This window comes from Athene noctua, chromosome 16, assembly GCF_965140245.1.
Source record: "Athene noctua chromosome 16, bAthNoc1.hap1.1, whole genome shotgun sequence".
Lineage (NCBI taxonomy): Eukaryota > Metazoa > Chordata > Aves > Strigiformes > Strigidae > Athene > Athene noctua.
The window spans coordinates 257378-317823 of NC_134052.1; the positions used below are offsets into that span (position 1 = coordinate 257378).

General features: G+C 50.7%; 1 protein-coding gene across 1 annotated transcript; it reads left to right on the plus strand.

Annotated features, from left to right (window-relative positions):
- Nucleotides 1-291: 291 nt before the first annotated feature.
- LOC141966823 (rho GTPase-activating protein 39-like) lies at nt 292-57100 on the plus strand. The gene is made up of 10 exons (XM_074919977.1): nt 292-445; nt 27354-27749; nt 36770-38078; nt 41966-42512; nt 43843-43932; nt 50632-50705; nt 52157-52356; nt 53187-53278; nt 53812-53981; nt 54406-57100. The coding sequence occupies exons 1-10, from the start codon at nt 435-437 to the stop codon at nt 54598-54600; spliced, it is 3084 nt and encodes a 1027-aa protein (XP_074776078.1). The 5' UTR covers nt 292-434; the 3' UTR covers nt 54601-57100.
- Nucleotides 57101-60446: the final 3346 nt, after the last annotated feature.

Here is a 60446-nt window from a genome sequence, read left to right on the forward strand (position 1 = left end):
GGGCTCGGTGACACAGCTGACCGCCGCCATTGACCTGCAGTTCAAATACTGCTTCAGCTTCTGCAAAACCCAGGTCCCGGCTCCGCTGCTCCCCTCCTCGTTTCCACTCCTCGGGCCAGGCCGGGCCGGCGCCAGGGGCTCGGCGGGCTCGGGAGGGCCCCAGAGCGGCCGCGGCCGCCGCCAGGGGCTGCCCTCGGCCCGCGGGCCCCGCCGCTGCCGCCGGCCCCGGGCGCCGCTGCCCGCCCCGCCCCGCCCCGCCCCGCCCCGCCCCGCCCCGTCCCGGCGCGGCGCGGCGCCCCCCAGCAGAGGGACCCGGGGAGCGGCCGGGGGTCCCGGCGGCCGGGCCGGGCCGCGCCGCCCCCCGGGCGGGGCTGGGATCGGGTTTCACATCCTGCCCCGCTCGCGGGCAGAGCGGGCGGTGCGGCCGAGGGGCCATGGCGGAGAGGTGAGTGCGGCCGCCGCGCACCTGTTGAGGCGGGCGGGAGCCGGGGAGCCGCCGCCGCCCGCTCGGGGCCTGCCGGGCCGGCGCGGGGAGCGGGTCGAGGCCGGGGCCGGGCGGCGGCCGGGGCAGGGCCGGGCGAGCCGCGGGGCCCGCGCGCAGGTGAGGGGTGTCCGGCGCCGGCGGCAGGGCCGGGCCGAGCCGGGTGGCCAACTTGTGCGAGGAGCCGCTCTCCCGGCCCGCTCCCAGGGCCGCCTCCCGCCGCTGGGGGCCTGTCCGCGGGGGGAAGCTCCCGCGCCCGCTCGGTTCCGCCTCGCCGGCTCCGCGCAGGGCCCGTCCCCCGCGGGGACTCGCCGGCCGTTGCCGGGGCCGGGCTGTTCGCAGCCTCCCCGCGGCGTGGGTGGCCCCGAGTGTCGCCGAGCGGAGCCGGCCCGGCCCTGGGCCGGAGCCCCCCGGCCTGCCTGGGCTGGGGCGTCTGGCGGAGCGGCGGCATCACCCACTCCGGGGCGGGTCGCGTGTGTAGGTTGCTTTCTGTGACTTAAAAAAATCCAACACAGTTACAAAATGACGATGTTTTTCTGGTCAGGTGTAGGAGTGGCTGTTGCACTGGGTTTGCTGGAGAGCGGTGACCAGGAGGGGATTCGGTCTTCATTTGGAAGCCAGTGGTAGCCGGGGTCACCTGTTGGCACTGAAAATGGAGGCCCGGGTAGCCAGGCCGGTTTCCCGGGCTGTATCCTGCTTCCGACAGACGCGGGCGTGTTTTATGGCTCCTCTGAGTGACCTCCTTCAGGGAGAATTCCCTCTGGTCGCGCTGTGCTCCGGCTTGTCGGCCAGAAGTGGTTAAGTTCGGCTCTGCTGGGAGGACGGTACAGAGCTTGCCTGAAAGCACTGTCCTCCCCACGGCTGATGCCAGTTGCTGTTGTGCTGTTTTACCAGCCTTTTTTTTCGTCCTAGATGAAAAGCTCGGAACAATTTAACATTCCTGCGAGCGTGGCTCTCCCCAGGGGCACCAGATTTCAGCTGGCTTCTCACGTTCTCTTTGTCTTGGGGAGAGAAGGGAGGGCTCTGTTGGCATTTTGCCCAGTACCTGGGTGATGGTGCAAGGTGTTTGGAATAATCTTTTATTTCTCTTGTGTTTGAAGTTGTTTGTTTTTTCTTTTTATTCTGTCTCTTCTGCATCTTCTCCGGCGGAACATGGTTTGAATTAATCTGTAAGAAGGAGCATCTTGGGGATAGCAAACCCCCTTGAGCGTGGATGCAGAATACCAGAATTCATGCAGAGCGAAATGATTATTAGCACAGCAGCATGCTCTCCGTCTGCGAGCAGCAGCAACTCGTAGCAGCTGCTTCTGCCTTCCTACTTGTGACAGCCAAGGGCACTCGGTGCTCAGTTATATAGGTTGCATGTTGCTCACTTCGGGAGATAAACTGGAAAACCTGACAGTGCCGCATAGATTTGGGACTATCCTTCCGCTAGCCAGTGCAGCAGAGTACAGGGCTTCTTGTACTGAATTTCAGTATATTTTTTTCTAGTGTATCCCCAGTGACTATTTCTTTGGTGCTTTTTCAGTTTGGTGTTTGCTGGGTTGATGAGACAGCTCTTTCCTATCAGTTGGATAGAGGCTATTTGGAGTGATGCTGAAATCACAGCGGATTATAGGAATGCAGATTTTGAAGCCAGGTTTTTGGTCGGATAGTTCACATGCCTTCTGTATTCACAACAGGTTTGCTTAGCTGAAACAGATGTCTTGGCCTTAGCTGGGAGCACATAAGCTACAGGGAGATCTGAGTATACTGGCCCGGTGCATTTTCTAACCAAGATCATTTTATGGTAGTCCTTGTGATGCGAAAGGATGGTTTCAGTCTGACTGTTACTGGATCTGAAGCTGAAAACCTCCTGAGAAACTTGCATGTTTAATGTGCAAGCAGACATGCAGAATCTGATTCACTGAGCAACGCTGCCTTGCTTTAGGGGCACAAAAGACAAATGTCTCCTGTTCAACAGATTTACTTGATCTCTAGAAAAGTGTAATGTGCTGTGGTGCAAAGATGAAAGGAGGAGAGACTGAGACTCCTGTAAGTGAGCTGCCTACTGGATAAGAAAATCTTGAAGATTCTGATGTATTTGGGTCTGAGCTTTGAGGTTGGCTTGTTTTTAATCAATCCTGCCGTTCTTTTGGGGTTGTCTTCGTAGGACTGGGGTAACTGCCTGCTGACAATCAGGTAAAGTTTTGTAAATCAGGGAACATGTTTGGCTTTTTGAAATTGAGCCATGGAGGGAGAACTGTTAGCATCGTTGCGGGACTGTGGGGAGAACTGTAAGATCCAAATCACCTTTAATGGCATTGTTTCTGTAATTAAAGGTAACAGCATAAACTGCCATTGAGTTCTGGCCCATGACAGTGGGTTGTGGTTTGTTTTTTTTTTTTTTTTCCCCTTGACAGTACAGTTTAATAAATATTCATATTTGTGAACCCTTTCTTTAAGGTAGCAAAAGGATTTGTCATATCTATATTTATTGATAGGAAATGCATTAGAAAGGCTACTATTTGGTTGCCATTTTACCTATGGAGAAGAAAGTTTTTCAGTTTGGACTTGCTGTTTCAGCAGCATGTTTCTGGTTGTTTGAATTAAACAGCCTCGGGTTGTAAGCAGAGGGAGATCTTCCAGCCTGAGCCAGAAGTACTGGGGATTGCTGAAGTCTTGTTAGCTGAGTGGGTAGAAGGACTGGGGATGGTACTGAGTGTACTTGTTCACTGTGAAACCTGCTGATCTGGCTGGCCGTTTATGCTCTAATTGTGGTAAATACTTTTAACTTTGTTACTGAGTTTCAGTGTCTTGAATATGAGTTATTTCAGATTAATTCAGTCTTTGACTTTGCCTGAATACTAGTTTCTGTGTTTTTTCAGAAGCTTTAATTTAGGCATAAGTGAAAACTTCCACACTTCATCAGCCTGCCCTGGAGCTGCTAATGGACTCCTGGTATCTCTACTCAGCCACGGCTTTGCAGCAAAGGGGTCTTCTGGTTTTGGCAGGGCATCTGAACCTCCTGCTGTTATTCATCACAGAGCCCTCCACATCCTCTGAACTGAGTCTGTGTGCCCTGTTCTGGTTTACCTTCTTAAGTGCCTTAAGGCTACAAGTATATGTCCTCTCTGTATTTTGCTACGACTGCTGGACAAGCTTCTGTTCCCAGTGGGTTGTCCCACTCTCGTCTGCTGGATGAGCCTATTTCTGGATGAGCACTGTGGTAACTCACTTCACAGTAAATGAGCTGGGGTAGCAAAGGTCTGTGTTTGCTCTCTGACATCAGTGGAGATAAGTGCAGGTGGGCGAGGTTATCAGCAACCCAACCTCTCTTATGCAGTCCTGGTGTCATCCCTGATCCTTTCAATGTGCTGCTGGAGCTGTTGGTGAGCTTGCAGTTTCCTTGGGATGAAATGGTTTAGGGATGAAATAGTAACTGGGTTTAAGTGGAACAAGGAGTGTGTTTTTGCTCCAGTAGGTCTGCTGGCAGAGGCAGAAGAGGGGTGACAAGCTGTGGAAGACGGGGTAGTCATTTTGTCCAGCATCACTGCTGTATCTTTTTTAAGCTGCTCCCATCAGCAGGCCTAGCATGGCCTGGAGCTAGCTCCTGAGGTGGAGTTGTGCCTTCAGTTACAGTGTTTGACTGTGCAGGCAAAGCCTGGTCCTTGGGAAACACCTTCAGACACGCCAGAGGCTTCAAATGGAAACTAATCAGAAGTTCAAAGGAAAGAAGCAGCATTTCCTCCTTCCCTGTGATCTCCTTTCCAGTGTTTCCATTCCTGTCCTGCTACCCCAATGGCTTTCTCAGTGCGTGATGCAATTAGGAGGAGATGCTTGCAAGCTTTCAGCAAATAAATACGTCAGAACTTGAAATACTCCATTTAGGCTCCATCAGTCCTTCTGAGGTTGAGCGCAATTATTTGTGCCTTGTTGTGACATGTATATGCTTGTGTTTCTTTAAAAAGTCCTCTGGGCAGATTCAGATAGTTAGTGAAGTGCCTCTTATTTGTTACAAATTCCAGAGCAGACACATGGATTTGCTTTAGCTGGGCTCATAGGAGGTTTCTGAGCTCTGCTGTTGTTACACATTGGATGCTATAATAATTCTGCCTTTGTCAAGGTGTGCAGAAAGGCAGTTCTCTTGTAGGAAAGATGGCTTTAATGATCAAGCAATTTCTTGCATTTTTTAGTAGCTCAGTCATGAGTGTCCACTGAAGCAAGCTGTCTGTTTTTATACTTTTCATGGGGAAGAGAAGTCTTCTGCTCTGGGCAATTTCTTAAAGCAGTCATCTTTTGAGTGGCAGGAAAGTATTAACTAAAGCAGCAGATGTGAGGTCCATCTGGCTCGTACATCTGGAATGAGATACTGTAGGTCAAGAGAAAATTTTTTTGTGCTTGGTCTTTGTCTCGTGGGAGAACGGGGAAAAAATACCATTATTTGGGATATATTCTCTCATCCTAATTACTGTTCCAAGTGTTTGAGGTTACTGATGTAAGGAATAGGTGTTTTATATTTCCAGTTGACCAGTGAATTCCAGTGTAGCTGGCGTCAACCATCCTCTATCTACTCTCCCAAGCATTTTTGTTTGTGTGTTGTCAGCTGCCATTTTTTGGTTATGCAATGCACAGAGTCAAAAGAAGTTTGGGAAGCTTATAATGAGGATGCTGAAGAATGAGATTGCTTGTTTGCAGCGAAGCATGGGAGGTTGGAAAGGGCTCCATGATCCCCAGGCGGAGTGTTGGTATGGCTTGTGTAGCAGCTTGAGGAGGCAGGGTGTGTCTGGCCTCCTGCAGTTATGTGCTTTAGGTGAAAAGAACGGGCTTGGGTTGGACAATATCAACTTTAGGAAATTCCCCCTCAAAAAAGTAAGCTGGAAGACCAAAGTACTGGAGATGTTGAGATTTTTTTTAGGGTCTTTTGCCTTTTTGGTCTTAAGGACTTGCATGAAATTCCACTGAGGGCTACAGAGCGCTGGGGAACTTCTGAAATAGACGGGTCTGAATAAAATTATTCATTGGCATCTTTATCAGCCACCAGAGGCAAACAGAAGGCTGAGTCTATATAGAGGATATATTTTCTTATCCCTCCTGTGTTCTGCTTGTGCCCACCTCCCTGAGCCAAGCTCTCACTGCACTTTGCCTTTCTCAATGGAAATTGCTCTGACGTGAGGTGAAATGCAGATGACGGTGAGTGCCTCGTGCTCCCTGGACTTGTGGAGTTCCTGTTTCAGTTTGAAGCAGAGGACACCTGGGCCCCTCTAAACAGACATTTTTCTTAGCCACAGGGTTTATGATCTACCAAAACCAAACAAGCCAAGTGGGGCAGGGAAAAAAAATAACAAACCTGTGCTGGGCTCGTTTGTGTGTGTAACTTGGCAGATGTGGGACACTGCCATAAGGCACTTTGCTTTGGCAGATGGGGCTGTTCCCTACCTGGGCAAACAAGGTTGCTGCTTTCTGACTGGAAACTTGTTACAGAGGCAGAAAAGACTCAGTGTAATGTGATTTTTGTGTCATCTTGGACATCATGAACTGGTGGCCGAGGGCCAGGTGCACTGTAGCAGGAATAACTTCTTTGTCATTCTTCTGGGAAAAAAATAAACACAAGCAAAACCAAACAGAAAAAACAAATCTACAGAACAAAGAGGCTTACTGTCTCCATCACCAGTGATACCAAGAAAAGCCCTGCACAATGCTGCCTGACAATTTGGGACTGAGCTCAGCAAATCTCCTTTAACCACATGGAGTTAATCTGTCTTGGTTTTTTTGACTCTGAGGCAGTACAGTGTCTTGTGTGTGGATTTTCATGTATAGCAGCAGCCAGAGCTCAGTTTAGAAGGAAAAAGTGGTGTAAAAATATTTTCAGTAGCAAAGTGCCATGGCGCTTAGGGATATGGTGTAGTTGGGAACTCTGTGTTAGGTTAGTGGTTGGACTAGATGATCTTCAAGGTCTTTTCCCACCTTCATGATTCTGTGAAGTCAGAGAAGAAGTTATCATAGGAGGCTCTGTCGCTGAATAATTAAATACAGACCCAGAGGATGCAGTGGGTGAGCAGTGCTCTGTAGTATTGCTTGGAACGATGCCCCTCCAGAGGCTGTGGCCAGACCAGGCAGTGGATGTTGTCTGCAGTTTTCAGTGCATCTGCACCGGTGGCTGGTTTGGTTTTGCTGTTAGGACCCTGACCTGCTCCAGCCAACTGGTCCTGGCCACCCCAGCTGTCCCAGTGCCTGGTCCTCACTCCCCAGCTGATTTGCTTGCACAGGCATACTCCTGCATGCACCATTATCTGCTCTGGGCTTGTCCCCCGTGTGCTTTTGGTGCTGTGTGGGAAATAGCAAGTGCAGGGTTGTTTCCAGACACAGGGTAAGCTGCAGGTGGTCACACTGTAATCCAGATCCAAGTCTCCCTTGTATGTGTTTCAACAGTAACTGAAGGTCCAGCTGTTAGTTTCAACGTGTTCAGTTTGTCATAAAACTGTAAATGCCATATTTGATCTTCTTTTGGTCGGCGACTGTTTCCTCCTCATGTCTATTGTAGTTCGTTGGTAGTCCTTTGACAGCTACAGGTAGCCAGCTGTGTATCAGCCACACTGGCTAGCTCTTTGTTGCTCCCTAGCTACAGTAATTAGGTTTAGGATTTTTTTTTTATTAGACCTTCCAAGCACTGCTCTGAGCTGTGGTGAGAGGAGAGAAGCTCCAAGTGTTTTACAAATTCTTGGTGATGAATCAACATCAAGTGAAGCAAAGAGAGATGGTGAGAGGGCTGTGAGCTGAGGTGCAGAGCTTGGAGTATGGCTGACATGACAAGCACTTAATGTATGCCTGAGGATGAATGCTAAGCACCTTGTGATATGGAGGTACATCTTCTTAGCAATTTATACTGTTGTAATACAGTGGGTAGTCTGGCTGGGATACAGCTGAGTTGCATTTAGTCAGTCTAGTAAATGCGTGTGAAGCAAGGGGCATTGGGGCTTGGAGGGCAGCCTTGTGCTTGGGTTGATGCTGCTCTTGGCTCTCACCTACAGTCCTGCATTAGAGCACAAATGGCAGAAGAGTTGCAGTTTTTACTTGAAAATTCCTTAGAGAGCTTGACCTTGAAATAAGCTGCTTCAACTGTCATGAAATTAGTTTTTAAATCACTGAAAATGAGGGTGAAAAGGAAGTGCCATGGTCCTTTCTGTACTGTGGGTTTAGAAGCTGCTGAAGAAATGCCTGGTGAGTAGGTGGCAGTCTGACAACTCAGCCTAAATTTGCTAAATTGAGATTAGTCCAAAATGCAGGTTTGAGGTTCTGGAGACTGAAGGCTTTTCCAAAGCAAAAGTCTGTTTTGGGGTGGCAATACACATAAAAGATAAGAAAGACAGTGATGATCTGGGGTGAAGCTGTGCACTGCCACCATCATTTCTTCTTGCCCTGGGTCCCATCACCGGAATGGTTGAGTTCACTAAAGCAAGGGAAAACTGGCTGCTATTTAGTTAGCAAGCTGAGTTAGCTCCGTGCAGGATTTGAGGAGCTCCAGTGTCCATGTGTGACAAGTGCTGGGGGTGCACCATGGGGGAAGAGCGTGGGGGGGACGCAGAGGGGGCCCGCTCCTTCCAGCAGGAGCAAGTCATTGGATCCGCTCAGCGTACCATGATGTTACCACCCAGCCTGTCTGTGGTTCGTCGGGCAGCTTTGGACACTGCTGTGGGGGTGACTTTGGGTACGTTGTTGGGACTTTGGCCTTGAATGTGAAAACCCAACTGTGACAGAGGGAGGCTGACAGCCGCTGTGGGGAAGAGTTCCCTTTGGTGGGGTACCCTTTCTCGGGTTGCTCTTGTTCTTGCAACAAGGAGGACTGTATGAATCTGCAAAATGGGAGATGTGGGTGAACTCAGCTTCTCTGGCTCCCCATGACTCTTGACCAGCAAAGTGGCCTCTTGGGGTGTGATGTCAGTCCCCCGTCAGCCTCCCAGCAGTGCCTCTAATAGCTGAGCACTTGGGTGCTTAAATTTTATTTGATTTTTGGAGGGAAAAAAATCACTTGCTTTTGTCTCTGTTTGGATGAGGAAAGCTGTTGCTGTGAGAGCTGTCTGTGCACAGGGGAGAAGTTTTTCAGTAATGCAGCATTTTTGGTGCAGGGTGCTTGCTGCCAGGCTAGAGGAAAACTTCATCTTGGGCTACTTGCTCTGTTGGCCCTGCTGTTTCTGGAGCATGAAGGAAAGACTGCAGATGGAAAAGGGTCGACAGCATGGTGATCTTCAAGTAGCTCAGTGAAGCAGCCCAGAGTTCAGCTCAAAATATAACAATGGGCAGCTTTCAGTGGTTGATGTGCTCATTCCTGCCTGGCCTGAGTGGTTTGGGCAGTGAGCTGTGCTTGGGGTGCATTGATTTTGGGCTGCATCCTGCACCAGAGGCCCTTTGGGGAAGAGCAGAGTTTCCTATTTGAGAGTGTCTCCTGATAACACTTATACCTTGTACTCTGGGTGCTGAAATAAAATAGCCCTTGCAGCTGGCTTTGGCAGCTCTGTTACTGCAGTCCTGGCAGTAAGCAGAGTTCGGCCCCCAGGAACGGCATGCTGTGGGCTCACGGCATGGGCAGGGGAGGGCATGTGTTTAATTCCTGTTACCCTGCTCAAATCTCTACTATTTGCAGCAGTAGCCATTTCTTCAAGTGAATGTGTGGGGATGGTCAGAGAACAGGCAAGTTTCTTGTGGGGTTGCCTGCAGCACTGCTTTCTTGCTCTCCACATCCCAGCCAGACCTGATGAAACCTGGAGTCTCTGTGGACTGCAGAGAGGATTTGAGGGGTTTTACGTGAATTAACAGTATTCCCCTGAAATTACCATTTTGGGTCTGTTACTTGTGGTAGGAACTTGTGCTGCTTCACCTATAGAACTGTAGCTGTAAACCCTCCTAATGGTGTGGCTATTTCCCCTGGGAAGGGCAGACGACATCCATGAGCATAAACAGCTTTAATGGTGAGATGTGTCTGTGCTAGAGCTTGGACTGCTCTGTTGGTCCTCATGCAAGTGCAGCCTTTCATTAGGATAAGCAGCATGAGGGCTCATGGATAAAGAACAGTGTCAGTGTAGCTGGCTGTGAAAATTGGGTGCTGCTGGGGGGATATTCAGCCAGCCCCTTTCTGGGGTGCAGCCCTGTCGTGGCAGAGCTTTCCATGCTGCTCAAGATACAGAAGAGTATCAGGCTTCACCTCTTTCAACTTTGCACCTAAGTTGTGACAGAAGACATCAAGAAGGGTAATCAACAGCTGGGAGGTGCAAACCCTCTTTTCTTTCTTGTGCTTCAGGTAAAAATTACAGAGGATTATTATTAGGAAGTATTTCTTTACAGAAGGGGTTGTTGGGCGTTGGAATGAGCTGCCCAGGGAGGTGGTGGAGTCCCCATCCCTGGAGGTGTTCAAGGGTAGGGTCGATTTAGAGCTTAAGGATATGCTGTAGGTGGGAACTGTGCTAGGCGAATGGTTGGACTAGACGATGTCCAGGGTCCTTTCCAACCTAGATGATTCTGTGAAAATTGATAGGTGATTTTTTTCTTTTTTAAATTTAAACCTTTTGCTGATTAAACAAACTGCATAACAGGTTAGCAACTGGGCCCTGCCTGTTGTCTTGGCAGGAGCTGTGCAGGCCTTGACCTTGACCACAGCTGTGTGCTCAGAGATGCTGAAAACAAGGGAGAAGGTCCAGGCTGTGGCTGCTCTCTAGAAGTGAGATGCTGCCACAGGCTGCTGCTCTCTGGGATCTTGGCTGCCCTTTGCTGTGGTCCTGTAGTCTCCCAGGAAGGAGGAGCCTTGACCCCTCTGCCTCTCATCTGGTGGGTGCCTTAGGAGGTATTTTGGTCACGTAATGTGTTTTCAGCTGGGAACGCATCTCAGTTTGGGCATCTGGAACATGAGAATATGCAGTTATCTGTGAAGACTTAGTGCATATTGCCCAGGAACAGTCACGGTAACTGCAAGCCTGTGGTTATGATGGGTTCTTTGACTGGCGGCCTTGTACAGCTCTGTCCCTTTGCTAAAGAGTAGCTGGTAGGACCAGAGGTAGTATGGAAGTTATTTGCTGATGATATTGGTGGCTCAGGAAGAATGGATAGCTCCAGCAAGAAAAGATCAAAGACTTTTTTTTTTGTTTTAAAGAAATGCAGAAACAAAAGGAAATGTGCAGTGGAAAGAAGGCTGGTGGAGTGAGAAGGATGTCGGTCAAAAATAGGAAGCTGTGTACGTAAGAACACCAAAAAAAGTATCTGTTTCAGCAGGTAACATGTAAAATCAAAATAAGGTAGGCCAGAATAAGACTTTGGAAGAGTAAATTTGCCAAATATGATTAATTTTAAAATGCATCAAAAACCTGTTGGAGGCAGGTAGCAGAAGAGATCAAGGTGTGAGAGGTATGGAAGATAAAGCAATCACAGAAAAATCTAAACCAATTTTTGGATGTCTTGACTCCTGTGGAGGAGCTTTGTAGCTTTGCAGACTACAAACTCACTAGAAAAGAGCTGTCTGAGAAGTTGTCTCACATTGCACGTCAGTAGAAATAGCTTTAGAGCAAACAGAAGAACTGATAAGAAACTGTAAGAAACAGCGTTTACTCAAGAGTGCTGTAGAATCTTAAAGCTGAAATTGTTGAGATACTTTTGTGTGTATCCTGTTGCTTAAGTGGCCTTGGTATCGCAGAAATTGATGGTGGCAAATGTGATGGCTTTTTTGAAGAGGGGGATCTTAGGGAAATGAGGGAGGTAACACGTCAGGTGGCTCAATATCTGTGCCACACACACTGCTGGAGAGGACCCACCAGACTGGTGCGTCTGGTCTCTGTCTGGGCCTCTGCAATGAAGAACAAGATCACTGAAGGCATGGCCAAGCACAGCTGCTTGGAAAACAGATAACAGGGCTGACATAAAGGCAAGTCCTGCCTCACGGACCCACTGGAGCTTGGTGTGCATGTGGGTAGCAGGACTTCATACGTCTGGGTTTTCAAGCAGCTTTTGACAAGGCTCTCCACCAGAGGATTTTAAGAAACTGAGTCATCAGGGACATGGAAGAAAGGGCTTGTGGTGGTCTGAAAGTTGGTGAAAGTATAAGATGCAAAGGCTAGGGCTTAACAGTAGTTTTTCAGCATGGGTAAGAATTGGAATCAGCAGTGAGGTCCTAGAGACTGGTCCTGGGACTGCTTTTCATTGTAGAATGGTTTGAGTTGAAAGGGACCTTAAAGATCATCTAGTTCCACCCCCCCAGCCACAGCAGGGACGCCTTTCCACTAGCCCAGGTTGCCCAAAGCCCCGTCCAACCTGGTCTTGAACATTTCCAAGGAGGGGGCAGCCACAGCTTCTCTGGACAACCTGTGCCAGGGCCTCACCACTATGAGGTCATTCTGTGGGTGAGCTGAGACATGGAGGGGTGTAATGAAATCTCCAGGTTTGCAAAGGAGCATCAATTCCTTCAGGTGGTTGGATACCTCACTGAAGGTGAGGAAATACAGAAGGACCTCACAGAACTGAGCAAGTAGACAAATAAGTGGCAGATGAACTTCAGTGTAGGAACATGTGGGGTATCCATAGGGGAAAATTATCTATACCAGGCCTGTATGATCTTGAACCTGGAACTGGTGGTTACAGCTCAGGAAGATGCTTGGGGTCATCATCAGCAATCTGAAATCATCAGCTTGGTGGGCAGTGTTAGCCAAAAAAGCCAATAAATTTTGGTCACCATCAGCAAGGGAGATAATAACAAAGCAGAGGGCATAATTTTGACCCGCTGTGACACCTTGGTGCGTATCTTGGGGGCTGTGTGCAGTTCTGGTTTCTTCATCTTGATGATATTGGTGTTGGAGAGGCTGTAGAGAGGACAACTAAAATGACTTGGGGACAGAGCTGAGGGCAGCTGCCTTAGAGAGAGAAAAATTTGGGACTCTTTGGTTTAGAATGGAAGTCTGGTGTAGCATATAATCAAACTATGCAAAATCATAAAGGCACTGTTTAAGTTGAATTTTGTCTACCAAGTCTTGTGGCGCTAGAATCAGGGGCACTTGATGAAACGTGTAGGAGAGTGGTTTAAAGGAGATAGAAGAAGTACTTCTATTTTATACAATGTGTGATGAACTTCTGAATTCATTGTCCTGGGGGACTGTGGTTACAAAAACCATTTGGGTAAACTTAATAGGCAGTCTGAAACAGATACTAGGAAGAATAGCCAGGGATGTGCCTTTAGCATCCGTAATACAAGTGTGGATTCTGGGGAAGAAGATAGAGAGAGGGTGTGATCAGGCTCACGTGCTCTGCCTAACAAACCTCTCCTGTTGTCCGGGCAGTGGACAGCATGGAGGGGCACCTGGTTTCACCCAAGATGTGTATCTTATATTCTTGAAAGTTTCCAGAAACTAACATTAAGTAGGAGCATAGATAGATATGAGGTGTTGTGGAAGAGCCAGCATGGCTTTTATAGACTGAAATTGAGCCACATGACTCCATTGGTACTTGGAAGATGTTTGTGAGTGGTCTAGTGGACCTCTCTGAAAGATTTCAGCACAGGGTGGCCAAGAAAAGCCCATCATGGGATGCATGGGTGAATAAATGGTTAAAGGATAGTCCATGAAGATGAGTAGATTGTCAGACTTCACAGTGCAGGGCAATCCCTCAGGGAGCCCGGCTGGGATCTCTGCTGCTCACAGCATTCCTACCTGACCTAGGAAAAGGGACAAGAGCAATGGCTGAGGAGGCAGTGCTTCGGCTCATGTGCACAGTGATGGGCTCTGAGGAAACAAGGTAAAAAAATCTTGAGCACTGAAATTCAGAAATGAGGTTGAGTGTAACAGGTGTTTCTGCAAAAGGTGTTTCAGCCAGTGTTCACGCCACCGCTGTGGTCTGCTGTCACATTCAATATTAGTGAGTGTCAGGTCATCCTATCTCACAAAAGACCTTCCTTCTAACTTGGGAAGTAGGATAAGTGCCTCTTTGGGTGTTTTGCTGTTATTTTTTTCACCAGTGGCAAATACCATGTACTGGAAGCAGATGAGGACTGTCTAGGTGGACATCAAATATAAGGGGTAGTTGAATGTGGTCCAGGTCTTTGTACCAAATCCATCAGCAATGCTGTAAAAGAAGGACAGAGAGCACTGCACACTTCGACAGTTTTCTGGATTTGCCCCTTTTTGGTGCCTTCCTTGCCACTTCTGAAAGTGAAAAGCTCAGTTTTGGTCTGAACACAAGCTAATAAATGCTTGGGGTTTTGGTGAGAGAAAGCAAAAGGAACTTGTTTTGGGCACCAAATCAAAAAGTAAATTGTTCTCACACCACTGTTCGCTGTTACCATGTATAGCAATTACTGCCATGGCAACAGATATTTTCAAGACCCAGCCAAGATCTTTCAGGGCTGCAGCATAACTTCTGATACTTGCTCATTGTGGTGCTATTAATAACTGTGTTTTTTCCCCCCCTTGTAGCCAGGAAGTTTCTTCTTCCTCATGTACCAAGTGCAAGGCATAAGCTCATTTTAAATCCATTGTGGGGAGAAGTGACACTGGGGATTTCCTGCATTTTTTTTATTTGTTCTGGAGATCCTGTCTAGTGCTGCCAGCTCTGCAGCCACCTCCTGAGCTGAGCTGTCTCTCTCTTGTGCTACTTGTAAGAAAGCCCAGTCTGAATTTTTTTCTTTTTTAAAATTTCTTTTCCCCCTTAAACCAAGAGAAACAGATGACACATATTTACTGTTCCAGCTATGCTTCAGTGTTTATTTCAGGCTGACTTGGTCAAGGGGAGGAGCTGCTGCCAATTAAACATGATCTGGGCCAGACTCTGGTCTGAACAACTTCTTTACTTATCTCTCAGTCATTTAAGCAAGATAAATTCTGTGTATTCAAATTTGTGTTTTGACTGTTCTTCACAGTAGTTGAATTTAGCTGTGTTTAAAACCCCCAAGTACACATTCACCTTTTTCCAGCCACACTAGTGTGCTCATATGAATCTCCTTTGAGTTGGAAGCATGTCAGAAATGCCATTGCCAGGTCTTTTGGCATCTGCTGAGGAGTTGTGGAAAAGGTGGGACTTGGGCTTTTGTTCATGCTGCAATCTGACCAAGCTCTCTGGAAGAAGTGAGCGTATCCCTGCAAAAGGTTGGTCCAAGGCAGGAAATAATTCAGTTGTGTCCACCGGGAATTACTGCATCTGTCTTCTATTGCTGCTTTACCTGTTTCTCAGGAGGGTGCTTTGTATGTAGTGTCACTGGAGGTGTTGCTAAGGGCTGGGGCTGCCTGGGGAGGCAGTGCATGTGATGCAGGGGTTCAGCAGAGTGAGCCTGGATGGGATGGTTCCAGCTCACAGAGCCCAGCTGGTTTTTTTTCCTGGACATCTTCAAGAAACAACTTAGACCCTTTTTGAGAGCCTCTGGTGACAGACATGGTTATTCACCAGTAACAGGCTTCTTGCTGACTCTCGGAAAGGGTAATCCACCTTTGTTTCTGTGATATGGTGAGAGCAAAGGCAGATTTTGGGCTTTAACTGACTGTGCTTTGTTCTGACATGTGAGATTGCAGAGATGTTCAGTTTTAAAAAGGCTGTGACTGTTTTAAGGCAAGGTTGAGCCACTGTTGTTGTTTCTCATTAAATCAAGCTGGATCTTGTTAATGACAAAGCACCAGAACTGTACATTAGTGTTTTTGTTTGTTTGAAGGTGTTACTGTAGTCACTGATATCTTACAGATGCAAGTGTGTAGGACACAAAGCAGAGGTTAAAATACATACAGGATGTGATTCCTACCCACGCCATAACATTTTGGAGACAATCGGGAAAAGAATGTCAGTTCAGGGCAACCCTTAATCACGTCTTTCCTTCTGGAGGAAGCTTTTTTCATGGTTTATTACATCAGAATTAAAAACAATGGGAAAAAATCAAGCATAGGCTGTGTTTTTCATCTCTGACTGGTAGTTCACTCATTGATATGTGAGATTTTCAGAGGTAGAGGTGGGAATGGAGTGCTGCTCGGTGGGGCAGGTGTGTGGGAGGGGACTGATGCTGTGAGGTCCAGTTTCTTGACTTCACAGCATCCTTACTCTGTCATGTGCAACGTGCTTTTTGTTCAGTGATTCCTGTAGGTAAAACAAATGTAAGAAATTAATTTCTCATGGAAAAGAGGTTTTTTGTTTATTGTTTTATGAAGGGTTTATGAACTCTGTGGATTAGGCTTTTGGTTATTTATTTACTGCTTCTCTTCCCTTGCTAGAGGAAATTAGTGTGCTTTGGACTGGGGAAAATGATGACTCTGAAGTAGCGCCTGTGCACAGAGTCCTGTCGGGATGAGTTTCCTGATGGCAGCACGGGGTTCAGGGGAGGGTTATTTGTTAGCTGTGTTTCCTATTGCCTTTGACTCGTTGCCAAATTCCTCTGCCACCCGGCATTGTAGCGGTTAACTTGAGTCACGCTTAACAAGCTTGGACAGCTAAGACTTTCAAGAGCTGCTGTGTGTTTGTTCATGCTTAGTTTTTTCAACAGAGTCGACAGACAGCTGCAGCCAGAGAGATTTGCTGAAGAATGAAATGGCCTAAAAAAGTTGTGATGAAACACTGTTATCTTTGTTTTATACTTTGAGCCACCAGTGTCTTGTGGGCTCTGCTAGCTGAGAAATAACCCGGGCCCTTGCAAACCGTGTCTGTGTTGTGCATGAGTTTTCAAGAGACTCTGTGTTTCAGCTAATAAATGACTGGCAGCCCTTTAAATGAAGAGAGACAGAGGGCCATTATTTTGCTAATGCCACGCATTTAGGAATGTCCTACTTCAGATATGTAGCTTTGCAGATGGGTGCTTGAAAGCCTTATGCTCTGCCATCCTGCTGTTTGTAGGCTGCCAACAGCTGGCACCCGCGGTGATGCTGGCACCTTCCGGGACACGGAGCTGTTTGTGTATGGCCTTGCCTTGCAGGTGCTCCACCCTGTAATTGCAACCTTGGTCTGCTCCTGCACCTCATTTAGAAAAGCTGAAGTTGTGGTGGGTTTTTTGGGGTATGGTGGAGTTATTTTAGACTTGAGGTGAGTTTCCCACGGGATCCTTTCAGTCCCTGCCCCTCATGGTCTTACTAAGGTGGCTGCTTGGTCTTGAGGCACTAGCTGATGGATTTCCCTCTTCTAGTTTTGTAGATTTCTGTTTGTCTTCCCAGTCTTCACTCAGTGACATAATTCAGCAAATGTTTTCTCCTTGTTGCTCAGTGTTCCCTTGTGTAGTAGGCAAACACCTCTGTCTGGTGTAAACTAGCCTCTGGCACTTGGCTGCTTACTTGTCTCCATCATGGCTGCTACAGGATCTTCCTTTCAATGGAGATGATACAAAAATTGTTCTTCTTTTCCTCTCCTGTATGGAGAAACTATATGCCCTGTGGCACTGCAGCATGTTTGTGGCTGTGCAACACCTTGCATGGTTTCACAAACCCCAGGATGATCTGTCCATGCACAGAACTTATGAAAATCAGTTGGGTGCAGAGTTAATGCTGCAGTCATGTTCCTTGCAGCGTGAATCATGTGGGCTGCTGCCGGGGTGGTGAAACAGTTGCAGGGTTTATGTGGTGGGACAAATTTTCTGGAGCAGCTACTGATTGTGGAGCCCTGTTCCTGGACTGCTCTCCTTGAGATCAGCCAGCCAAGGCAGCAGCTGAAGGGTCCCCAGCTGCAAGGGCTTTGTGGCAATGCTGAAGAGGAATCCCTAAAATCGGTAGCAGTGATATAGAGCTTCTGAAGAGTGAATCTCAGTCCTGAGGCAGCTGAGCAACAAGCTAGATAAATCAGGACATTTGTCAGTAACTCCTAGAATGACAGAGGGGGCAGCGGCTGCTGCTGTGTCCTTGAAATAGCAGGGATATCATCTGGGTGATATTACTTGCCTTGGCATAGGGAGGGCAGTTGGCATGTGCTGCTTCTCTAGGGCTCTGGGCTTTTGCCCTTCATCCTTTTGGCAGGTGCATCTTTTCTGCCTCATTCCTGCAGCCATATCAGCATGGCATTCCCAGGGCACGGCCTTGTCAGTGTTGGGAAATGTTGCCCTGCTTAGGTCTGATTTCATTCTGTTTGGTGACTTGTGAGAGGTGTGGGGGACTTAGAGGTTTGTGGAAACAGGAACAAGCCATGTTCAGCTTTCTGTTCTCTGACCAGGGTTTCAGTCAGCAGGTAGCCCTATGGTGCTGGAGCTCCTTGGGTCCAGGAGGCTCATGCATGGGTTCCAGCACTGTTCCTTCCTCTTACTGTGTGTCCATACCCCCGATAAAAACAGAAATGGCCCAGGCCTGCTTTTAGGGTTACATTCATGCTGGGAGGCTGTTAGGTGTTTTGGGTCCCATCTTGGGCAGATCTTGTATGAGTCAGTGCCAGCACATGCTCCCAGAGGTGCATAAAGCCCAACTCTGCTCTGGCTGGAAGCATCTGTCTTAGCTTGGCATGTCCCAGGAAGACACAAGAAGAAAGCCTGTGTGTGACCTTGGGTACCTCACTATGGAGATCTGCAGCCTGAAACGGTCCGGCTGGTGCAGCTGGCGATGGCTTCATGTGAGTACTGGCTGCCCGCTTTGGTGGGGCTGTGTACAGGTGGGATGACCACAGTACGCTCATCGAGCTGTGCTTACAGCATACGTGCCTGTACAAATCCTCTTTGAAACCGGGGTCATCAACTCTGGGGGTGAGGGGAAGGCATCAGGCTGCTGCCCTGGGCCTGAGCTCAGGATGCCTCAGTGGGCAGCACCATGGGATGGAGGGAGGGCAGGATACACCCCAGCTGTCAGTCAGTTGTTGCTGAATTCCCAGGTTGTCCTGTAATGCCTTCACCTGAGCAGCTGTGAAGTATTTCCTCTCTAGGATATTTCTAAAATTGAGTTTTTTCCATTTTGTTGGGGACACAGTCTGGTTACAGGTGTGATGAGGCGGGTTACAGTCACAACAGACCTGACCACGTGTCCTGGGACTGATGCGACCCCTGGCTGGGTAGGTGGGAGGACAGCACTGAGCTGTGCCAGGCCTCAGCTCCCCTCCAGGGCACCCCATGCCCTCTGGGCAGGGACTGGCTGGCTGGCACGGAGCCTCCCCCACAGCTGCCTCCCCTCCAGCAACTAGGATTTGGATGGGGCTATGGATCCATGCAGTACACTTCGGAAGGAGAGAGAGGGGATGAAAACTGCCAATACTTTTTTTTTTTTTCTTCCTTCTGAAATTTGTTCTCAAATGCTCAGCCCTTAAAAGGGAAAACGACTCTGCTTTTAAGCCTTCACTGAGCTTAGGAGGTGCCGCTGCGTCTGGGGCAAAGCAGAGCTTTAGGGAGGCTGTTTAAGGATTGGGAGTTTGGGCCCTGTTCTGACATGCGAAAGGAAAACTCCAGCCATGGTGGCAGGAGAGATTCAGGAGATGCCATGGCAGCAGCTCGAGGGCTGAATGAGTTGTGTGCGCAGATCCTGTATCCCAAGGAAACTGGCTTGCTTCTCCATTGTGGCCTGGGGCTCAAGCTCCGCAAGAGATTTTGTTCCCCAGTCATGTAAAAAAAAATCCCTAAGTCAGGTGGGACAGATACACAGGAGAGGCTGTCCAGCTTGATCTGTGTCCCTGGCCAGCGTGGGCACCCTTACAAAGAGCAGAGGGAAGCTCCTGTAACCTTTTTGATGCTTTATGATTTTTGACATCTTATGTCTTTCACCCTCTGCCCACGCTGCAGTGGCCACAGCTGGTCTCTAGCCATACTGCAGCCAGAGGTGCTCGCCCTCGCTGACAACTTGGGGACAGAGAAGTGAGCAAGTCCCTTGGCCTTCAAGGGCGCAAGAGCCCTTCCCTCAGGCAGAGCAGCCAGCACCATTCTGTGCAGAGGAGCTGCAGCAAGAGCCTGTGTTTACCCCAGCTTTGCAGGCATAGGCAGAGCTATGGCCAGTCCCATTTTTTTAATGGGAGTGTGTTTTATTTCTCCTTCTGCCCTCGGGTGCAATTTCCTTTAGCACTGGTCTGTGCAGTCCCCTGGTGACTGTGACTGTACCTCTGGTCCCTGAATTTCCCCTGCCTAGTTAGTGCCCATGCAGCAGGTGCTTTATGCTCTGTCTCAAAGCCATGAAAACAGGGATGTTTCCAGCCTGTTGCTCTTCCCTCTATCACAGTACCCCTGTCCTGTGGAGGAGGGATGGAGGATGAGGTGGGGGAGAGCAGCAGCACTTCAGGTTCTCTGCCTTCCTCTCCCCGTGGGGTGCTCTCTACGTGACTCTTGCCCTTACCTGGGAGTGATTTCGAGCTCCAGATCAGTACAAGCCTGGTGCTGCCAGTGGGGCTGTGCAAGTCCTGGTGGATGGTGCTCACTGCAGAGTTGATGATGGTGAGCGTGGAGGTTGGTGTAGTGGAAGTTTCTGTGCTGCCCTCCCTTCTCCCTGCTGAGATACAGTGCTCGGATGCCTGTGTATCCATCCTACCCAAGGTTCTGGTGTCAGGATGTAGGACCTTATGCCTTTGGGGCTGTTCATTATCATCTTAGAGCAACTTGGCATGCTGTCTGTCCTCCCTTGGGGAAGATTCCCCTCTGCCCCCACAGGTCCATTTGTGCAGATCCCAGGAAATCTCAGCTGTGTCCTGAAAGTTCTTGTTTCTTACTTCTTTCTCTCCAAGACAGGATCTTGGAGGAATCTGCTGTTAATTTTGGCACTGCCCTGACCCACTCCTGTGGAATGAGCTGCCCCATTGCCATCAGTTCTGCTCTGTGAATTGGGAGACTCACAGCAGCAAGACGGGAGCCAGCAGTGCTGGGACGAAGGCTGGAGGAAAGTTTGGGAACAGTGCGGGGAGAAGCAAGAATTGGCAGAATTTGAGCAACCAAAAGGCCACTCAGTTTCTCATGTGACGTCTCTATCTTTGAAAATACCGCTTAGCAGAAGGCTTGGGGCTTTGGTTGTGTCTGTTTGTTTTAATTAAAAACACCAAAGTAATTAGATGCTTTGGATGATAGGACTTTTTCCAGGCTCTCTTCTACCTCTAACCCACCCAGGTCATGGTGCTGTGCTGCGTTCTCCTGTCACGTGTTGCCAGGCTGGGCTGTTTTCAGAGGGCTGCCCCCGTTCTGCTCTTGCTGGAGCTGAGCATATGTGCTCAGGCTTTGAGTAATTGCAACATTTTGTTCTATATTTTCACAGTCTGGTCTGTCTCCTGCAAAGCAGAGGTTGGTTTGTTTGCATAATGCTTATTTTTGGAAGCAGGAGAGTTTTAGGAACAGGCTGACATATTTATTTTAGTTCCTCTATAATTTTTGTTAGGAGGATTCATGTGTATTCAGAAGAAGTTCATATGCATATATGGGGAGGGAGGAGAGAGAGTTCTTTTGTGTACCTTATTTTTTTTCCTAAGATCAAAATTACAGCTTTTCTGGACTTGGCTGAGAGAAGGCAGTGAATAAAGCCTAAATTGACTGAGCCAGCTGGTGGAGCATCGCTGCAAGGAGTTGGGGCTAGAGACCTTGGAGACCCTCTGCAGCTCCACCATAAAGATGAGTTTTACAGCCTTGGTCCTGGCTTTGGTGTGCAAATTTGAGCGACTTGGAGCCACCTGGGAATTGTGCTTCATTGCTTAGTGCATGCACTGAGTTTTTTCTAAGGGGAATCTCTCTGGGGTGCTGTACTGGGATGACTTTGCCTGTTGTGCAGAAGGTGAAGGGGCAAGCATGATCCTCCTAAAAAAATCTCTTCTGATGTGTGCTTGAGTACAGCTCAGGCTGATCTTCAGCCAGCTGGGAGCCTGGACCTGTAGAGTAACAGGGACGGCAGCAGCTTTGGTGCCTCTGGGATGGTACCTGCTCCCCATTCCTTAACTGGTTTGCCTTGGTCTGATGCTGGGGCCTGCCTTTGGACCACTTAGGGTTGTAAACATGGCTTCATTCTCTATAAGGCTGCTTCTGCTCCCTCATGGGTCCATCATTGTGTGCTTCAGCAGCAGCAAACGAAGGAGGCCCTGAACTTCCTGTCTGTATAAGACAGATAACTTCAGATACCGGTCCCTGTCACCCCAAGTACTTGCTTCCTCGAGGAGCCCTGGACCCCATGCATGTGTCCGTGCTTCCAGCCAGTGTCACAGCATGACTCGTCTCAGAGTTGTACTTCAGTCTCTGTGTGTCTGATGGCCAAACTCTTCATTCCTTGTCCTCAAGGAGGACCACTTAATAGGCACTTAGTCTTGGCATTGACAGATCCTCGGTTAGATGACCTCTGATGATGGGATCTGTGTGGTCCTGAAGCCCCACCATCCCCTGGGGTTTTGCAGATGCTTCAGCAGCCCTGGCTTCAAGCCATAGGCAAAGAACTGCAGCTCTTGGTGCAAGGACACAGGAAGGTGGCTGCCCTGCACAGGGTGTGGTAGCAACACCTTGTCTATGCAGGGTGTGGAGATGATGTAAAGGGAAGCATCAGCACGCCTAAAAGGTCATGTCAGCCTATGGTCCCTCAAGTTCTTCAGTCTCCTGAGGAGGGTCCCCTGTCCTCTGAGTGCAGCCATCCTTCTGTGATACTAAATATGAAATCACACACTGTTTGTGTTCAGACTCGTGTTTCCTGGAGGAAGAGCTTCATTTCCCAGTTGCTTTTCTCTGTTGGAGCCACCTTTGAGCATGCTGCAGGCTCCCTTTGAGGGCATTAGTCTTCAAAAATCCCACTTCATATAGAGTCATGCTTGGCCAAGAAGGGTTTGGTGCTGCCTCAGCTCTTTGCAGGGCTCATCCTAAAGAAGAGAGGTGGGGGAAGGAGGTGGGATCTTGTCTTGGATCACAAAAGTCAAAAAATTACAGAACTTGGAAGTGAAGCAAGGGATCAAGTGGTAAGAGCTTTCCTTGTAGCCACACAGGGAGGGGGTGCTCACAGCCTGGTGTGAAGCTTCCTGAGGCAGGGCTTTCCTGTGGCTTTCCATGGGATGCTCTTGCCCTTGGCAGGTGAATTCCTCCCTGGGTCAGTGCTGAGCAGCGTGCACAGGTGATGAGTGGAGAGAAGGCTTCATGCAGAGGCTGGGTAGTCACACTGCTCTGGTCTCTGACAGCTCCAGCTGAGAACATTTCTCCACTATTCTTATCTTTGGACAGCCTTGCGAAGAACTTGTGTCCAGGGACTGTGCCTGGCTGCCTGTGCTGTAGTGTCTCTTGAATGAAGGTGACAAGAAAACCTGCTCCCCTGTGAAATAGTGGCTCTTTGGCTCTTTGACTACTTGGGATTTCTGCAAGTGACTCTTCCTTTCTCCTGTACCTGGTCCCTTCCATTTCTAGTCCTGCTTGTTCCTCTTTAGTTAAAACAGTTTTATTCTTTCCTGGATCTTGTGCTAACATTTATAGTCTTTGTGAGAAGATTAATCAGGGGATGCTAGCAGGATGCTCTTTCAGGTGAAATACCGTTTTTTAAAAAAAAAAAAAAAAAAACATTTTTATTTTTAGTTCCCAGGCTTTGCTAAGCAGGAGTGGCAGCCAGGAGGAACCTGGGCTGGTTTTGAAGGAGCAAAGTTTGTGAATGTCCATCACCTCTGTCCCAGAGGCTGGCAGGACAGAGCACAGCAGCTTGGCCTCTTACCTGTTCTGTCTGTACAACACTTCATAAAAAAGCAAGCTGCTTGCCTGTGAGGGCTGAGCCTTCAGGTGGGAACAACCTGTCTGCCCATGTGAGATGCAGTTGTGCACAAAAAGTCCTATGCTTTCTCCTGCTTTTTGCATGCCTGGTGTGCTGTCTGCCCACACGGCACCTCATTGCGTGGGGACTGAGCCACCCCTCAAAAAAATCAGCGTGCCCAAGGCAAGTGCCTTCAGTCAGGTGGGGCTCAGGCTGCTTCAGGCAAGTGGTTGGAGCTGTGGCCTGTTTACAAGCTATGAGGCATGGAAAGTATTTGTGTATTTGCTCAGGATGCAGAGGAAACTCCTGAAATATCTCTGACAATACAGGAGGATGCACACTAGGAATGTGGGTTTGATTTTGGAAGCAAGTGGGGATTTTGTTGAAATTCCTCTGTGTTGTGGGCTGTTCCCCGGTGATGCCGGTGGGCTGCATGTCCCTGCACTCAGCCTGTGGTGAGGGTTCAGTCTCAGTTTGCAAACTGGGCCTACAGGGAAGCCCTGTGCCTGGGATTGCTGCGTCCCAAAAGATGAGAGACTGAAACCACTGCAGTGATTCTGCTGGTGTGACCGTGACCAGGTGCCACCATGCCGGGGGGAGCGGGCACATGTGACTGCTGCATCACCCCGTGCTGGGAGCTGAGAGAACAGGAAAAAGTGTTATTCGGACCATTCCCAGGAAAATTCTTCTTTAACACCATGAAGGGGAGTTGGAATTAATTTTTTTTTATGTCCAAGTTATGGCCTTATCTCTCTGCAGTCCTGGGTTTATCACGTTTTTCCAGAGTTCCTGATGTTATGTTCAAGGCTTGTGTGGCAGCCCAGGGCTGGCCCTGTTCCAGGAATGTGCTCCTTGCTTTTCCTTTTCTTTCTTTACATAGGAATGTGATTGTACCAAACTCTTTGGTATTTCAATGTATTCTGTGCAGATTTTTTCCCTCTTTAAACTCTACCTCATCCCCTCAACCTCATCCTGGTTAAACTTATCCTCAGCCCCTCAGTTTGAAGGGGATCAAAGAGGTCACCAACCCAAGCCATCCACTTACGTGTCTTTGCACACAAAGATAAATGTAAGCTTGCTAAAACGGAAGACTATAGTTAGCAACACATGCTCGGTCATGGCCAAGTGCCATGAGAAGAATTCATTATTTTCAATAGTTTGCACTTAACAGAAAATAGCTTCCCTCTCTCCTGAGGAGCAGCAGCGCTGGTAGATTGGTTGATGTTTCAGAGCTGTACTAATCCAGTTGCTGGTAAAACAGAGCAAACCCAGTGTGCTCTTGAACCTTAAAAATGCTGATCACTCAACAGCATCTTGATCACTCAGCTGGGTCTTGCAGGGGTTTTGTGAGTGTTTTTCTTCCTTGCCAAGTGAATACTCCATAGCTACCTCCTGTTTCTCTCCCAGACTCATCCGTGTGTGTGTTTCTGTGTTGCGCTTTTTTTTTGGGGGGGGTAGGGCTGTGTGTCCTGCCATGCCTGTTTTCCTTTTCCAGCCCTTTCAACACCGGCTCTCTTTCTCCCCAGCCCTTCCTCTCCCAAGGGCAGCATGCCATGCTTCCCACCTTTGGGTGAAGCTTCCTCTGTTCCAGCACCAGTGGCAACCTTTCCCTCACCCCTGAAGCTGTCAGTTTGCCACCTGGGTCTAAGTCCCCTTTTCAGTCCACAGTGACCCTTTTTCTATTGCCTGCCTGTCCTTCTTGTGAAAAGTTACAGTGCTGTTGGGAGTTCACTGCTGTTCTTGTGTCCCATCTGAGCTGTCCCTCAAACTCTCTTTGCTAGTTCCTTGTCCTACCTGCACTTATTTGCTGCTATCTCTGTGGACATGCTCATCTTGCTCTCCTTCAAGCACTGCCTGGCTCTGCTGCTGCTGCCCTTGTTTTCCCCTTTTATGCCCTGTTTATGGATGACACCTCTTTGTAGTTGATGATACCCTTGATAACGCCAGTAACTTGCTGATTTGTTCCTGTGTCTATGGTTTGACATTGCAGCTGCATGGAAATAATCAGGCTGGCTCAACGATTCCCATGGGCCATGGCATGGGATGCTGGTACGGCTGTTTGTGTTACACCTTAAATCCTATGGGGAAACTGATGTAGTTTTGGCCAAAAAATACCAATCAACAGATGTCTTCCGGATACAGGGTTTTCCAAGTGGGATCTTCTTGCAAGCACATTCTTGGCAGTGCCCTGCCCTGCTCTGGCAATGGTGGGAGCCCAGTAGGAATAGGTGCAATGGAGAAAGGTGGTGTGTTCTGCTCCCAGCTGCTTGTTGGACCAGTGTGAGCAGTTGTGGTGGTGATAGCCTGGACTGGGTGAGCTGATGTCGCTGAAAATGAACGTATGCCACAAAAAAAGTGGCTTTCACCTGGATCAGCTTCCCAAGCCAGCCTGTCTGTGGTAGCCTGAACATCAGCCCTCTGAGGCTGCGTGGAAGTCAGCATTGCACAGTAGATGTTGTGGTGGAGAGAATTGAACCTTTTCATAGGCAGTTCAGGCTTATTTTGTGTTGAACTGACATCGTGCCTATCAATTTTGCATCCACGAAGAGTTGAGGAGCAGACTGCTTTTTAGTGATGCGTAACAGATTGCTCAGCATTCAATACACCCACAGTTTTCCTAGTGGGGAGGTGTGATGTGCAATTAAACCCCCTCCCAGACGTGCTTGGTGGGAGGGCACACACTGACCTTCCACAGAAAGCCGGGTCAGAGCCAAGGGCTGCGCTGCCCTGCCAGCCAACACCGCTTTTCCCACGACTGTGCCAGCAGGGTTGAGCACCGAGAGCCCAGGCTGCCATTATGGACACTGCAGTGCTGTCACCGTCAGCCCAGTCCCCTCCAAGGAACCACAGGCTGGCAGTGGGGGGGTGCAAGAGGGATGCAATGGGGATCTCCCCTCTTCTGCCACTTGTGTGGGAATGGCTCTTGCTGCTTTACCCTTACAGCTGGAGGTTGTGCTGGGGCAAGCTCCCAAGGCACCAGGCAGGAGCAGGTTTCAAGGATGGCCATGGACTTGTTCACTTTATATGGCTTTTATTAATAACAAAAATAACTTGTGTTAAATAGGGCATCCTTCCTGCAGTGTCCACTGACACAGGGTGAAGGAAGAGGGTGGAGGGCCAGGACTTGGTGACTGCAAGGAGGAACTGGGGGGCATGTGTAGGTTTATCTCTGTTTCCAGCTGCACACTTGAGCCTGCTCCCAGGGACAGGATCACTTTAGTGGCAGCATCTCTCCTGTGTGGGAAGAGACCTTGCTGGGGTTTGCACCCCCTTCTTCTGTTTACCTGGGTTAGCCAAAATTGTTTTGGCTGCTGCACTGTGGAGGTGTTGGCTTTGCTGAGCATTGCTGCTCTCATTCAGGCCAGCTTTTTGGGGTGGGTGGGTCAGTGTTAAAGCTGACATGCCATGTATGAGAACTGTGCAGCCCAACACCTCTGTTGCCACAAACCCATTACCCTCATCTGCCTGAAAACCAGCCCCACAGCACTGCCTGCATTGCTGTCTCACCAAGCCCTAGGCTGGGCCAGTGTGGATGCTGGTGAGGGACCCAGGGGCTGGAGAGGCTTCTCGGGGCAGCAGAGGGGTTATACATCAGTGGCAGGCTGAGCCTGTCCTTTGGATCACCTCACACCCAAAGGGCTACTGAGGGTTTTGTCCCGTCAGCCAGGGAAGGAGGGGAAGAGCTTGCAATGGCATTGGGCTCATCCATCAGACACTCCCTGCATTTATCGTTCAATCAAGCAAATGTGGGCTTCAGCCAGGGCCGGGGTGACCCAGAGGTCCCCTCCAGCCCCACAGCATGTAAGCCCTGCATGGACAGGCTGCCTCTGTGGTTGGGAGCCAGGGGTTTGGTCTCTCCGGGTGGCATTAACAACAGGGTGCAGCTTCCAAAAGGAGCAGATCCTGCTTTGCAGATCCTCCCTGCTCTCGAGGGCAGGTTCCACTGCGGATCTCGCCAGGCGCCGGCGCTCCTGCAGTCGCTCCAGCCCTTGATCTGAGTTATCAGAGCATCAGCAGACGATGCTCGCCCGCCCCATGCTGCTTGTCCTGGGCTGGTGAATGGTGTGAGCTGACGTCAGGGCTGGACTGGGGGGTGAACTCCCTTTCCCTGTGCCCGGGAGCCGCTGATTTGGCTCGACCTCATCTCAAACACTTTCCCTTGTCTTCCCCTGAGCTCCTTAGATTGCTGAACGGCCCCAAGCAGTGCTTTGATCTGCAGGATGGCTGCCTGGCCCAGAGGCAGCGGCTCTGTAGGACTCCCAGACAGCCAACCCATTTGCCTTGAGCTTCTGGCCCAGACTAATGCAGCTCTCGTGTCCCTGCAGCTCAGACTGGGTGGAGATCATCGAGCCCCGCTCCCAGGAGCGGATGTACGTCAACCTGACCACCGGTGAGTGCGGCTGGGAGCCCCCTCCCAACCTGAAGGTACGCCAGTCGGACCAGAAGCAGTGGTGGGAGCTCTTCGACCAGAACAACAACCGTTTCTATTACTACAATGCTATCACACGGCAGACAGTGTGGCACCGGCCCCAGGGCTGCGACATTGTGCCCTTGGCGCAGCTCCAGGCTATGAAGCGAAGCTCCCAGCCCGACTGCCAGGGCCGGCAGCACCAGGGCAGCACCGGCAGCGATGGCAGAAGCACCCCCATCCAAATGACCCTTCTGCAGGAGATGAAGGGCAAGGGGGACTGCTCTGCAGAGAAGAGGAAAGACCCTGGCAGGTAGGGAGAGCTTTAGCCTTCTCTTCTTATATCTAATGTATGGCTTCAGTTGCCAGGCAGGCACTTGTTGTGTGGCAAACTGTCTGGGAAGCTGTGCTGCCCTAAGAAGGTGCAGCACTGGGGCAAAGGTGCTGCTAGGCCAGTGATCACCTCTGCATGCCCTCCTCTTGCCCCTGTACAGCTGTCTGCCTTCACCACTGCAGCTCTGCTTGCATGTCCCTGGTCTGGGCCAGGCCTGGTTTGTGTGAGGCACTGTAAAAACACATCAAAAGGTGATAATTGTTCCAGAGCTCTTTGTGCTGAACAGAAGGAGAGGGAATGTGCAAGAGTGTCACGCAGGGACAAGAGCTCTGTCAGACACTCATGGTGGGGTTTGCAGGGACAGCTGAGTTCCTGTGCAAGGGCTTAGGCCTCTGCAGGGTGTGGTGGGCCCGGCTGCTCTGGGGCGCATGTTGTTAGCCTGGCTGCTCTGGCTCTTTCCCTCCCCACTCACTTGCCTCCTTGCATGTGCTTGCACCTTCAGCCAGGGCAGGAGGTGGGGCTGCAGGGACAGAGCTCCCAGACACAGTTACTTGATCTCATCAAGCCCAAAATGAAAGAACGATAACGGGATGCTATTTTGTTTGGATAAGAGATTTTTCTTACACTCAAACCAGTCTGACAATTGGCAGGTTTTTTGTATTGAAACTTTGCCAACTTCAGCTGCACAAAAGCATGCCCTCCCTGGTCTCTGCAGGGACAGCCCTTCTGCCTGAGTCACTGCTCAGCACTGTCCTACCTCCCTCCTGCCCTGAAGAACGTGGTACCAACAGCTGGGGAGGCCGTGCTGTGAGCCATGTTGGATCACGCTGACAAGTGACTCACCCAAGGACTAGAGCAAAGCTCAAGTGAGCCTGGCACTCCTGCCATACATGCCAGTACTCCTTGTCCCCACTTCTGGGAAATGCAGCAAGCCAGGCTCCTTTAATAGCTTGATTTCTGGATTGAGGTTGCTTCTCTGTGTGCCTGGTGCTGGCAAGGAGAAAATTTAAAAAGCTGAAATGATGAAAACCATATATGATGCCTATTCTGGAAAATACATGCTCTGAAGCACCCTAAACTGAGGTTTATTACTTGTCTGCTGTCCTGTGCAAGATGCTCCCGTATTCACTTCAGATCTGCACGACACAAAGTGCAACAGAAAGAGCCCAGAGCTTTACTGGTGCCTGAGGATGCTTCCAGTGCCTCCTGCCCCATGAGCAGCCCCTCTGAGCTTCAGACCCATCCAGAGGATGATTCTTGCCCTGCCAGGAAAAACTCAAACAGTAAGAAATGCCTTAAGCTGAACCCCAGTAGCTCCCAGTTCCCTCTGGTCCCCCCCCCTCCAGTGACCCCAGGTGTGCCACAGGCATGTGGGATTTGGCATGAGCTGACCAGCTTCCCTTCCTTGTCCCTCTGCAGCTGGGACAGGTACTGACAAACTGTCTCTAGGGGAGCAAGTTCAAGAGCCTCGCACAGGCCATAAAATATCCTGAGCTCCATGGCGCCAAAGTATTTCTGACTCAGGCTCTCAGGAGGGGAATGCAGCCTCCTCTGCCTCAGTCTGGGAAATGGCTGTGCCTCAAGGGATAAGCAACACCAGCCCTTGGGCCTCTTGACACAAGCCCCATGGAGGCCCCCTCAGATAGGAGGAAGGGGAGCGATGCAGCATAGGCAGGGGTTTGCTTTACCTTTCCTTGCCAGCCAGGCTGGTGCCAGGCAGCACCTTGGGTGCCACTGCCAGTTCTCCTGCAAGGAAGGGGAGTGGGAAGGGTCCTCCCTTGCTCCATCCCAAGTCCATGTTGTTTTTTGTAGCAACCCTGGTGCACTTTGAGCCTGTGACAAACACTGAAGGGCAAGCACTGAGAAAGGTGTGAGTGGCAGCTTGCTTGGGAGCTAACTGGCTGCTTGGACCTGTGAGGCTCTTCCAGACCCTCACACCAGTAAGCTGACAGCATTTGCCTGTGGAAGCTGCTCTGTTGGAAGCAGGAGACTGAGCACTGTTTCCTTGCACATCCATTATGTATTGTTGCCACTATTTGTGAGCGGGGGTTGCATGTCCGGTCATGGTGTGGAGAACAACTTCCTTACCCAAGTCTGACACACAAGGAGAGATTTCTTGTCTTCTGCTAGCTTACAAAATGTTGAGCAGAGAGCTGAGCCCAAAGCAAGTGTTTCTAGGTGGGATCTAATGCTCTTGCTGGGATGTCTGATCTAGTAACAGCAAAAGAACACAAAGCTTGTCGACTCTGTTGTCTGTGGTGTTCTCCGAAGACAAATATAAGTGTGTCCTCTTCCTTCCCTCAGCAGGGATACAGCTGTATAAACAAAGGGCAAATATGTTGAGTGCTGTTGGTAGCATTTGACATCTTTATAGGTACCTGCAGCCAAGACGGTTTTGCCTTTCTTTCTAATGGCAGCACAAAAGATTTGTTGTTCTTACCTTCATGTTTGTCATCCCATAATAGACGAAGAGACCAGAAGAGACATGGTCCCCAAGAGGGGCCTCCTGCAAGCACATGCCACAGAGAGCTGGGGGAAGGGATTTCATCCTCTTTTTTTCAGTAATACTTTGTGATTGAGGGCTTTTTTCTTTTAGCAGGCTGTTTTTTCCCACCCTTCCTCTCTTGCGCCTTCTATCAGCACTGCTAAACCTGTTGTGCTCACTGTCATGTCTCAGTGCTGCTGCAACAGCCTCAAGCAGAGTGGAAATTCTCCCTGGACAGGCGGGCACTACACTGCCACTCCTTGCTGCCTGTTCCCTCTGTCTATGTGCCAATCCCGCCCTCTCCCTTGCTGCCCCACTGCTCGCTGCTGCTCTTCTAGCTCTCTAAAGTGCACCAGCCTGGACCAGCCTTCTCTAGACACTGTCCTTGGCTTCCCTGGGTGACACAGGGAGGTCAGTTCCCCTGGGGAAATGGTACCTGTTTGCAGAGGGAGAGATGCTGCTGTGATCCCTGGAGCCTCCTGGGGAAGCCCTTCTGCCTGTGCATGTGCTCTTGCTCCTGTGTTGGTTTTTGTCTGTACCTCCTGGGGCTGCCCAGCCCAGTGCCAGCTCTGCTTCTCCTTCACCTGAGCAAGGACAGCAGGCAACTCCTCCCTTACAGCTCAAGACCCCTCCTGAGCACTTGGGATCCTAGTAGGAAGACAAACTCTTTGGGGAAGATGGGGACTAAATGATCCTTTCACATGCTGGAAAGCTCTGCAAAGGATGGATGTGATCCCTTGGGGACTGTGAGACCAGCCTAGGGCTGAAAGCAGCTGGTAGCATTTTGGAAGTGTCTTGTGAGCTGCTGCAGCTGCACTGGGGTTCGCTGGAGCTCCTTGGGCCTCGTGGGTGAGAAAGGGCTGGGCACTGCAGAGGACTGAGGCCTGAAGAGGACAGTATAGCTGGGAGTGGAGCTTATGTGCTGCATTCAGACTCACCATCAGTCAGGACCGGGAGGGGGCTCTGCCATCCCCAGCCCCACTGTCCGTGCAGACTGGCCCTTTTCTTCTTCCTCCTGTGGTTCTCCCAGGGTCAGGGACTTGTTTCAGGGTGGGGTTTCCAAGGTTCCCCTTCTAATAACAATGGATCTCAAATCCTCCATGTAGAAATCCACCATCCCTGGGAACATCCCATCTCCCAGAACGAGAGATGTGGGTCCCTTCCGCATGGGCAGTAGGTTGTGCTGCCCGTCCCCTCCTTGCCCACCTTCCCCATGGCTCAGCATCCTGGGCTGGGAGGGAGAAGTGGCTTAGTGTTACCATGCCAGGAAGGTGTGCTGAAAGGGGAGTTAGGGGGGATGTGATGTGAAGCCTGTGAAGTTGGCTATGAGGGTGCCTCTGCTCTTCCTGGTCTCGTTTGCCTCATTATGGGCTTACATTTCTCAAGGCCCGGTGTAAGTGATGCCAATGTTAAGTTCTTTACAGTTAGGCCAGAGACACCATAAGGATTCCTGATACATGCTTGTTTCCTTCTTGTGCTGCTGGCCTTGGGGCTGGGTGCTTAAACACACCATGCTTTGCACATGTTCACAGAGCTCTCCCTGGGGCCATGCAGACCTGCGTTTGGGTGGGTCACCTCTGCGGGCTCTTCATCCTTGCCTCTGGTGTGGGCTCTGGAGGGAGCAGCTGCCGCTGAAATACAAACATCCCTGTTCACTCGCCTTTGTCAGACCACCAGGAAAATGACTGCTGGAGAGGGCAGAGCTGAGGTGCAGGGCCTTTTCTCCAGGCATCTGGGAGGGAAGAGCAAACAATGGAGCTCTGGAGCCTGGGAAGAGCTGCCGGATATGCTGGGCCTGCTGGAGCTGGGTGCGGGCTGGGAAAGCCAGCGCTGGGTTGCAGTGTTTATATTGGAGCTGCTTGAAAGCATTCCTCGAAGGAGCTGTCCCAGGGGACTCGGCAGGGTCTCTGCTGCTGGTGGCTGAAGAGCACAGCTGAAAGGCTGCATGGGGATGTTTTTACACCACTGGCTTTACTTTCTATCACGGCTATTACTGCTCAGAAGGACAAGGCTGAATCTTTTTCCATGCTGGGAAGCCAGAGAGACCTCATTCTCTGCTTAGTCTCTTAGCAGCCCAGGGATGGGGTTGAGGGAAGCTGTATCCAGACATGGCCCTAGGAGAACATTCATGGCTGTGGAAATGGTTCTTTCAAAAAAAAAAAAAAAACCCTCTCTGCAGTGGTGCCTCTTTCCTCTGATCTCTGGTGGCTGGGGAGGCTGGAGATGGCTCTGTTGTGTCCAACATGAGACTGACAGGCCAAGTGGGATATGGCACAGCTCTGGAGGTTTAGCTTCTCCATCACTTTCACTTACAAACTTCCTGGTCAGGGGAAACGTGGTGGCTGTGGTCAGGCTGGAGCTTGGCCCCCTCTGCCCTCAGTGACACCAGAGTGGCACAGCTCCCCTGTCTCCTCCAGCCCTGTGAGACCCCCCCCCCCGGGATATCCTGGTGGAACCATCAAGTTCTTGGGTTCCTGGAACAGTCCTTGCGTACTGAATTGCAGCTGGGAAGGAGTGGTGGCATGGTGGCCTTGCTCAGCTCCTGCCTCTGCGCTTTGCAGCCCACCCTGCTTGGCCGCTCTGTGTGGCTGTCATGCCAAAGATCCCAGTGCTATCATCCCCTGAGAGCTGCCTGAGCGCCACTGGGCTCTACCACCCCCGGGGCTCGCAGCGCTTGGTCTGAAATGGGCTGGGCTGGATCCCAACGCCAGCTTTGCCCCTCAGCCTGAAGGAGGGAACATGAGTCTGCAGAGGCTGTGGAGCCTGTTTCTCGACCCGTGTTGCCTGTCGGGGTGCAGACCGCAAATGCCAAAAACCTGCTGTGGGGAGGGAGGCTTGCTGTCTGTGGCAGAGCCCCTTGCCTCGTTGCCTTGCCATGGCTGTGTCTGTCTAACCTGTCCTGATGTCCTGCTGGCTGGGCTCGCGGCATCTATAGAGCAGGCGCAGGGAGAGCTCCATACTGGCACGGAGCTCCTGCTGCTCCCCACCACATCCCACCCGGGCTGAGGCCCCACCCTGTCATCCCGTCTCAGGCAGGGCAAAGGTGTGGGATGCCTTTCTCACGCACTGGTGAGGTGACTTGGGGCAGCAAGGCGCCGTCGTGCTTCGGGGTGCCTGCTGCCCTCCGTCTGGCACTGGGTCACAAGTCAGCAGCTCATCTTCTGGGGGAGGCTGGGAGCACAGCAACCTCCTCCTTTCTTTTTCCATATCAGATCCCTCATTGCTCATCTGAGGGCCAAAATCTGGGCTTTGCTCTTTTTCCTGCATGCAGGGGGAAGGTTGTCACCAGCTGGCATCCCACAGGACCCTAAAATCATAATGTCACGCTGGGGCAGGCGCCTGTCTCTGGAGGCTGGGCTGGTGGTGCTGTTCAGATGCCCAGCCCCACGCCCGAGCAGTGACGGATATGCCCAGCGCTGCCGTGTGGGTGCAGATCGGGACAAGCACTGATATGACTGGGCAGGAGGTGGTGCCACTGCCTGCTCTGCAGGCGAGGAGAGGGTCCTCACTGCAACCCAGAGCTGATCGAGGAGGCAGCAGAGCTTCTGGCTGAGTTCCTGCCACTCCAGAGCATTAGGGGTTTAGCGAGCACAGGGCACTAGTGGGCCTGCTGGTCCTGGGCAGTACCGGCGCACACTGAGCCTGCGCAGGGGGATGAGTCTGGTCAGGCCGTGCCTGACGGAGGTGGGTCTGCCAAGCCTTTGCCAAGCGGGTGGTTCCACTGCAAGCAGAGCTGGCTGGAGGTGCAGTGTTGTAAATGAGGGAGAGGAATCATCTCAGGAGGTAGCTCATGGGATGTGGAGTCCAGCACCTTCCCACAGAGTTATTTTCCAACTCTAGCTGGGGTCTGTCAAGGGAGGGGGACACACCTCCAGTTCTGGGTCTGTGGTGCTGCAGGCCTGGGGCTCTTCTCCCCTGGGCCAGACGTGATGCTGCTCCAGCCATAGTGTTTAAAATCACTCCCATGTGATCACTCCTGGCCTGTCTGCCGAGTCAGGAGCCTGTGAGTGGCTCAGTTCTGCTTGTCATTGACACGGCTCTTTGCCAGTCTCACTTCCCTGCCACAGAACGACCTGCTGGTACAATTTAAGCAGAGGGGTAGGTGGTGGGGTGTCAGAAATGCTCATTTCAAAGCTACCAAATGTTGCTGCTCTGGTTCTTCCTGTTAGTCCAGGAGCTCTTCGAGGAATAACCTGGTGTTCAGCAGCACCTCCACTTGGGATCAGGGCTTGGCTGCATGCAGAAGGGACACACCGGTGCAAGGAGCAGTCCCTGCAGCCCCCGGGGAGGAATGCCTAGTGGGTTGCAGGGCAGTGTGTCCTCGTGAATGCCACTCTCATCCTGCCATTACCGCTGGCCTTTCCCCGCCTGCATCCTCGCTTGGTGCAGCTGGTGTCACCCCTCGCTCCAAGCGTTGTGCCTTTGGGAAGAGGCATGCAGAGGACAAGCCACTGATGGCAAAACAGGAGTGGTAGAGTGGGGCCTGTGCTTGATGGCAGCTTGGGCAGGTGGAGGGAGGCCACTCCCAAATCCCTCGGTGTTTGCCAAGCAGCCACTCTTGGGCCGGGGCTTAGGTCAGTCCTGGGCTGCGATGCTGTGAGCGGCAGGCGGTGGCTGGGGAGGGACCTTCATCACAGCGGTGGCAACTCCATCTTGAAGTAGTGTCAGAAGCTCCCTTAAAGGAAAACTCTTTGTGCTTCAGCGGGAGATGCTGGGGGAGGTCCCCAGAGCAAGGGAAGCAGAGGATGACAGCCCTTTCTCAAACCCTCTCTGGTCACCTGGATAGTTGCATGAGGCAGAGTTGCTTGTCTGTCATGGGGAAGGAGCAGAGCGGTGGCGCAGTGCAGTGCAGCGGGGGCCTTTGGACCCTGGCTGGGAGCCAGCTGCTGCGCCCACGGTGGGTCAGCGCTGGCCTCAGCCGTGCTTCTCCTGGTGCCGCCGTGCTGAGGTGGGATTCACAGAGGCCCAGTGCCATTGGAGAGCATGTTTTTCCAAAAATATGGTAAGGGGTGGATGGGGAAGGAGCACGCTACCCCCTTAGGAGTGGAGTGATTGGGAGCAGACATGGGATATTGGGTGTGGGGTAGGTAACCGGGGAGGGAGCAGGTGAAATAGGGCACCACAGTGACATGGGGCTGCTGCTGTGAGGCAGATGTGTGCTGTTGGGGTGGTGTGTGGGGAGAGCAGGGTGTGAGCAGATGCACCCTGCTGCTGGGAGAGCCACGGGGGGAGGACAGGCAGCACCCCCACAGAAGCCATGTGAAGGAGGGCACTGGGATCCACGGGGTGGAAGGTCTCTGGAGAGCAGGAGCAGTGCGCAGGAGGGTTGGGGTGTCTGGATATCTTGGGGCTTGGGGGGCAGCATCACTAAGAGGCAGCTCTGGGCACGTGGTGGAGATGAGTCCATCTGGCAGCACGGGGCCGTGCGGGACAGGTCAGCAGCATGGGATGGGGAACAAGTGTTATAGTTCAAACAGCGCAGAATAACTGTGAAGGTGTAGGGGAACGTCTCCTGTTGCAGATGGGGCACTCGCAGTGCGCCCTCAGGCCTTACCCAGCGACAGCTGCTAGCAGATACGTAGAGGAAGGGCACAAAATGCAGCCAGGTTCAAGGGGGCCTTCCTGGGCACAGTGGTGCCTTTGAAGACCTGGAAACTCAGGCTGGTTTAACAGCCTTTCCATTCTCTTTTCTTCAGAGCTTACAAGTACAGGCCAGCTGTAGCCACAGCCTTGACAGCAGGCGGTTATTACACTGCAGAGTACACCTTTTGCACTGGGATGTTGCAGTGGGCACATTGGGTTGTGATGGATCCTGAGCACCACCATGGGTCAGAGGCTACTCCCAGCAGAGAATTTCACAGCCGTGTAAGCTGGGCAGGCCCAGTAGGTTTGGCCAAAGGAACCAGATCTAAGGGCCTAGACTGGGAGGATGCTCTACGCAGAGGCTTGGTGGGTTGTGTGGGAGTGTAACATGCATCCTGTGAGCCAAGGATGTCCATCCCCATACATCTCCCATAGACCTTACAGGTTTCCTGTAAAATAAACATGCATTTGGAAACTTAGATCAAAAAAATAAGTCTGGAAGGACTGTCATCATAGTTTGACAATCCAAAGGTAGACACTTTGGATTATTTTCCAACTCTCTGCTTGAGTGATCCAATATCACTTACTGGTCTTCAGCTGGTTGTTCTGGGTGCTGTGCTAGCTAATGAGCCTTGGGAAGCGTAGGTTGTTTCCTAACTCAGTGCTGCTGATACCAGACAGGTTTTAGTATGATGAACTTGGTTTCATCTCATTGTTCTGCTGTTCATGTCTTAGAAATTTATCATGTGTGTAACAATGATGCGTTTCTGATTTGGGAAGGGTGATCTCCAAGAAAAAACAATGAGGAACTGATTGGGAAATCTCCAGGCACTTTGAGATTAACAGCCTGGTATTTGGGTAGAAATAGGAGGATACTTCAGTTAATACAGTTCTTAAATAATTCCCTGTGTTTGTATCTTTCTTCCTTCAGGGAGACTCCTACCCACTGGCAGCCTCTGCCAGGCACGAAAGCAGCCATGTTGGTCAAAGTGAACAGTCTGAGGCAGATACAGAGCTCTTCAAACAGTTCACTTCAGCTGCAGAGTGCTCCAGAGGCCAACGGCCAGAAATCTCTTCCAAAACCAGCCATATATGCTCAGCCTCAATCCATGTCCCAGAGCCCTGGAGCGGTAAAGCAAATGCCTACAGGAGAAACAAAGCAGTCTATGCAGATCAAAAAGACAGAGAATGGTGGGTTTTGCCTAGTGCTGATGAATGGTCCAACTTCTCAAACACCTCCAAGGAGCCAGACAGGAACCCCCCAGCCTGCATCTCCCAAGTATGCCTCCCCTGCACCTATATACGATGAGCCATCTCTGGAGTCTCCAATTTATGATGAGCCACCAGTAGATATGGACACTGAAAGTGTCAGTATGAGTGGGATGTCACCACCAAGGTCACCAAGCAATAGCTTAAAAAAGCAGCTGCAGCCAACAAAATTATTACAGCATCCAGGTATGCAGCAGCAGCAAACTGGAAAGAAGCATGCAAGAAATCCCTCTTCCACTGAATACAGCCCAGCTGGCAGAGAATATATAAAACACATGGTCAATGTTGACCAGTCTTCCAAACTCTCCCACTCTTCTGCCGCAACAGCTGATGCCTCTACTAAACTGCCTGGTCAGCTTACTTCAAAGGACAGCTTCAAACAGTCCTGGAGGATCTTGGAAGCCAACGTCCTCAAGAACATGGAAGCCCACCACAGTCGGCAGAACAGCCTGCAAACGCAGGAGTACCCAACTGGTATAAGCCATCAGGATTCTGGTTATTCAACTGGCCCTTCTCCAAGCTTGAGAAAAAGGAAAGGAAGGAGGCAAGGAACAGCTCAAGGAAGACCTGGCTCTGTAGGCAGCAGCAGTGAGCTCACGGCTTTGAATGATAAGCTGATCGCTGAGATGCGTGCTGTGGTGGGCAGGTCAGCAGCCTGCAGGGGAAGCAAAGCCAGCCTTGATGCTGAAAGTCTGGAGAGTGGCATCCCAGCAGAGAGCAGCAAAGTCAGGTTTCAGTCTGACCACTTGAAAAAATGCATCAGCCGGAGCTCAAGGGATGACATCTCAGCTAGTAATAGGTCCCTGTGTAGACAGGGCCTGGAGAGCAGGGGCAGCTTTCTCAAGGATGTGACTGCTCCACAGGACACAGTAAGGCAGAAGAGGACTTTTGAGAAAATAGATTCTCTAGAAAAGAATGTGACCAGCCAGACAAGTTTGGCTTTGTCAGATGCTACGCGCCACTCCTCCCAGGTAACTTCCCATCTACACCAGGTTGAATCGCACACCTTTGCTGGACTGCTGTGGCGCAGAGCCGAGTCCCTGGTTTGCTCCCGGATGGGTTTAGTGGCCGTGCTGCAGGCAGAACACGTCTGTGCCTGCAGAACAGAAAATGGGGTCACAAAGCTTCACAACTTCGCAGCTGAAGACGCCATTTCAGGCCAGTGGTGTGAGAGGAGGGGGAATTGTGGAGGGGCTCATGTCCATCAAGGCCTCAGCACTGTTGGGAGCTCTGCTGTGTTATTTGTGTAAATCTGCTGCCTGATCTCTGATACTGATACTGGCACTCATGTCTTCTTTGACAGCCCTTGCCCCTCACAGGTCTTTTCTGCACTGGGATAGCGAGAGTTGGTGGGGTGTAGGATGCAGGTGTCAGGGTTTTCATGGCCACATGGCACTATCTTTTTTTTTCTCTCCTTTTTCTAATAGTTCCTCATGTTCTGTTCTCCCTTCCGACTGTTCTTGAGCATTGAGTGGAAATATTGAGAAAACCTGTGGCAGTGACTCTAGCATCTAACATTTGGAAACAGCTATTTTAAAGCCTATTAGTGTGCCTGCACAAGTGGAGTAGTTTTTCTCTATAACATCACTTCTGCAGAAATTAGTTTGCTATCTTTTCTCCTGTTGGGATTTGAAGGAACCTCCTGCTTCATGATTTTAGTTTGGATTTAGGTTCTACATGGGTGATTTTATATCCTGTGAAGGTTTTGTCTTTTTTCTCTTTGCTCACTCTTCCAGTTATTTCATTCCTGCTGAACAGCCTGAGTCTGCATCTCTTCTGTGAGGCACAGCTGATGACAATCCTGTAGCATAAAGCCTGACTATTTTAACACTTAGTTCTGTCTTTTCTCCTGTTTGCTAGTCCACGACCTTTCATGGAGAAACTTGGCAAAGCTCCTTGACCATTTCAGATTATTCCAGTAGACCTGTGACATACAACTTTTCTCTAAAAACCAGGCTGACACCTCCCTACTGTATCAGATTTATGTGTGTGTGTGTTCTCTTTTTTGTAATAGTGTCTTGTTTTCACCTGAAACCCTTTTTAAAACTGAGATCACGTTCCTGCGTTTTTCATTTTTCAGGCACAGGGCCAGTTTGAGTTTATGTGACATGTGTGTTACAGTTAATAGTTCAGCAGTTTCCTTTCACAGCCTCTTTAGACTTGTCAGAAGACCGCTGTCTGGTCTTCAGAATGTGTTACACCTCATTGCATTGACAGAGAGAGCTGAGACTTCATGGTGATTATGCACAAGAGATGGTGGGTTGGCTGTGAATGGCCTTGAAAATGAAGAAAAATTCATGTAGGATGGAGAAGGAGAATACAGTGGAAGATGTAAGATGGATGTTGTGGTAAAGGCAGCAAGTCAATAAGTAAATACTCTGTGTATGGAAATACTCTGAGATGTAAGAGTCCAAGTAAGAAGGGGAGGAGGCTACAGAGAATACGGCAGCAAATTCGCTGCCTTAGCTGAAAATGGCACAGCTTGAGTCACCAGCAATGTCCTGTGCTGGACCTGTGCGATGGAGAGGAGAATTGGAAGACAAGGAGATTCATTATCTGAAGAGAGTGGGCAGAAGTTCTGGGACAGGCTGAGCAGAGGTGGATGTGTACTGTCAGCACAAAGATAATAGCTGGGTAGTTGTGTGAACGAGATTTGAGAGATAAACTCTAGAGAGAGAAGAGGAAAGAACCAAGAGCTTGTTGAACCTCTAGAGAATATGAAAAGGTGGATCCTCAGAAGTAACATGCTGAAAGAGCAATTAGGGTGGTAGGAGGGAAACCAGCCCCTGGTGTGGAAGGTGGATTGAAGGAGACTGAGGATGGAGGTGGCAGAGAAGATCTGCAGGCAGGGATTTTTTAGGCAACATGTTGAGTGAATTCAGAAGGAGTGAAGAGGGATAAAACTCAAGGGATAAAAAACCAAAATGAAGTAGAAAAGCAGGAGAAATGATTGTGCCCCAGGCTGGCAATAAGAGGTGGAGTGTGATATGTGCTAATCCCGTCATCTGCATGTAGGTACATGTTGGGTGTATGATAGGGAAGGGTTGGACTGCACAAGCCTCTGTGTCAGTTCAGTAGTTCCTCCTTACTGAGAAGAAAACGCTGACTTGTTCTAAATGTTTAAGAACTAATGTGATTTCAGGTTTGACTGTAGGCCAGGACCAGAATAGTGTGGCATGCAAGTTAAAGGTGATCTGCAAAGAAGGAAAATGTATGTCTTATTTCACTTTTTCCACTTCAGAACCAAAATTTACAGGATTTCTGTTGCTTTGTCTTCCTTTAAAAACCAAGAGCCTCAAGATTATCTTGTTTGACTTTTCCCTATTTGCTGGAGATCTCCTTGGAGAATGTAGTCCAAAGCGTGGGCTGTTTAGCTCTTAGTTGCTATACGTGGGAATTTCAAGTCCAACAAAAAAGTCTCTTTCCTAAAACAGCTTGTTGGGTGTTTGAGTTCAGTATGAGTCCCAGGCTGACATTTCTATCCAAAACAAAAGTCTGGATGGGCAAAATAAGTGTCTTATTTTCACAAGTAGTTATTACACATCATTTTCTTGGAATCAGTACTACCAAAGCTCTAATGATGTAGTTGTCTGTAGCAATCACTGGTGAAGAAGGCTGGACAAGGCTCCGTGTAAAAACTGCATACAGAGTCTGAAAGGAGAGAAGGTCTTCGTCTCTGCTGCTTTTCTCTGTGAACTTGTGATCAGTGGACTTGTCCCTGTAGCAGATGAGCTTGATCACTGCAGTCTGCAGGTGGGGCGTAGCTGTCCCTAGTTCACTGAGAAGGAAAAACAACCCAGTACTTGTGAGCAATTCTGATTTCATTTGGGAAAGGTTACGCCTGTCTTGGATAGGAAAACGTGGTAGGGAGCCCGTTGCAGAGGTGTCCCTGACCCTTGTGCAGTGGTGCTCACTGAGGCGCTGGGTCTGTGGCCACAGCCTCTATCTTCCCTGTGGATGCTGAGGCCCAGCCCTGTTTGGCAGGAGGTCGTGGTGTGTCTGTAGGGTGGTGGGAGAGCCAGCTTTGCTAGTGGTGGAAGTTGACTGATGCAAATATCAGGGTCTCATTCACTTCAAATCAAACATGATTTATCCTACTTGGGTGACAGCCTTGCCATCAAAATAGCTGTGCCTGTGCTCCACTGTGCCTCTCTTAGCTTCTCTTGTCCTGTTTGTGTGTCTGGCCAGCATTTCCATTGTGAAGGTCATAGTGGAATTGAGATACATGTTTTTAGTGCCTCAGTGCAGAGGCTGGCCAGGCACAGGCCGCCCAAAGCTCAGCAGCTCCTGATAGTTGCTAGCCATGATGATATGGTTTTGTCTTTTTTTTTTTATTGCTAGAACTTGGAAAAATAGTAAAGGCAGGAACCAGCTGCGATTGTAGGAGCCACAAAGGGTAAAGGTGAGAAGGAAACATGCTATTACTGCTGTGGCTGTCTAGTCCTTGTGTTCTCCACCCACTTGCTGGGCTCCTGTGGCTCTGCAGAAACTGAGAGGTGAACAGTGGGAGAAAATTGGCTTCTTGGTGTGTGCTTGGTGCCACAGAGCTGTACTGCTGCTCTGGGAGTCAGCCCAGCTCCTGCTTGGGCTGGTTCCTGGAGCTCTGGGACAACTTGGATAATCAACCCTGGTACTCCATGTCCCAGTGCTTCCTTTGGGGACAGTATCAGTGTGTAGCTGTGCCAGCCAGGCTTTTGCAGAACTACAGATGTCAGCCACTGATTCTGTACTAAATCATGTTTTGTACACATTCACCATTTTGCAGTTGCTGGTAGCTTCATGACTCACTGTTGATAATTTTCTTAGCAGGGTAAGGAGTCACCTAAGCTGCTCTTAACACATCTGTTCTCCATTGCAGCCCGGGACAATAGAGCTGGACCCCAAGCAGGAGAGCAGTGGCCAGTCTGGCAGCTGTGTAGGGTATCACTTCCCTTACAATACTCTACGGAAGCCCATCTCTCAGAGCAGCATGGCAGACTGGGCTTCTAAAAACCTGAACATGCACACGCAGGGCATCTTCCGCCGAAGGATCTCCATCTCCAACATGCTGTCCTGGAACGGCGGCTCTATCAAAAAGCCAATGCTCATCACTAGCAACCGCACCATCAAAAAAGAGGCGTGTGAGATGTTCAAACTGGTGCAGAGCTACATGGGAGATCGTCAGACTCGCATGGACCAGAATCACGTGGCGCTGGTCACGGTCACCAAGTGCTGGAGCATGCAAGGTTTACGGGATGAGCTCTATATACAGCTGATTCGGCAGACCACAGATAATACGTGCTACAGAAGTCTGGCATGGGGCTGGGAACTGATGGCCATCAGTCTGGCCTTTTTCTCCCCATCACCCAAATTTCAGTCTTATCTGGAAGGTTACATTTATCGCCACCTTGACAGTGATGAAAACAGTAAGTGCTTCATGCATACCCACTCTGTTCCCAGCAGCATTCTGGTGGGTTGTGACACTTACTCAAGGTTGTCTGGTTTTCAAAAATACAGGTAGTCACCAGCCAGTGCTGTGGTTTATGTCAGTGAGCCCAGCACCATGTGCTGGGAAAGTTCATCCTTCCTTGACAGGATGAAGTTGCTACCAGCTCATCTCCCTGCAGTTCTCACTTGTGTCTGGCAAAGAAATGCCAGCCCTAGACTGTGCTCATCTCACCGATCAGCATGGCAAGATCAGCACTGAAAAGAGTGATTTGGACCTGCCAAGGGTCAACTCTGAATGTCTTCAACTCTGAAGACATGATTTACTTCAAAGCTCCTTAAAGCAGGCAAAAAAAAGGAGATGAATGTTAATACAGAAGTTTTTAAGGGAGCCATTGCAAACATTATGAACTGGCCTTAGCTTAGGAGATCGTGGAGGCTCTTGAAGGCTGCTGGCTTTTGTTGTGAGGAGATGTGATGTATCTGTCTTTCAGATACATCCTTGGGGACCATCCCAGCATATATTCAGTTATTACCCTAATTTTAAATTTCTACAGCATCCTGTGAGGGAAAAAAAAAAAAATCAAAACAAAACAGGTGCCAGCCTGGAGAGTATTTATTGGCTGATTTGTCACTATTTCAGCAGTGCTTTCTGTGTCTTCTCCAGTCTCAGGCAAGAAACCAGAGCACCCGTTTCCACTTGGGGCTTCAAATGCAAGTTAAAGCCCCTGCAGATCTCCAGGGCAGGTGCAGAATTTCTGCCCCTGCTAGTGAGTTCAGTGATGGAGCTGGCTCCTAGGGGCAGCAGTGATGCAGTGCCAACCTTTGCCTTCTGGCTTCCTGCTTGTAGCCTTAGTGTAGGGTTCCTTCAGTGAACTGCTGGGTGTGCAGCACTGGTTCGGGTTTTCATGAGGATCCTAAACCCTTGTCACTTCTCCCAAAAAACATTCCCTCCAGCTACACTTGGCCCAGGAGTGAAAAATCACCCTGCCAGCACTGGTGTCCAGGCAGCAAGGAGGAGTAATCTGAACTATTTGAGTGGGTTGTTCCTTCTGCTGGTATTTAGACAGTAAGTTTATTTAGGTATAAGCTTGCTGCCTGGAACCCCTTCTCAACTATTTGGCCATTTGGAGAAGCTGAGTGATGTTCTGGGCCCCTTGTTCAGATACATTTGTAGCTGGCTGTGGTAGAGGACCTTTCCCCGGGCAGACCTCCTCAGCTGGAGTTAGGCTGGCTATCATGTCTAAGGCCACTCTGGGCTTTGGTGTTTATCATTCCACATTATTAATCCAGAGCCTCTTGAATTTTCAGTTGCCCAGCGCATCAAGGAGCTTGTGGATCTGAAAAACAAGAAGAACTCAAAATCCAGGAAAAAGAGGAAACAAAACACCGAGGATGAAGGTAAAGGGAGGCACAGCATGCAGGGAGCCAAGAGGGAGAACTGCACTGACCTCAGACAGGCAGGGATACTGAGCTTCACTGAAAATCAGACCATTTCTATAAGTGCATCAACTTAGATTCAGGAAACTTTACTGCAGGTGGCCAGTGTGAGAGGTTTGACCAGAGCACAGTCAGCAGTGCGGGTGGCAGCTGGGCAGTACATGGGACAGGTAGCAGTGTAGCAGCAGTGGGGGACCCCCTTCACTTACAGTTGTGTGAGCAAAAGTATTTTCATTTGGTTGCAGATCTGGGGCTGTAATTCAATTGGTCTGTGTATGCCACGGAGTTTAGCATTCCAGTGCTAAAAGCCATGCAAGCAAAAGAACCTGTCTCGGTTGTAGTAGTGAATTTTGTAAACCACCACCCAACCTGAGGAGCTTTGGAGGGGACACTGATACATGGCAAAGAGCACTTCTCTTCAGGATTGGCTTCCCCATGTCCCTGCTTCCTGGACTCTGCAGCCCAGGGCTTGCAGTAGCATCTGTGCAGGATGAACAAGAGCTCGTGTATTCCCCCAGCCTCAGGTTTTAACTGCCGACTGCAGGATAATACTTCATCTGGCTGAAGCCTTGCTAGACAAAGTCCATTCAATTTTTTTTTACATTGCTTTCAGGAAACTTGAGCCAGCCCTGTGAATTCATATCAGGCAGCAGATTATATCATGTGGCCTCAGTGTTTTTAGTCCGGGAGAGCTGGAGTCCAGCTTCCTTCACTGGTGAGCCCTACCTGACGCCTGCAGGCGGGCGCATGAAACGTGAACACCGCAGCTGCACTCTCCTGCTCTGGCATTTCTGTGTCACTGCTCCCTCAAGGCACCTGCAAGTCTGGGGAAGTCTCTGAGGAGGCATCTTGGTCACAGCCCCTGCAGTAAGAGTGTCTGTGGCTTCTCTGTCTCCAGTGGGATTCAGAGTAGAGACCTAAAATTGCACAGAGGGATTATATTTCTTGTAGGGATATATGTCTTTTTTCTTTCCTGTTCAGGCCCAGGAGAATTCAGCCCATTCTGAGTCTTAGAAAAGTCATTTTGCTTGTGCTCAGAGGGACTTTGATACCTTTATGGGGCAACTCCCTGGAGATTGCTCTGTGCAGCGTATGCTCTCTCTGTGGGCTGATTGGGCTCTCCTGTGCAATTGCTTCTCTATATTGCCTGTGCTGGAGTTGTGCTTAGGGAGATAGAAGTAGTTTTTACATAAAAATAAATTTTAAAAAATTTCAGAAATTTATATATTTTTATATATATATATATATATATATATATATATAATGTTATGAAAAAGGCATGCCAGGATAACTTTATAAAGTTTCCAGAATGAAGCACTTGAAAATCAGAAGTGCCTTTGTGGCCTCAGCTGGGGCTCTGGTGACACGTCACATGCTGTTCCCTTCGCTGGACCCTCTCTGCTTTCTGGCACACAGACCTGCTCTGGCAGTGAACTGGGGCTTAAGAACAAATGAGCTGGTCTGCAGGCTCCTGCCAGCTTCTGCAAAGATGGCAAGGGGCACAGCAAAGGAGGCAGGAGGGCTGGCAGATCACTTGAACCAGCTTTTTCACAAGTGATTGATAACACTGAGGATTTTTTCTGGGGCCTGACCTCAGAACTGCACCTGAAGTGAAGGGAGATCCTGCAGGAACACACCAGGTTCTGTCTGCTGCTGGGCTGGAAAGGTCAGGCTTTTCCTTGGAACACTTACATCTGCTCCACCAGCCCTGCTTGCTGGACATGTGAGGGGTAGGTAGGATGCACCTCCCTGAATCTGCAAGACTTGTGAGAAGTTTGTTAGTAGATCTGAAATACTTAGATGCTTATGGATGTTGTAGCAGCAGTTTAGCAGAGAAATCTATAAGGAAATGAAATGCACTGTCTTCAAACAGAACTGAATAGTAGATATGTAGGCATGTATGTAAATACTTCAGCGAAAAATTGAGTTAAAGGAGTGATTTCACACACACACACACACACACACTTCCTTCAGTGCAGAGGCTTATAAGTGAACACTTAGGTGAGTAAACATTTATCATCTGACATGCACCCAAAGAAATTATTTAGAAGTTTCCCACGCTTACCTCTGCAATCTTCATTTTCTAGTGTTATTCTCTGTGAGTAAATGAAATATAAAGGTGGTGCAAGGTCTTCCCATGGATCAATAACCCATAGAAAGGCAGAAGAATAACAGGTAGAAATAAATCATGTGTTTTCAGATGGAGGATTGTCTGCTGATCCTGCAGGAATGTAGGCTGGGCTTTGGGTCTATACAAGGAGCAAATAATTGGCAGGCAGCTCGATGTTGGTACAAAATTATTCAGGACTGTAAAAACTAAAGGTGCGGAGGGATCTTACAAGGGTAACTGAGTGATCAAGCAGCAGAGAAAATTGTATCAACGAAAGCAGTGTGTATGGGAGATGTCCCTACCTGCACGTGCAGTGGTAGGCTCTTACGTAGCTGTTTCAAGGAGGGAAAGACATATTGTAGCCTGTATCTGAATTTCCAGAAATGTATACACAGTGCTGAGAAACAGTCAGAAGCCAAGCAGAGGATCAGGAGCTTGTGGAAAAGGGACAGAGAGCAAACCAGTGCTTGGCTGTAGTTGTGCTGTGCCTGCTCTGCGTGTCCTGCCTGTAGTCCCTCCTGGGCTGATGAGTGTGGCAGGGGAAGCCCCCCAGGAGCTGAACCTGGAGGAGAGAAGAGAGAAGGTCAGTGGGCTGAAGAAAACTGCAGGTCGCCTGGGAAGAGCAAGAGGAAGAATATTTCTCATTGTCTGTTGTAGCAGAAGAATTGGAAACCACCTGGTTTTGTTGTTGGGCAGCAGGCTGAAGAGCACACTGTCCTGAAGCACAAAATTAAATCATTAAGAGTCAGCAAAGTAGAGTTTTGTGCAGGTTAGGAGCATAAAGGGGTTTAGGAAGAAATGGGACAGATTCGAAGAAGGGCAGTTTGTCAGTTGATGGTTAATGATTCAGGTGCAGCACTACCTCAGGGTGTCTCCCACCTGCTGTTAGCTGAGAGATCTTTGTAGGGGAATACTAATTTTTCAGGCATCCTGTATCTGTTCTTTATCCTCCTGGTGGCAGATGCAGGTGCTGACTCATAGGGCCCCTTGGGCTGACAAAGCATGGCGTTTGCCACATAGGGAATGGTGATAGAGCAGCACTGCTGGGATACAGAGGGACACGCTGGTGGTGTGAGGAAGAGGGGCTGAAACACTGCCACAAAATGGGGTGGCTGGGGCAGATCTAAGCCAGGAGAGTGGCACTGGTGCAAAGCCTAGCTGAGCTGTTCAGGAGGCACCTACCCCTGTGCTGAAGAGCACAGCAGGATGGGGCCCCGGTCTGAGAGCCTGCTCTGACTGTGCCAGGCTGAGGTCCCTGAGAGGTCACGGTCGATCAGAGAAATACCCAGACAGTACGTGTCCTGTGGCCAGGTCCTGAATCCACATTGTTTGCTGCATTTTTTAAGACATTTTTTGGCAGGAGAGCATTCAGGGCTGTTCCAGAAGGTATATTCCTGCATGTGCCTTGCCTGGATTTTAACTTGTTATAAAAGAATAGATTCTTTGAGAAGCTCTTCACATGTGTTTTAGGCCAGCACATGGAAAAATATTTTCGTTTGCAAACTATTTTTCACTGTGTGGGTTGTTAGTAGTTTTCTATTTCCGAACTCCTGGGGCTACTGTGTACCACAGGAAATAACAGATCAACTTGGATTTCACAGATTCATGATGTGCTCAGAGAAGTGGAATTGCCGTCAGTGTTAGCCCTTTCCAGCCTGTCCCTGCGCCGAGGGGTGTGAGCTGGGGATCGGAGGGAGCACCAGGCCTGCTGGTTAGAACTGACCCTGTGTGATGAGCTGATGCCAGCAGCCTGCCTCAAAGCTGAGCCTTTTAAAAGCAGCCAGATGGTCAAGTCAAGCCACTGGTTTGGAAAAGCAAAGGCTAAACCTAAATTCTGCTCATCTCCCTCGTGTTTCCCTCTGCAGCTCCCCACTTGCCTCACAGCCTCTCTGCATCTCTTTGCGGATCTGTCTTGCTCTGCACATGCCCCAGGAGCGCTCGTGTGGAGCCGGTGGCTGCTGCTGCAGACAGGGAGGTGTGAGGCTGCAGAGCTGGGCGTCCTGTGCCCGCTGCAGCAGTGCCTGTCACCCTGTTCCTCAGGCCTCCCTCTGCTTTTTTGGTCATTCAGGTCACAGAATCACAGAATCGTCTCGGTTGGAAAAGACCTTGAAAATCATCCAGTCCAGCCGTTAACCTAGCACTGACCATTCCCAACTCCACCAGATCCCTCAGCGCTATGTGGACCCGACTCTTCAACCCCTCCAGGGATGGGAACTCCACCACCTCCCTGGCCAGCCCATTCCAACATCTAACAACCCGTTCTGGAAAGAAATGCTTCCTAATATCTAGTCTAAACCTTCCCTGGTGCAACTTGAGGCCATTCCCTCTTGTCCTATCGCTTGTTACTTGGTTCAAGAGACTCATCCCCAGCTCTCTGCAACCTCCTTTCGGGTAGTTGTGTAGAGGGGGATGAGGTCTCCCCTCAGCCTCCTCCAGACTAAAAACTGTCCATGGGCAGTAATGGGTCCAGCCCTTTGTGCATGGGGCAAGTTTAGTTTTCAGTTTATTTGCTTAAAATTTGGTTAGCTCCATGCATGACCCTGTCAACCCCCTCTGGGTCAGAGGCTGCAGCTTGGTCTTGTTGAGAGCAGAACGCCTTGCTGCAGAAAGTGCAGGATGTAGGTTTCAGGCTTTTCCCAGGCTCAAGGAGCTTTCTGGGAAAGTACAAAACAGGCTTCAAGCAAATGTCTCTGACTGCTGCCCACGCATCAGCCATGCAGGCTCTTCAACGCAGCCGGTTCCTTTGCAAACCTTGTTAAACTCTTAGGGTGATTATGGGTTTCATGGTCTAATTACAGTGTGAAAAAACATTTCCTATTATTAGTTTTGAATATGCTGCCTCCCGCATAATTGTTGTGATGCAAAGACATGGTCCAGTTTTTTTCCCATTCTCTCCTTTGTGAAGCAGATGACAATTTGCATCGGGGTGTGTCTGCACATTTTATCAACAGAAGACATAACCTGGAGTAGTGAAGCATCACAAAGCAGCTCATTGGGTTTGTTTTCTTTAATCCTCAGACATTTCTAGTATAAATCATGCCTGGGATTTAGCAGGATTTTTGCATATGGGAAATATTTTCCTTTAGATATTCCCAAGAGAGAGAAATTCCTAAAACTGACTTTCCTTCCCCTTGCCTGTGGGAGAGGGGAATGCTGTTGTATCTCCTTTGGCATTGCTCCAGCATTACAGAGAGGCTCCGCTCCAGCTGTCAAGCAGATTGATTGAGGCAGGGGGTGCTCGTTTTATTGTGGGGAGCCAAGGACTGCGGTTTGTCTGGCTGAGAGGAGAATGGGGGAAAGCTCATCTCTCACCTTCGCGAATTCTTGTTCTGCTTGGGAAGAGCTTGTCCTCCCTCTGCATTGAGAGGATTTGAGGAACTCCAGGCTCCTGACCAGCTTACCTAAGCCATAGGGTGTGTGAAAGGCTGATCTGAAATATGCAGCATCTGACCAGAATGTAGATTTTTAAAGCCACAAGTATTTTGAACTTTGCTGCGAGCTTTGAGCCTGGCAGGGAATCAAATAGGGCAGATATATTCACTGCTTTCAGCAAGCAATTTGGGTTTGACTCGAAAAAGAACAAAAGGCCAACAGTTTTGGAAAAACTCTCCCAGCAATCAGTGCTCTGTCAGTGCAAACATTTCTCTTGGTGTCACGGGGGGATTAGCTCTGTGAATCCTGGCTCCACTCGCCCTCAGAGTTCACTGAACGAAGCGCAAGCAGAGCAGCTGTTCTTGCAGAGGGCTGCACTTCCCAAGCTCTGGCATGTCCAATTTTCCTCGTATCACAGATCATGCCTGAGCCTCATGGTACAAGGTTGGATTGGAGGATGCTGCAGGCAGGAGAGTGAGGAACCCTTCTGCAGGGCTTTGGGAAGATGGGAGACCCTGCCCCCTTCCTGTACCTCCCCTTGCACCCTGAGCTCACTCTTGGTGCTGGTGTTGCCTCTCCAGCCCCACACACCTCTCTCTGCTGCTGCCTCTCTCACTAGCCCAGGACTGCAGTTCTTGAATTGTAAACAATTTGTTTAAAACACTGAAATCTCTCCTGGCAGGAGGCTGGCTCTGCCTGCTCTTTGGCTGAGATATGGCAATATGTAAATATTCAGCTCTGTGTCTGAGAGACATATAACTCCAGCCATGCCGCCAGGAGTGAGGACTCACGCATGCGTGTGTGCCTGGGCTGTGAATGCCAAATGGGCACCTTGTGTTGAGTCAGGACAGGGTCAGGCTGCCTGTGCAGAGGCAGGGATCTGTAGGAGTGAGGCCAAGAGGTGCAGAGCTATGAGTCAACTCAGAAGATGAATCCCTCCAAGCCCAAGCACCGAATTGCATTGATGCTGCCTGCCATGGGGCTACAGGGCCAGGAGGCTTCAGGGTGCTCGGTGTGAGGTTTCAGCAGCCTCTCTGCCCTCCCCGCACAACAGGCCGTGCAGAAGGAGGGTGGCTGTTTGTGCTGGTGTGAACTGCTGCACTGGTGCTCTCTGAAGGGCTCTGGTGTGGCGGGTGCATGGCGCTGCGGGCTGACACCTTGTTTTTCCTTTCCGCCAGGTCTGCCCATCAGCACCTACGCCAAATACTGCTACCGGAAGCTACAGAAAGTAGCTGTCACTGGAGGCAAAAAGGTGAGTGGCTGCCCTGGCTCCAGGGCCTGTAGGCCTGCTGCCCAGGTCCCAGAGCAGCTGGTCCCATGACTCTCAAAGGTCACCACTGACTCAGTGATAGGAAATGGAGACAGAGCGAGCCGGTGAGGCTTGTTCAGAGGTTGTCTCCCCATGAACATGTGGGAGGATGCTCCTGTGCAGGTCCCGCCACCCTCCTGGCAGACAGCAGCGCCTGACGTGCTGGCAGCCATGTGGCTGGTGCTCCCTGGCCTTAGGGGTGTGGAGGACAAACCTGTTTCCCTGTCTCCATGGTAAGAGGGGGATGCCCAATATTTGGTTTCTTCAAGTGAGGGAAGAGTCTCCCTTTGCCACTGAGAACTTGCATGGGCCAGGTCTTGCAGCTGGATTAGTGCAGGGTTGTTCATTCCCAGTTCAAAAAAATCACACAGTGGAGATGGCTGGCGTGGGGTGGGGGGAGCCTCTGTGCTCTGCGTTATCTGGAAATCGTCCGTTCTCCCTTTCCTCTGCATGGTTCTGCGTGAGGCTGTGAAAGCTGGCAGGGCGCCTTAGCCTGTCTGTCCTAGGTCTCTGAGCCAGATCCGGTCGTCTTTTATTTCTGCAAATCCCTCTGGGGCCTCCCTGCCATCTGGACTCCATGTACAGCGAGCAAATAGCTGAAATACCTCGGGAGGGGTGAAGGCTCCCGGCATCCCTGTGGAGGCAGGACAGGAAACGTCCTGACGTGCATCGCAGGCAGCCCTGCTGGCTGCCACCCTCCCAGAGGCTGGGGGGAGCTTTCCCCTCATCGTGCCTCTCGCTTGGCTGCGGGGTTGCTGGGCAGCCTGTCACCCCCGTGACAGCACTCTGTGTTTCTGGAAATCGCTGCCAGGGGAGGCTCAAAGCTCCTTTCCAGTGTCAGTGTCTTTCAGAAGCAACAGGTCCTGGTGCTTGCTTTTCAGAGGGCTTTAGCACCTCTGAGAGCAAAGCTTTCCCTGGAGTTGCACATACCTGGAATTCCCTCTCCAGAGGGCTGTTAGCTGTCCCGTGGCCAAGCGCTTGCCCAGTGCTGGGCCAGTGTCCATGTGCTTCTGCTGACCTCACCATGGCCAGGGACAGGCTGGGCTCCATCCTTCCTCCCCCCACACCAGCAGGTAGAGCTACAGCTGGAGCAGAGCCCCTGACATGCAAAACACATCAACAAAATCCTTGCAAAAACAGCCCAAACTCTCCAAACTGGACTTCTGCCAAAAGGCAGCAGCTTCTCTGCTTCTTTTTGGCCTGATGACTTGAACTCCCCCTGATTCTAGGAGGTGGAGGCTGCAGAGCGAGAGCTGTGCTGCCAGGAGGCCAGCGAGGTGTCCATGTGCATGGGCAACCCTCTCCATCCTGGCTGCTCACCACCACTGTCCCCAGATCACAGTTTGTCTGGGCTGGCTGTGCCACAGCTGCACTGAGCTCTTCTCTGTCCTCAGGGCCTTCGTAAACCAACAGTGGAAGAGATAACACATGCCAGGAATGCCATTGTGACGCCATCGCTCTTCGGCAGCTCTCTGGAAGAAATCATGCTGCGGCAGCAGGACATGTACCCGGGTAACAAGCTGCCCTGGGTGCAGACGCAGCTATCGCAGCAGGTCCTGGCTCTGGGAGGAGAACAGACAGAGGGGATTTTCAGGTGAGCCTTTGGGGCACTATGTCACCTTTGAGCCACCCATGTGTCAGTCCTCAAAGCCAAGAAGTCAAGATTGACCTCCATGTGCTTCCCCTTCCCTGAGAATAGTATTCTGCCATGCATCAGACAAAACCCAACCTTTCCCAGGTTCAGGAATCACCTCTTAAAGTAGCATTAGTCCATTTGAATGCATTAGTACAGAGGGGACAGCATACATGTGACTTGAACTATTTAGGACAGCACGTACCCAGGCAAGGCATTGAACTTCCATCAACAGTAGTAGCAGGCCAATGCGGGGAAGGGACAAACTCTTGGGTCCCTGTCAGAGCAGTTCATCAAATGCAGCACATCAGCACTGATGATGCACAAAACATGAGTCGAAACACAAAGAATCTTATGGTGAACACCGGGATTCTGATTTGGGTTTGGGGTTTTTTGTTTTATTTAAGATTTATGCTAGTTTTTCAGTAGCTAAGCTTGATGTAAGGTACCTAGCAAAAGACTCAGCTTTGCCTTGTAAAGGTTTCTAGTATCTTGGTATATTTAGCCCGAGATGCTTCTGATCTTTGGACTGAACATGGTGCAGAGAGGCCTAGTTGATAGTTGATGTCTGAGCTGGTGGGAAGGAGACAAGTGTTTCTTCTACCCCCACTCTAAAGCTGTGTCTAAAACCAGGCAACCTGTCCTCTCTGAGGAGCTGCTTCTGGTGCGTGCTCCCTTCTCCCTGGGGCCCCAGAAGGAGCTTCAGAGCCATGGTTTGCCAGCCAGCTGCCACAGCAGGCACATTGCCCTGCTCACTCTCTAAAGCAGCTTTGCTGTGTCTCTGTTTGCAGGATACCTGGTGACATTGATGAAGTCAATGCGTTGAAGTTGCAGGTGGATCAGTGGAGAATCCCAAGCAACCTCAGTGACCCCAACATCCCAGGTACGTGCTGCAGCCTCCACCGCGGTGCAGTGCAGGGGGGAAGGTACAGGAGCAGCCCAGGAGATGTGCTGCTGCCTGCGAACATGTACACAAGCTGTCTTCACCAACTGAGTTTCCATTCTGTGCCTTTCCACTGCCTTTCCAAATACTGCCCATATGAAAACCACCGAGGGCAGTAGGGGAAGCCCTGCCTCCAGCTGGCTCTGGTGCAGTGAGGCTGTGCACGCAGGGCAGTGCGGAGTGGCTGGGGGTCATTGGGAGCAGTACTCCAAGGTCTCACTGTCCTCTTGTTTAGGTGGCTCCGGAGCCACTTCTGGAGGAGCAGGTAGGTAAGAGTAAGTGTTTCCCTCTAACGGGCCAGTTTAGCTGCCTGAGAATTTCAGAGCCAAGACTGAAATAAGGTGAAAGAGCACAAGTGCAGAATCCCTTCTCTGCCCTCTGTTTCCTGGGGCATTGTCTCGCTGCCAAGTTTGCCTCTGAAGGTGGTGGGGAGGTAACCAGAGCTGTTCTCATGCACCCTGCTTTCTGCCCAGCCTCTCTTCTCAAGCTCTGGTATCGGGAACTGGAGGAGCCCGTGATCCCCCAGCAGTTCTACAAGGAGTGTATCAGCAACTATGAGAACCCTGATGCTGCTGTGGCCGTGGTGCAGCTTTTGCCAGAGCTCAACAGACTGGTGCTGTGTTACCTCATACACTTCCTGCAGGTAGGCAGCCCCGCAGTCCTGTGCCCATGCTGCCAGCCAGGAGCCCACGGGGCACAGAGAGTGGCACAGCAGTAGTGGCCGTCGGCAGGGTTGTGGGACCTCTCGCCTGTATTGAAGGTGGGATTGATGGAGCGGGGGTCAGCTGGCCTTGTCCCTTCTGGAAGCAGTAAACCATGTTCCTGATCTTGTAGAGCGTGGGGCCAGTCCCAAAGGTTAAGATCTGCAAGATATTCCCTGTCTGCTGAGGCTCGCATGCTGTCAGCTGTGTCGGAGCACAGTAGTCTTCCCCCATGAACGTGTGGCTGTTGGGGCACTGTCCTTCAGGGAGGCCACAGCTCTGCTCTGCTCACACCTCTTCTTAGGCCATGTGTTTGGAGTCTTGCCCATTTTCACTGCTCCAGCTGAATGTCTTTATTATCTGCAGATCTTTGCTCAGCCATCAAATGTGGGCAGGACCAAGATGGATGTGAACAACCTGGCTATGGTGATGGCCCCCAACTGCCTGCGCTGCCAGTCTGATGACCCTCGCATTATCTTTGAGAACACGCGCAAAGAAATGTCCTTTCTTCGCATGCTGATAGTGCACTTGGACACAAGCTTCATCAAAGGGCTGGTCTGAGCCGCTGGGGTCCGAAACATTGCTCTGAGGAGTCGCTGGGTGCCCGAAGTCTTCTCCCCTCTACTTAGGTTTCTTCTATTGTCCTTGCTGTTGTCACGCCCTGGGTTGGCCCCTGAGCATCTCCTGGCATATGACCTCAAGGACAAGAACATTTGACAAGACACTCCTGGAAGACTCTGGCAGTTCAGCACCAGAAAGTCCTTGGACATGCCAGGCCAGATTCAGTGGTTCATGGCCTTCCAGTCTGTGTCAGAGGTGGGCAGGCCTCCTCCTTGGAGCTGCAGGACTGGTTGCTCATTTAAAGGGCTGTGACATCTGTGAGAAATTGCTGCCTGGGGCAGTGAGACCGTCTTCCTTCTGGAGGCAGAGCTGGCTTCAGGTAGCATGATATCACTCCCTTGTAGTGGCATGAGCTGGTCCTGGGGGAGATGCTGCCTCACTGGGGATAATCCCACTGCCGTGGAGCCAGCCTGGTTCACTTCTGCAGGCTGTTGGAGGTGTGAGTGCTGTTCTGACACCCCAGGATGCTGTTGGTAGAGGGATATAAAGGTGCCAGGGGTTCACAGAGGCAGAGCAGTTCCTCGGACTGACCTGATCAGCGGAAGCACGTTGCAGCCCAGGGAGAGGTGTTTGAGCCTCTGCTGCTGGTGGGTGGAGAGGCTGACAGCCGACAGCTGGGAGCCCTGGCAGGCCGGATCCACACAGCATCCACCTCGCCTCCTTTAGGCAGCTGCAGAGCTGCACAGCAGCATGCGGCCAGCATGTGGGACCAGCCCTGTGCTGAGCTAAACCAGCATCCACCCGTGGGGGCTGGGGACAGAGGAAGGCCACACACCTGGCAACAAACAGATAAACAACCTCTTTGGCATCCTCCTAATGAGGGCCATATCCTCTGCAGGGGTAATCCCAGCAGCCTTGCAGCCCCTTTCTGCTACAGGCAGCGTGAGCCAACACCAGCTTTCACGAAGAGCATCTGAGACTGCTCAGAGCAGCCTCCACGGCTCCAGCCTGGTACCACATCCTTCCCAGACCCCTCTGCTGAGGACCCAGTACCTGTTTTACCCACCTTCCTAGTTAACCCCGGGTCTAAAGAAAGCTGGGAAGGCCCTCAACAGTAAGTGCTCCTGTACGTGGATGTACCCTTCCAGGCAGAGCAGCAGCATTGCTGTGTACTTGTGGAATGCCGATACTGTCTGGAGTCAGCAGTGGCACCTGTGCTCTGCCCACCAAATTGCCATGGGAGTTGCAGAGGGCGAGGGAAGAGGCAGGTCTGAGCAGCTGAGGTGTGGTGGAGCCTGTGCAGGGGTGGTGTCAGGCAGGCAGCAGTGTTCTTCCTTCTGCTGTTAAACCCCTGTGGCTTTCTGTGTGCCACTAGAAGTGAGGCACAGCAAGGACAGTGTCTTTCAGAGGCAGCACATGGATTTCTGCTCCCCCCCCCCGCTCCCCTGCAGCTTCCAGATGCTGTTGCATGTTCCTTAGTAAGTAGCAGTTTCTAATTCTGTGGCATCCTCGTGTTACTCTTCTCCTCCTTTGAAGTGTTTTCCCTGCTGGAGGCAGGTCTGCGGCAGAAAGCTGTGTGTTGGGGTTACTTACGCAATGCTGTCTGCTGATAGCATCCAAGGTTGCATTTGCATTTCTGCATCCTCCTCCCTTTCAAGTGGGGACCTGAGATCATCCTCTCCTGATTGCAGTGGGGAGCTGAGCCCTGCCAGCAGTGAGGCTTAAAGCTGATGTCTGAATCTGTACCAAAAGTTGGGGCATAAGATGCCAACATGCAGAATGCCCCGAGCCTGCTGGCTGCTTGCGTCTCTGGATGTGTGTGAAGGGAGTTTCCAGGGCACTTGTCTGCTGGGATGAACTCCACGGTGGGAGTTCAGTTTGTGCCCAGCTGAACACGGGTTGTGGTTCCTCTCCTTGTACCAGATGGGCCAGGAAATCTCGCTCCCATGTCAGGATTAGCTTTGTTGAACATACCCCCCAAAATGTGCCAGGATCTGTTTTACATACCCATCCCATCTCATCCCATCCCAGCGCTTCAAAGCCGTTCAGCTCAGTTTGGCCTTCTGAAGTGCTGAACAACTTGCACTTCAGATGTGGGGCTACTTTCCCAGAAATGTAGAGACAGGCAGGGGGTTACTGGCTCTGCCATACTATACTGAAATTTGAAGGGTTAAACAGGCTCAGGGTGCCACATCCTGCCCCCGCTGTGCACTGGAGCAGCCGTGTGGTGCCTGTGGGCTCTTGGGGCTGCAGGTGCATGTGCCTGTGTCGGGCTTTGGCTGCAGCCGGCCACCACATAGCTGATCCATGTTATTCCTTGCATTTAGCTGTAGCAGTCAATCAAACCATAGGCATCTGCTGCTATTACAGATGAATGCTTCTTGCCAGGGCTGTAAGATAGGCTAATCAATGACACTGGATATTATTTACCAACAAATTTGTAAATATGAATCAGTAAAGCAGCCTCTCCTCTGTTATAATAATAAATGCAATCTCCATGGTTGTCTCTTGTCTTTTCTGTGAATTTCTGAAGCATAATCATGTCTGCCCAAAGCTGCAAGTTTCAGCCTTGATGTCAGTGGTCATAAATAACATTTGGGAATCAGCATGCTGTACGTACTTGGAAACCAAGCTGTGGGCTGGTTCTGTTCTTAACTCTCAGGCAGCTACTAAGGGACACTCAGTGAAACTTGGAAGAGAATGGGTTAAACAGATAAAGGACAATACTTTACACAGGAGCTTCTGGAGCCTTTCAGGGTCAAAAAAGTGTTAGAGAACTTTATGGGCAGTATCTCCACAAATGGGCAGTCAGAGGATGAAAGGGATGTACTGCAGGAGGGGGCCACCTCTGCTTCCCCTGCATAGTCTCTGCTGTTGGAGATGTGGTTAGATTGGCTGTTGGGCTGACCCACCTGCGACATCTTTATGTTTACACTGGAGGATTCTCTGATTTTTCCTCCGTCCCTGCTCCAAGGAGCAGCTGTGAGCAGTCTGCATTGTGCTCCAGACTTGGGCTTGTTGCACAGGGTGGTGGGGCTGCAGCCCCTTCAGCCACGCTGTGACAAGTGACTGTCCTGGGTCTTGCCAGTGCCGCTGGTGCTCTGGGGGTGGGTCACATCCTGGCAACGCTGGGAAGAGACGGTGCACTTCAAGCAAAGCTGCTAAGGGCAGCAGATCAACATCACCTGTGCTGGCCTAATCACTGGGGCTGCACACCAACCCTGCTGGCAGGAGGGTGGTAGGTGGCTCGTAGCCTTAAGGAGAGGGCCAGTAACAAGTGAGAGCAGAAAGAAAACCAATGCCATCATAACCTCACGCAGCCCTTTCCCAGGTGACTGGCTGTAGTCTGGTGTCTACGTGTTCCCCAAGGCTTTGCTGTGAAATGAGCTGATTTTGGTCAAATTGCATGTGGAACGTCCAAAGCCCCCAAACCCCAGAGACTTGGGCTCACTCCTGCAGTCACCTTGGCCTGATGCCTAGATTGCTTAAAACGTCAACATCAATGACCAGAGTAGCAACTGGGGCCGTAACAAGCTTGTGGTTTGTTCTCTGGTTCCAGCAGCAGCGCAGTGTGTGCCAGAGGGCTGCTTGGGACACAGCTCACTCATCTTTGGCTTCTTGTAGAGAGGAGGCACCTGCAGCTTGTCCAAGACCTGCCACTGGTCGTGGAAGTGTAACGTGTCCCGATGGGGCCAGCACCCTTGTGGTTCTGGGTACTTTTGCTGGTGCTGTTGAATTCCCAGCCAGTTTAAGTCTTTTCACAAAGCCTGGCATGAGGTTTTTGCTGTCTGCAATCATGTCCTGGGAGTCTGCAAGCAAAAATGGTAAAAACAATTATCCCAGATAGAGATTGCAGCTGATAGACACCATGCACTCAGGTCTGCTGTCCACATTCTACCCCAGCTCCTGAAGAGTTTGGGCAGCTCTTGGGGGATCGCTGGTGGGTTTTGAACTTCTCTGTTAGTTCAGCTTTAGATGGAGGAAGGTAGGGCTCAGCTCTGGCAACTCCTTGGTGGTTTATAGGATGTGGCAACCACGAGGCTGCTCATCTGCCACCCCCCCAGTAGAGAAGCTTCCTGCAGTTTCCCCTCTCCTTGCAACTGTGAGAGGTCTCCCTCTTCCTGGCCCACCAGAGATACTCTATTTCTCCTTCAAACCAGAGGTGCCCAGAGAGTGTACAACATCGCAACAAATCCAGAGCAGTGGAAGGCATGTTTTTAGCCTAATCCTCATGTCGAGCTTTGCACCAGAGGAAGAGACATGCCTGTGGCAGGAGTCCTGCAGCACCGGAGAGGGGCAGAGACGGGGGGTCCCTGTCCTGATGTTGCCCGAGTGCAGGTTTGATGTGGCTGCAGCAAAGCACTGGCAGATGTGGCAGAACTGTCTCGTGGAGACAGCGCTGAGCTGGGGCTCTGCAGAGCAGGGCTCGGGCTCGGGCACACCCATAGACTGTCTGTGGCCAACCATCAGCGGTACGATGGTGAGAGCTGATGTAGCTGCTGAGCATTGCTGGCTTTTAGAGCTCCTGGGGTCCTGTAGTATTTGTCAACCACAGTTAATGGTGGAGAGAACTGGGTGTGGGTGCAGGCAGCTGGGGAACCACCTCAGGCATCAAAAGGGCATGGGGAAAAGCTGAGGCCTTCAGTGGACCACATACAGACCCTGCTGGAGTTGAGTGCTTCCAGGTGGCCATGCATGAAAATTTTTGGGATACATTGAGTCATTCATCAGCTGCACTTTTCCTGTCAAAGCACCAGCTGGGGGCACCAGCTGAAGACTCTGCTCAGCCTGCAAGGGTTTGAACCTGTGTCTCCCAGGGGCTCCTCCTGCCCTGGCCTCCACCTGGAGCTTCCTCCACCCCACAGTCAGAGCCACCCCACTTTGTCTGAAGTGTTTAGTGTTTATTGGCACTGTAAAGGGAGCTTAGGACTGAGGGCTGTGTGACCTCAGCTGTCAGGGACCATCAGGGGTGGCGGGATTCAGGGCCCAAAGCCACGAACGTATTCAGAAGCCCAAGACCAAGGCTGGTCTTATAAGATAGTACTTCTCCCAAAGGAGACCCTAATGTCTTATCTCAGCTCGTCTCCACTTGCAGCCCCAATTCCTCCATCCTGCCTGTGCCAGGTCTGGTGCTTCATTCAGATCACAAGCAACAGGGGACGCCAGGTGGGTCATGGTGGAGGATGGAGGGGGAACAGGGCCATCTCCTTTGAGGGCAGTGAGCTACTGGATTGCTTCAGCTGTGAGGTACAGCTTCCCCTGAAGTGACCTGGCCTTGGTGCCTGCCAGGGAAGACAAAGGTGCTGCAGTTGCAAACGGTACGCAAATACTGGGCTGGGGTGTCCCTGCAGTTGTGAGCTGCCTCCCCACTCGCAGGGCGGGATATCCACTCGAGAGCATGGGACAGCCAGGCCCTGTAGCACGAGGGCCACAGAAGGGCCTATAGAGCAGGGTCTCCATCTGCAGGCAGACAGCCCCGAAGAGGGTAAGATGAAATGGGCTACAGCCTCCCTGTACTCCCACTTGAATCAGTCTAGGTGCAGTGATGCGGAAGTGCCCGCTTGTTTGCACATCCCTCCCATGCCACTCCACGATGGGGCTGTGCCTGCCCTGGCCAAGGGCTGAGGGGGGACATCCTTCCCCGGAGATCTGCAGCCTGTTCCCAGCCTCTCTGGATGCTCTGGCCAACAAAAAAAGGGTGAGAGACCATGTCCTGCGGTAGAAATTGCCCAGATGAAGACTGCTGTTGTGTCGGAGGCACAGTGGCTTGCCGAGTCCCTCGTCTCATCCGTATGTGCACCCTGGGACCAGCCTGGAAGTCAGCCAGACCTGGGGGACCTCCAGCA

Excerpts from the sequence above, each read along its gene's own strand:
- LOC141966823 (XM_074919977.1), top strand. Across the intron at positions 42,513-43,842 it reads CCTTGACAGTGATGAAAACA|TTGCCCAGCGCATCAAGGAG; the intron begins GTAAGTGCTTCA and ends TTGAATTTTCAG. Across the intron at positions 52,357-53,186 it reads CAGACAGAGGGGATTTTCAG|GATACCTGGTGACATTGATG; the intron begins GTGAGCCTTTGG and ends CTCTGTTTGCAG.